This window comes from Drosophila suzukii (assembly GCF_043229965.1).
Source record: "Drosophila suzukii chromosome 2 unlocalized genomic scaffold, CBGP_Dsuzu_IsoJpt1.0 scf_2c, whole genome shotgun sequence".
Lineage (NCBI taxonomy): Eukaryota > Metazoa > Arthropoda > Insecta > Diptera > Drosophilidae > Drosophila > Drosophila suzukii.
In genome coordinates, this window is record NW_027255896.1 from 39952860 (window position 1) to 40024948 (window position 72089).

A 72089-nucleotide genomic window follows, 5' to 3' on the forward strand; every position below is an offset into this window, starting at 1 on the left:
CAATTATTTTAACGATCAAGCCGCACCGCCCCAACATTTTGGTCCTTCGAGCCGGATTTCAAAATCTTTGGACTTTCCTCTCCTGGAGTTTCCTTTGATTTTGTCCCAGCAGGCTTGAAACACTCCAGATAAGTTCCGCTTACTTTAATTGCCGGTCATACAGCCAGTTTTTCGAACCCTATTTCGACTAACTTTCTGTATGATATATTGTCTAAATCCAAAAGTGATTAATCCGACGCAACGGCATTTAATATATGTATTTCTATTCCGTTACTTGTGCCCGACAATATTCCAGTTTCCTTTGCCCACAATTGTACACTTGAAACAATTCCAGAAGATATTTCAGTGCTACTATTCAACAAAAATATTTCTCAAATATATTTTCAATTCCAATTGTGTGTAAAATATAACTCAGCCACAGTAAAAAATTCCCGATCATAAAGATTGTACTTAAGGTTTGCACTCTTTATTTTTTACTGTGTTCCAGCTGCATGTGTATATTTACAATAACAATCTAATACAGTCCACTCGAACTACTTTTTTCTAATGCAGTCCACTCCAACTACTTTTCTCGACCTACAAATACGGCTAAACTATTTCTAAAATTAAAAACAAAGTGACAATATCCACAAACTTACTCCAGCAAATCTTTTGCAATTTAGTTGTGCAGGTGACAAACAAACGCACCGACATACAAACATAAGCGAAGTCTTTCCCATTCCCGCAACGTTATTCTGCTATTCGCACCCCACATATATACATACGTACAGTGTACATACATACGTATACCGTATATCGCCAGTGCACAGTGGGTCAAGAGCTCACAAAAAGTGTTCCTTTCAAACAAACAATATTAAAGTCCGTAATTCCTTACATAAGTACGACCATCCGATATAATAAATATTTATTGCCTATCCGACAGTGTGACCGTATATATTTTACAATCTTAATTGGTTCCTAAATTCCAATTTGATTCCAATCCGTTTCCTTACATCTGAATTAAAAATCTAAATTATTTAACGTCATGGCAACATCAGTAAAATCCGCTTTAACCCGATTTATGGCCACAGCTGACTGTCTGATCCACTTTGAGGCCACTGTGAACGCTCCAGGTGCTCCTACACCAACGTTATCCGCCTATAAAATCCGTCGCGATCACCTCAATTCCTTGTGGCAAACGGTAAAGGCAGCATACGACATATGCTCCGACTGCATTATAGCTGCAGGCGAGAGCGCCGCAGACACAAAATCCATACTAAAGTCCAAGTATTACCAAACGTACTCCACTTACGAAATATTTGCCGCGCAGCTGATGGAACAAATCCAAAAAGGCTCCTCCCAAATACCTCAAGCTCCAGTAACTCCGTCCCAAAATTCCACGTCTTATGGCTGTCGGCTCCCTCCTATCGACACAGAGGTTTTCTCTGGCGACTATCTTCGCTGACCGACTTTCCGGGACCTTTTCACGGCAATATACATAGACAATCCGAGTCTAACGCCCGTTGAAAAATTATTCCATTTAAACTCAAAAAAACAAGTGGCGAAGCTCACTCCATAGTTTCGAGATCCCCACTCACCAATGATGGCTTTCGCTCAGCCTGGAATAACCTAACTGAGCGTTTCGAAAATAAGCGATTGCAGGTGAACAGTCACCTGAAAACACTTTTCAATGTGCAATCCATAGCACAGGAGTCGGGAGCAGCCTTAAAGGAACTTCAACGCACTTTTCAAGGTTGCTTAACTTCCTTAAAATTTTCCGGTGTTAATATTGAGAATTGGGACCCTATCCTGGTTTATATCTGCTCGACAAAACTACCAAAGCTCACTCTCTCATTATGGGAGCAATCCATCCAAAATAAAGCCGAAATTCCTACGTGGCTTGAGCTTGATTCATATTTGACGGAGCGCCATCTAACTCTTGAGGCCGTCGATAGCTTCCGATCTGCCAATTTCCACCACGTCCAGTCCAAAGACACAAATCGAGAGGCAGAATTTCCAAAAATAAATTCCTTCAACACAAGGTTAGTTCCGATAACCAAAGGCTGCGAACTGTGTTCGAAGAAGAGCCACCCCGTGCGTATATGTCCACGCTTCCTACAGATGACGACAGAAGATCGCTTAGCCTATATCCAAAGGAAGCAGTTGTGCTCCAATTGCTTTGCAAGTAGCCATCAATTCCGAGATTGCACAAGCGCTCACAACTGTCTCACTTGCCAAGATCGGCATCACACATTGCTGCATCGAAACAGCGGTCCTACTACTCCGACGATTCCATCCGACCCTCCAAGGCCAGTACCCGCCTCAGTTCCACACATCATTTCGTCCTATTCAACGCAAGTTTCCGTACAAAAAGTTCCTCCTAAGAATACTCCATCCGAATATTGGGTTCCATACCCCGCCTTGGATGGCAGACGTACTCGAGGTATTAAATCCTACCAATGCCGAGTCTGCCAAAAGATCCATCCTCTACGGAAGTGCCACCACTTTCTACGGCTAAGCCCCCAGAATCGGCTTCAGGAAGTACATATCCGAAGTACTGCTCCAATTGCTTGGCTCACAATCATTCCAAGGACTCCTGCCGCAGTGGTCATCACTGCCACAAGTGTGGAAAGGCCCACCACACTCTCCTACATACGGACGACCGATCTATACTTCCAAAATATTCCTGAGCCTACTATCCTGAGGTTCTTGCTACGGGTGTCCTCGCAAGGGGGGGGGAGAATGTTCACGCCAAAAGGGCGTTTAATTTCAGGAGGCAGTGTCGAGCGGCAGTTTTATCCAGATGTCTACATCTCGCGCGCTCGCACTGCCGTCCGCTCTCCCTCTCCATGTCTCCCTTAAGTCTCCGCTCTGCTCTGGAGCGCTTAAGTTAAGTTAGGCTTAAGCAGTTCATGTTTCAAAGTGTACTAATAAACACCTACGCCCGTCGCGTAAAAACCCAAAAGTACCCGCGTATTTTTCTGCGTACCACTCGATCTTGGGGCTTCAATTATTTTAACGATCAAGCCGCACCGCCCCAACAATATGAAAAACAAAGATTAACATCATCAGCATACATTAGTACACGAGAGTGACTTACGATAGAAGGAAGATCATTTATAAACAGAGTAAACAGCAAAGGGCCTAAATGACTGCCCTGGGGCACTCCATATGTCACGTTGATCATCTTGGAAACAGCGTTTTTGAATAAAACCCTCTGAGACCTACCATTCAAATAACTTGAAATCCAAGTTAACAGATTATTCGGAAACCCGAGCTGATCTAATTTGAGTAAAAGAAGAGAGTGGTTTACAGAGTCAAAGGCTTTACTAAAATCTGTATATATAACGACCGTCTGCAATTTTTTGTTAAATCCATCTAGTACAAAAGATGTCAATTCGAGCAGGTTAGTGGTGGTCGATCTACGCTTAACAAAACCATGTTCACACGGCGATATTAAAGAGGAGCACAAACGTTGCAACTGAGAGGTAATAATGCGTTCAAATGTTTTAGGAATTGCAGACAATTTGAAGATTCCTCTATAGTTCTGAACATTAACTTTCGCACCCTTTTTGTGGAGTGGAATAATAAAAGAATCTTTCCAGATAGTAGGAAAAACAGATGATGAGATAGACAAATGAAAAAGTTTAAGAATGGGTTTACAAATAGTTCAGGCACAAAACTTAAGAACACACCCAGGGAGTCCACCTGACCCCGGAGAATAGGTTGGCGTTATAGTTTCTAAATCACTTAAGAGAGAACTTTCGGTGATTACAGGAGAAACAAGGAAGAACGCTATAGTCGAGTACCTCGACTATCAGATACCCGTTACTCAGCTAAATAGAGATATGCAAGCAGCAAAGCGAGATTAAAATGCGCCACCTACCGGCGGTATACAGATTTAAGCGTTATGGGCGTTAGAGTGGGCGTGGCAAATTTTTTTTTGGATCAATCGATAGGTATTGACGAGACCAATACATTTCAGTTGAAATTTTTTATCTAGCATGAAAATTGTGGGCGTCACAGGTTTTCGCGGTTTGTGGGCGTTAAAGTGGGCGAGGCAAACTTTTTTTTGGGTCAATCGATAGGTATTGATGAGAACAATACATTTCAGTTAAAATTTTCTATCTAGCATCAAAACTGTAGGAGCCACAGTTTTGGGCGGTTTGTGGGCGTTAGAGTGGGCGTGGCACTCTGCTGAAACAAACTTGCGCTGCGTAAGAAGCTCAGGAATCTGCACGCCAAATCTCAATAGCCTAGCTCCCATAGTTTCCGAGATCTCAGCGTTCATCCGGACGGACAGACAGACGGACAGACGGACAGACGGACATGGCTAGATCGACTCGGCTAGTGATCCTGATCAAGAATATATATACTTTATGGGGTCGGAAACGCTTCCTTCTGCCTGTTACATACTTTCCGACGAATCTAGTATACCCTTTTACTCTACGAGTAACGGGTATAAAAATACAATTTGCCCTGTTTAAGTGATTAGGGTAGCTAGAATTAGACCAAGAAACAGAACTATAAGTAGATTGGAAGAATTCAGCAAATAAATCTGCAATTTCGGGATCCGTAGATGCCTCAATAGAGTTTAATCGTACGGATGATGGCAATGCTGAAGACTTTCGCTTAGCATTGACAAAATTATAAAACTGCCTGGGATCCTTTGAAAATTCAAATTTACATCGGTTCAAATACATGGAATAGCAATGACTGTTAAGTGCATTAAAATTAGTACGAGCTACCACATATCCTGAAAAATCGGATGGCCCACCCGACTTTTTGTACTTTTTATAGAAGTTTGTTTTTAGGTTTCTAAGTCTTTGCAACTGATTGGTAAACCAAGGTGGCCTGTCTAACTTAGGAGGAAAACTATCAGGAACACATTCACAGAAAAAAGAGTTTAGGACACTATAAAATAGTTCCGTAGCAGTTTCAATATCCAAGCAATTATATAAATTTGTCCAGTTATATTGTGAAATCAAGTTGTTGAGTTTACTAAAATCACATTTACGAAAGCATCTACTTTTAGTGGGAGAAAGTGAAGGAGAGAGGGTATCAACGCAGGGAAGACAAATTGTAAGTTCTAATGTGGGATGATACTGGTCTTCAGGCACAACTAGTGGGTCAATTCTAGATACAGTGACTACAGACGGATCTAAAGCAAATACAAGATCTAATTGTCTGTTTAGTGAATTACGTATAAAGCTAACTTGCTGTAATGATAATTCTAACAGACCGTCAACGAAGTCATGGTCAGATAAAGGGGTAGAGACAAGTGAGTCAGTGGAAAGGGACCAAGAAATGTCAGGGAGATTGAAATCGCCCAAAACAATTAAAAGAGCTGTGGACATTATTTGGCTTGTAACTGCGGAGAAACATTCGCATTCGGAACGCGGAAGTGACTCCCGTCGGTAAGAAATGTACCACTTCGGCGGCACTTCTATGAGTGACTTCGGCGACACTGCCATATGTTACTTTGGCGATATTGCATTCGGATCGCGGAAGTGAGTGCCATTGGGAAGAAATGTGCCACTTCGGCGGCACTTCTCGGAGTCACGGGCCCATTTTTATTTCGGGCAAATACGGTTCGCGAGGAAGGTACATAGAACAAATAAAATAAAGAAAGACAGGACAAAAGATAGATGAACAAGACTAAAGCAAATGAGCTTAAATTTTAATTTTTAATACAGGGATTGAAGTTGGGGAACAAATTAAATGATAAAGGTTGTTATAATTATTAGAAAGAACGCGAAAGAGCTCGTGCTGACTAAAATTAGATGAACATCGTGGCAAGTTGGTAGAATTGTAGTTTCGCATTAGTCTAACAGGAACATTGACGCCTTACCAAATCTACAGAATCAATATCGCCTCTAATAAGATTATCATAAAAAAAGTACCAAGCATAGTTCTACGGTTTACTAATCTAGGCAAATGAACTAATAGCAATCTACTTGAGTAAGAAGGCAACCTGACGATTTGATCCCAGTTCAAACCACGTAAGGCAAAAAGAAGAAATTGTTTCTGTACGGACTATATACGGTCAATGTGCACTTGATACTGAAGACTCCAAACGAAAGAACAGTATTCCAAATTTAATTTAAAGGGCAGATTGGTCGATTCTAAATCAAGAATGAGATAGAAAAGGGAGGGTTAGTTTACCTCAAGGTAGAAAAACTCGATCAAAAGTTATTCCAACTCACATTTAAAAACCACCTGCAAACAGTCTCAACCTAAAAGTTTCAAGCTAAAACGTTCCTCAACAGCTACAACTGCTAAAAACAGCTGAAAACAACAACAAAACAGCTACATCTGCTAAAAAACAACTAAAATTAACAACAAAAACAGCTACAACTGCTAAAAATATAATAGATTTCGAGTTATGAAAAATAGTTATTTCTTAAAACCACTATTTGACTATTTTCTTAAAATTTAACGAACGATATCTTTTTAAATTTCAAATCATATAGCCCTTGAGATTCCTAAACTTTTGATATTTAACAATTTTTGCCGTAAAAATTACAGTTTGGAAGATATTAAGCGATAAAAGGTGCAACTCGTTTCAGCTCCGTATACGAAATATTTTATACTTATTGGAATTAACAAGAAAAAAACCAATTTGATGAAAAATATTCTTATTAGATTTTTCCAAACGGAAAATCTGTTATAGTTTTAGGGTCCTTTACTTGCATGAAGCTAATCGAAATAAGAAACTTGATCTATTTGTTCTACCACTTTGGAATAACCCGCTAGTTCGGCGGGAAATATAAGAAACGACAGGTTTCTCTTGGAATCTGAAACGATACAGCCCTTGAGATTCCAAACTTGTGCTATTAAAATAGGTAATTGAAGCGATAAAACTTGTTATTAAAAAGTTTCATATTTGGGGTACTTAAACTCTTGTGCAAAAAAAAACTTCTGATATCAAACAAAAACACCTCTTAACGAGGTAAAAAGTAGTGGCGAACGCGCCTTTAACAAAAATTTCTGATATCAACAATTGTGACGAAAAATGATATTACGTTCGATAAAATAAACAAGGAAGAACGCTATAGTCGAGTACCTCGACTATCAGATACCCGTTACTCAAAGGGAAATGGAGATATGCAAGCAGCAAAGCGAAATTAAAATGCGCCACCTACCGGCGGTAGACAGATTTAAGCGTTATGGGCGTTAGAGTGGGCGTGGCAAATTTATTTTTGGATCAATCGATAGGTATTGACGACACCAATACATTTCAGTTCAAATTTTTCATCTAGCATCCAAATTGTGGGCGTCACAGGTTTTCGCGGTTTGTGGGCGTTTAAGTGGGCGTGGCAAACTTTTTTTTAGGTCAATCGATAGGTAATGATGAGAACAATACATTTCAGTTAAAATTTTCTATCTAGCATCAAAACTGTAGGAGTTTCAGTCTTGGGCGGTTTGTGGGCGTTAGAGTGGGCGTGGCACTCTACTGAAACAAACTTGCGCTGCGTAAGAAGCTCAGGAATCTGTACGCCAAATCTCAATAGCCTAACTCTCATAGTTTCCGAGATCTCAGCGTTCATCCGGACAGACAGACGGACAGACGGACAGACGGACAGACGGTCAGACGGACAGACGGACAGACGGACAGACGGACAGACGGACAGACGGACATGGCTAGATCGACTCGGCTAGTGATCCTGATCAAGAATATATATACTTTATGGGGTCGGAAACGCTTCCTTCTGCCTGTTACATACTTTCCGACAAATCTAGTATACCCTTTTACTCTACGAGTAACGGGTATAATAAACTACATTGTTGTTGAACGTTGATGCACTAAGAGCAGTACAAACAAGTGGCCCAAACGACACCAAGCACGTGCTTGTTACGCGCGGGCCAATTTATATTTCGGGCATATACGGTTCGCGAGGAAGGTACATAGAACAAATAAAGACAGGACAAAGCATAGATCAACAAGATTAAAGCAAATGAGCTAAGATTTTAGTTTTTAGTACAGGGATAGAAGTTGAGGAACAAATTAAATGATACAGGTTGTTATAATTATTAGAAAGAACGCGAAAGGGCTCATGCTGACTAAAATTAGATGAACATCGTGGCAAGTTAATAGGATGGTAGTTTCGCATTAGTCTAACAGGAACATTGAAACTTAGGCGGCTTACCAAATCTACAGAATCAATATCGCCTCTGATAAGATTATTCATAAAAATAGTACCAAGCATAATTCTACGGCTTACTAGAGTAGGCAAATTAATTAATAGCAATCTACTCGAGTAAGAAGGCAACCTGACGTTTTGATCCCAGTTCAAACCACGTAAGGCAAAAAGAAGAAATTGTTTCTGTACGGACTCTATACGGTCGATGTGCACTTGATACTGAGGACTCCAAACGGAAGAACAGTATTCTAAGTTAGGACGGACAAGGAAGGTAAATAGTTATTTTTCTTAAAATGAGTGCAGCTTTTCTCAACATGAGTTTTTTCCACAAATGTTGTACTTAAATTGAGTACATCCTCAAAATGAGAGTACAAATACTCAATTTGAGAACGTCATAATTTTCTCTGTGTAAGGGTAATGGTAAGAGAGCGGCAGGCTTTACTCTGTTGCTTTAGTCCTTAATATGTCAAACGAATCTTCTCTGCTAAGTTGTACGCTGCGATTGTCCAGCATGTCCAAAGTTCGCAATAGCATGTAAGTGCTCCCTTTAGTGAACATTTGTTGGCCAAATGCAAGACTATAGTGGCGTGTATTATTGACTAGATGGAAGCTTGAACGGAGTGCGCAGCTAATTCTACTTCATTTTTCGTCCCAATTACGCTGCTTAGGATCTACAAATGGGCATTTCCAGAGTTCGCGAACGTACGTTCGTACGCACATTGTTCAAATAAAAAAAAGAAGTTAAACGTTTTCTGAATTTTTTTTTTGCTATTCGGTAGCATTTTGTTTGCTCTTTGCTCAGTGTAAACGATGGGGTTTATTGAGCTATCATTTGCATAATATTGGCAAAAAACATGCGGTCGCGAACGTACACAAAATGGAAGTCGACTTTGGCTTAATCTAGTAAAATGCAAAGATCTGCGAATTGGGACGGAATATTCTAAAACAATAACTTTACTTTTAAAATGGATTCATGTAGCTTTCTATCAAGTGTCTTCCCAAGGAAATATGACCATTTGTTTTTTTTTATTGAATTAAGTACCGGTCGCGAACGTACGAGTCGCGACCGTACGATTTTTCTATGTTGTTTTATTAATAGTTTATTGAAAATTGTTTCGCCCTCTTTGGGTTTTTATCTTCTTTGAGATTTGATAGAAAAGGATCAAACAAATCTTGTGTTTTCCTTGCGAAATAATTAAACATAACAAGGAAGAACGCTATAGTCGAGTACCTCGACTATCAGATACCCGTTACTCGTAAAGGGACCAACGGGAAATGGAGATATGCAAGCAGCAAAGCGAGATTAAAATTAGCCACCTACCGGCGGCAGACAGATTTAAGCGTTATGAGCGTTAGAGTGGTCGTGGCAAATTTTTGGATCAATCGATAGGTATTGACGAGAACAATACTTTCCAGCTAAAATTGTTTATCTAGCATGAAAATTGTGGGCGTCGCAGGCTTGGGCGGTTTGTGGGCGTTAGAGTGGGCGTGAAAAAACTTTTTTTTTGGGTCAATCGATAGGTATTGACGAGAACCATACATTCCAGCTAAAATTTTTTATCTAGCATGAAAATTGTGGGCGTCACAGGCTTGGGCGGTTTGTGGGCGTTTGAGTGGGCGTGGCAAACTTTTTTTGTGTCAATCGGTAGGTATTGATGAGAACAATACAATTCAGTTAAAATTTTTATTCTAGCATCAAACCTGTAGGAGCCACAGTCTTGGGCGGCTTGTGGGCGTTAGAGTGGGCGTGGCACTCTGCTGAAACAAACTTGCGCTGCGTAAGAAGCTCAGGAATCTGCACGCCAAATCTCAATAGCCTAGCTTTCCGAAATCTCAGCGTTCATCCGGACGGACAGACAGGCGGACAGACGGTCATGGCTAGATCGACTCGGCTAGTGATCCTGATCAAGAATATATATACTTTATGGGGTTGGAAACGCTTCCTTCTGCCTGTTACATACTTTCCAACGAATCTAGTATACCCTTTTACTCTACGAGTAACGGGTATAAAAATGCCCTTTAATATAGCTAAAAGTGATAAAAAGTAAATTTTTTTAGTTTTCAGGGAAACAAAACAAATTAAATATGTTATGTTTCCACTGTATTGTGAAAATATGGCCATTTATTTATGTAAATACGCAAAAAATACGATTATTATGAAGATTTTTCTGTTTCGGTCTTGGTTGACCATTTGGCGGATTTGCCCATATGCTTTGATGGCTGCAAGCAGTGATCTACTAACCTTCTGCGACGCATTTACTTGGGGAGAGTAAAACGCTGAATAGCTATGAAAAATGATTTATTTATCTAGCAAGGAATTAAATGTTTGGGATCTAAACTGGACCCGTTGTCGGATACTGTGGTTTCCGCGTTTTCAAAGCAATGAAATAATTCCTCTTCTAAATAGCTTCTAATAGACTCAGCAGTGAATTTGCGCACCGGTTTCAAAAAGGAAAATTTGTAAAGCTGATCTTATACCACGAATATGCCAGCTTCCAGCAGGCTTTTTTGTTACCACACCCAAAAAAAAATCGTCATCAATATGCCATTATTTAGGTGTCAATGTGATACTATTGAGTGTCAAAAAATCTCTGATACGAAGAACGTCTAATTGACACTATTTTGGTGTCATTTTGATAATTTCGAAAATATCAATTTGACACTTTTTGGTGTCAAAAGGACACTTTAATAAGAACATGTGGTCACATTGACACTATTTCGCAGTAATTTGATACTCATTCGGGGTATAAAAAGGCCATTTTAGGGTCAACTTGATACGATTTTAGTATGAATATGACACGAATAAATTGTTGATTTCACACCCAAAAAAAGACCAATAAGTTTTTTTGTATTTTTTTAACTAAAAAGGTGCATATGTAAATATCGATCAAATTATTTTTCCTTTTGCGCACTTTGCCTACACTTTTTTTTTAATTGCACACTCACACTCACATTCAAAATATGTATTTAGAATATATATTATATTATTAGGAATGTACTTACCTGATTCAATGAACACTAGCACCTTGCACTGAAATATTTGTCGTCTTTTACAAAATGTCGAGGTAAAAATGATTTATCGATAACTACGCTTGCTTGCACGATAGGCGCAGTTCGAATTTCGAAAATAGAAATACAATTATTGGTATCGACGAGAACCTAGTTTTGGTCAAAATGACACTAATTAGGATCAAAAAAGATTTTTCATACAATGTAGTATACTTTTGACACTCATTTAGGATCAAATTGATCCCAAAAATTTGATCCTAGGTGTAGTGTCATTTTCACCCACACTTATCAAATTGACACTCGAAGATTTTTTTTTGGGTACAGTGGCGTGCTCAGCTCTTCGAAAGATATATTTGTCTTTGATCTTTGGGTCTGGCAAAGCAGCATTGTTTTGACGTATTTTGATCTTTAGCTTCTTGTACTCTGCAGACTTCAATTTTTATCGTAGGACATTCTGGCATAGGTGCGGTTTATCTGACACATTCAAGACCACACAGAGAAAAAAACGGAACAACACCCAATTGATATTTTCTCCTTAAATTTAACATATCACTTTATTCATGTCAAATTGATACGAATTCATATCAATACAATTCGGATTTATATCAGCATTTCATATTGACATGTGTTGTGACGATTCGCACTCGATCATCAAAGTTGAGCAGAAGTCTAGTCTGGGGGTCTTTCACACACTTTGTAATAAAAACTCAGAAATATGTTGAACTTCACCAGTTGTATTCATTTGTATACTTTCAATCTTTGACTTAATGCTAACTTTGATTTACAAATTAGGAAATATAAAAGCTCGGTTATAAACGCGACCAGCTTCTCCTTATGTCTTCTTCGTAGTGTAGTTCTGCTAACATAAGCAGCAGAAATCTAACATTCGCTGTTAAAACTTCTGTTGTCCACTGCTTCTCAGAGTAGCCGGAAAACAGCTGTCTGGCTTCTCCTAATCGACAGAAACACCCGTTCATGCCGCCCCCAATACTGGACCCAGTACTCAAAGCCTTAGACCATGCTTAACTCTGAAAAGATTGAAGTGTGTTATGGAGTGAATGCGGGTATATTCAAAGGTGCATGGGTTGTGTACTTGGGCTAGACTCTTCAGTAAATCTTGGCAAGGGCAAACGAAAAATCTTTGACACAGACCTCTTGTAAATACCCGTTGAGGTCTTAATTGTAGCTACTCGAACGAGCCCATCGGCCCCAGGATGTAAGTCGATGATTCGCCCTAATTTCCAGTCAGAAGGACCAGTTCGATCATCCTCGATGATGATCATGTCGTTACGCTGAAGATTGTCAGTTTCGTGGCGCCACTTGGGGCGCGCCTGCAGATGAGATAGCCAATCTGCACTCCATTTTCTCCAAAAGAGGCGAAACATCCTTTGACCATTCAGGAACTCTGTGTTTAATGAAGAATCCTTAAGACTAGGCTCAGGGAGTGACATCATCGAATCCCCGATTAAAAAATGTGCAGGGGTGAGAGCTTGCAAATCATCTAAGTCAGACGTTAAGGGGCATAATGGCCGAGAGTTCAAGCACGCTTCTATCTGGACAAGAATGGTAGACAGCTGCTCGTACGTCATTCGAATCCCATTAAACGATCGATAAAGATGGGTTTTGGATGACTTTATCTCAATCGCACCAGTGTAATCAACTCCAGTTGCTTCGAACGCCCGTTTGGGCGGATTGACACGGTGCGCTGGTAAATCTCCCATCAGTTGGCTTGATGGTGACGGCCGGTGTTTGAAACAGGTTACGCACTGTCGCAGAATCCTTTTTACTGCCTGTTTACCGTTGACGATCCAGAAAACTTGATGAATTGTAGATAAAGTTAGTTGCACACCGCCATGTAAGGTGTTGTGATGAGCGTTCCTTATAACCAAAATCGTCAGGTGGTGGGCCTTTGGAAGGATTATTGGTGTGCGTTGAGACATGGAGAGCTGCAAAGCATTCTTAAGTCTGCCTTTAACTCTCATGAGCCCCTCATCGTCGAGAAACGGTGATAGCTGGCTGAGTTTGTTGTGTTTGGATAGAAATTTGTTGGATCGTAGTCTTGATAATTCTTCCGAATAGACTTCTTACTGAACCATCCGCACCAGTGCGAACAAAGCCTGTTGAATAGGGCCGGTGAGTCTATCCGCTTTTTTGTGACGAGTATTATAAATGAATCGTTTGACGTAGGCTGTAACGAATAAGAGTTTATTATAGGAGGAATATGATTCGATAAATGGTTGCACTTCTATACAAATGTGGGCTCCGATGTGCTTTAAGGATTGCTCTCCTAAAACAAGTTCTGATTTTGGGGACTGAACTGGATTGACTGGCCAATGCTCCTCTGAAAGATGCAGCCAATGTGGTCCGTTCCACCAAAGCGTGTGGTGTTTCAGCTGAGAAGGGGTGAGTCCGCGTGTAGCACAATCTGCTGGGTTTTCTTGCGTAAGAACATGTCTCCACTGCGATGGCGAGCTTGGCTCCAGGATTGCTCCAATTCTATTCGACATAAATGTCTTCCAACGCCTAGGGCCACCGCTGATCCAATACAGCACTATCATTGCATCCTACCAGTAGTGTACGGATATGGTGTGATGTGATGCTTGAAGTTGATTGACAATCCAATCGGCTAATTGTGTACACAGCAGGGCTCCGGATAACTCAACTCTCGGAATTGTTAGCGGCTTAACAGGTGTGACTCGACTGCGGGCGGCTAATAAGTTAATCTGCACGGAACCATCGGTACAACTAGCTCGAAGATAAGCTCATGCTGCATACGCCATGGATGATCCATCACAAAACATGTGTAGTTGCAACGTCGAGACATGCCTTAAATCGAAGCCTAACCACCGAGGGATGTGTATCTCTTCAATGTCGGGGAGCTCTTGAATGAGCTGTCGCCACCGCTCGGCGAGTTGATCTGGCAATGGATCGTCCCAATCTAATGATGCGGGGGGCTCATCCTTGCGCTCGATACGAAAACTCCAAACTTCCTTCAACAGGATTTTCGCAGCGATGATAACTGGTGCCAGGTATCCCAACGGATCGAATAAGCGTGCTACTGTGGATAGTATAGAACGTTTGGTGAATATAGGATTGAGAGAAAACTTAAGATTAAAACCAAAACCATCTTTGTTTGGATGCCAATACAACCCTAAAGTTTTAATGGAGTCCTTATTGTCTATCTCAAAAATGCTACTGTTAGAGAGATCTGTAGTTGGGATGCTTTCTAAGATATCTGGATGCCCACTTCTTGAGCTCCATGCCTGCTGATTGCAGAGCTGCGATGACATCATTGCGAATTTTTAGAGCTCCGTCGATGGTCTCGTGTCCTGTTTGAACATCGTCCACATAGATTTCCTTTTTAAGGACATGCTCGGCCAGAGGATAGCGTTCGCGCTCGTCGGACGCAATCTGATGTATAACTCGAATCGCTGTGAAGGGTGCCGAGGCAGTGCCAAACGTTACTGTAGTCAAAAAATATTCCTTGATGAGTCCCTTTTCATCGCGCCAGATAATTCGCTGATACTGGGCATCTTCTTCATGCATATCTATGCAGCGATACATTTTCGTTATATCGGCCACGAAGACATACCGATGGAGACGCCAGTTGAGTGTAACTCCTCCAAGATCGTTTTGTAGGGCGGGACCCGTGCATAAAATATCATTCAAAGACCTCCCGTTAGACGTCTTGCACGAAGCGTCGTATACGACGCGCATCTTTGTAGTTAAACTGTCGTCTTTGATCACCGCATGATGTGGAACGGTGCACGCAGAGATTGAGAGTTGCCTTTGAGCGTTGATCCTAGTGTGTTCTTCCTCACTACCTTTTACCTCTTTTATCTGCTTTAGATCAAAGTACTCTTGAATAGTGCTGGCATACTGTTGACTGAAATCTGGCCGATGATTAAGTTTCCTTTCCAGGGCGTGGAAACGGTTTAATGCGAATTGTCTTGACCGGCCGATCACCTGTGTGGGGTCAAACAACGTTTTTAAAGGCAAACGAACTAGATATTTCCCATTCGGCTGACGTACATGAGTTTGTTGAAAATGGTCTTCACACCATTTTTCCTCTGCGTTGAGTTGTCGTGTTGTGGAGACCTGATCCAATTCGAAAAACCTCTGTACCATGTTGTTTAGGTTTGCCAAATTACAACGAATGGAGATTGATGTCGTCTGGGCTGCTTCAGCTGGTCCAAAAACTATCCAGCTCAGTTGTGTGTTTTGTTCAATTGGTTCTGCAACCGTCCCTTTGCGTATGTCCGGAAGCATTAATTGCGGGATAATGTCGACACCGATAAGTAGGTCAATGCGACCCGACTTGATGAAATTAGGATCTGCAAAGGATAACCCTTGGAGATGTTTACAGGATGTAATGTTTACATTTTGTTTTGGTAAATGACCTGTTAGTGACCGAAGGATGAAGGCTGAGGATACGTGGGCATTAAAATCCGATCCTGAACATGAGATTATGGTCGGTGCTGTGCCTGCACTGATTATGCGACGTATTACCAATTCCCGTGATCTCAGCTCGAACAGGATGTCGTTTGAGTCTAAGCGCTTGAACGATGTTTTCCGTGATGAGGGTGCCTTCCAAACCATGGTCGATGAGAGCTCGAACTAAAGCTGACTGCCCAGTGGAGTTATTTACGATCCGAACCAGTGCAGTAGCAAGAAGGGTCGTTGAGTTCAGATGGGAGGCAACTGCGCTGAAGAGTTGCGTTGATGGTGCATTTTGTACAGCGGCTGCGCTCCGACCAGAGTCTGAAGCATGCTGTCGGGATACTTCAGGAGTCAATGAAGAACTTTGTTGAGCATTCGGGAAATGTAACAAAGTGTGGTGCCGTTGACCACATTGCGAGCAGTTTCGGTTGCTGCTGCATTGACTGAGAGAATGGGAAGCACTAAGGCAGTTGATGCATGCCTTCGAGCGGTCGACTATAACCTTTCGCGCGAAACAATCCTTGGCAAGGAAGTCCGGGCACCGTCTTAGAACGTGATTCTGTTGGCAGAGCGAGCACCTGATGGATCCAGACTCAAGAGTACTGTGGAAGCTGTGTCCCCTAACAGTGGAGTTTCCCGATGGTCTGGTTGTCTGGCGATGGTTGGTCGATTGTATAGATGATCTAACTGGAACGGCTGGTTTCCTACTCTCGATTAGGTCGATGCTGACCAATCGATTGTGAAGAAACACCTCCAGCTTTGTGAAGGTGGGGATTTCCACGTTGTTGCCCAGAGAATGTTCCCAGGCCTGTGTTGTGCTGATAGGCAGCTTTGTGAGTAAGTGATGTACAGTGGTGCTCATAGACTTTAGCCACTGACACTACCATAAACTGTTTTCTTAATAACTTTTTTGAACATATTTATTTCGGCCTGAAATTTTTGCATTTTGCAACACTGTTATTTAAGCATCTGATCACAGTAAAAAATGACAAGTAGGTATTCGTATTTTCCAAAAAATTGACTAAATGTCAAAAAGGAGTATTGTGCTCTGCTCATATACTTAAGCCACCTTGAGCTAAAATCGTCAAACTTGTGTTTTTTCCGGAAAAGTTGTGCTAGTTATTTTCTAAACTAAAGTATTGAATACTAAATACGTTTCCGAAAACAATTTGACCGCTATGGCTAAAAATAAGAATTCAAATTCGGCCGAAAGAAAAACACAAATATTCTAAAAATTTGTAAGACTTTACATTTTTTGCGTGGCCAAGTCAGAAATGCGATTGCATTTTATAAGAAACATGGAACCTGGGAAAGTGTTCCACGTGAAAAGCCCAGAAAAACCACTTTAAACGACGATAGACGGATTTCCAAAATCAGTAAAGCCGACCTGTTCTAGACTTGGACGCAAATCAGGAGTCAAATGGTGGCAGATTATGGCGTGAATGTGTCAACTCAGACCATAAGAAGACGGCTAAATGAATTTGGGTTATATGGACGCATTGCCTAAAAAAACCATTGCTGTCAATTAAAAATGTTAAAAAGCGCCTTCAATTCGCCAGAGAGCATATTCAAAAAGGTCCCAATTTTTGGAACATGATTGTTTGGAGCGACGAATGCAAGTTTAATGTCTTTTGGAGTGATGGTAAACCATATGTGCGACGTTCTCCCAACAAACAATTGGACCCCAAATATACGAAGAAGACTATTAAACATGGTGGGGCTTCGATTATGGTCTGGGGCTGTTTCACCGCATCGGGCGTAGGTCCCCTAGGGAAGACAGAAGGCATTATGAACGGCGAAATGGACAGGGACATCCTTGTTAACAATTTATCTGGAGAATATGTCGATAATTTGCCACTTGCCTGGATATTTCAACAGGAGAACGACCCGAAACACACCAGCAAAATAGTCAAGTCGTGGCTAAATCTATGTTTTGCAATGGCCACCGCAGAGCCCCGACTTTAACCCTATAGAGAACTTGTGGGGAATTGTTAAACAAGTCGTTGGCCAAAAAAAACCAGCAAATAAAAACGATTTGTGGCGAGTTTTGCAAGAAGAGTGGAAGAAAATCACCCATCAACAGTGCGCACGTCTTGTGGACTCAGTGCCAAAGCGTTGCTCCGCTCTTCTTAAGCAGAAAGGTCATCCCACTCAATATTGAAGTAAATTTATTAAAAGTATAAGGAATTTTGGGAAAATTTTAACTTTTTCAACCAATATGTTCCAGGTGGCTTAAGTATGTGAGCAGGACATTTTGGAGATGGTCTCAGATTTTTTAAGTTTTTCGTTGAATGTATATTTTTATAACTTGGTTATTCTTCTTTTAGAACACTGATATATAGAACTAATGTGACACAAAAAATTGGAGCTGTGAAATAAAAACTTTTCTTAATTTTCGTTTAAATTTTTGGTTGAAGTCTTGTGGCTTAAGTATATGAGCACCACTGTACCAACCAATGATCACAGGAGTCAATGGCAATGTGTAGTCGTCGGAATTCACTAATACATACATTTGCCAAGTTTAACAAATTCCTCAGGTCCACCGCGATCTCCTTGGACAGTGGCTCGATTCCGTACAGTGCATTCATATTGTACATGAACTGCAGTCGAGGGTTGTTGTATCGTTTTACCACAAGGTTCCATGCCACTGAATAGTTGGTTTCTGTTAATGCCGTATGGTTTATATCCTGGTCTCGTCCGTGCGGTAGTGCTTGCTTCAAGAAATGAAATTTTTGAATGTTTAAAAGAGATTGATTTTCATGTATTAGCTGCGTAAAGCTGTCATAAAAAGATGGCCAATCTGCAAAATTTCCTGAAAAGTGGGGTACGGGCAATTTGGGCAGCTGAATTGTGGAAACCGGAATGGGCACAAGGGTGTTGTTTATGGGTTGATCACCTGATACCTGTATTGGGACTGGAAACTTGGTTTCGTATTCATCGGCGAAAGAACAATAAATGTGGCTGTATGCTTGCTCAAAATTGTCTTCAACAGCATCCGCAAAATATGGATACGATGCTTGATGATTTGTGTAAAATTGTTTTGAAAGCTCGTTGAGCTTGTTGAGGCGAAACTCATAGTAGGATTTAGTTTTCTTTATTTGACCGTCCTTTTTAGCATTTTTAATTAGTTGGGTCAACCTGGAAGATAAGTCCATCTGCATTGCGTACATGTCTGCAAAAGGCTCGACCACAGCCAAAGGTGCCGAGCTCTGTTGTGCCAAATCACTACCATTACTTTCATTTTTACCCATTTTAATGTTTTCCTATTGCACTCTGCTTTGAAAAACCACGCACAAATACTCTCACAAACACACTCACCTCCCTTCAGTTCCAAAAAAAAAGTTTCACTTGTGAATCACCTGGGACATGTCCTCGTGCACAAGTGAAGAACAACCCTTCAGTTCTGCAGTAGGGACGCGGTGACATGGCTCAAGGCAAAAAGCTTTTTTTGTTTTTTTTTTGTGCCTAAAACGCTGTGCCGCTGTTGACGTCAGCAGAGCAGTCGGCGCAGCGTAGAAGACTGCCCACGAAAACGATCGTGCAACAAAGAGAGGCAGATATTCGGATATTTCCCTCTCTTGTCTTATAATCTGCCTGCACTCCGCGCTCGCAGAGACAAATTTCGGCTGGTCCGTTATTTTTTTTTTGCGTTTCTCCGTTATGTTCGGCTAGCGACTAATATTTCGGCTGAAAAATTTTCGTGGAGCAGCGACCTGTGAATGCCCTAATATTTTAGGAGCACTATTGTGTATCGAAAAAAACAACTAATATTGTTTTATAAAAGTAAACTATTTGATTATAGTAAAATTAAGTATATTGAATTTACTTATAATGTTATATTTACTTATTATACATTTTTATTACAATATAATTTTTTAGTTAAGTTATAGAAATTTAGTCCGTTAAAATTGATTTAAGTATTTAAAACATTTAAGTATTAACATTTAAAAAAAAAATCGTATTGTATTTTTACTCAAGAAGTAAAAACTATATAGTCGGATATATAATTCACTTTAGAAAGGGTATAGGTGCAGTGGCACGCGCCAACAGCGAAGAGAAAACAAAAGAAATCTAGTAAAGGGGTAAGAAGACTTGGTGCATTCTGTTTGAGTGATTGAAAGGGAAGCATCCATTTTAATGGTGCGCAGCAGAGTTACTTTAATCGTTTAGATAATATAATAAAGTCAGGTAAGTGCTACATTAAGTTTAAGATGTTGTGCATTGATCTTAGTTTAAGGTACGTAAATTTTGAAGGTATTCAATGGGTTCCGTTAGCCGAAAGTAGATGACGAAATGTTTTGTGCCAATAAAAATCCTGCAAAGGGTTAAACACAGCTATAAAAGGTAAATATACAATTAAACAAATAAAACGCATTTTTGAAACATATGTTTTTTCAGGAGCGTTGGCCAAGGATTGAGAGGACCCGGACAAAGGTTAAAGAACGGCGATGACTAACGTTAAAAATAAGCTTACGAAGCATAAAAACAGAAACAATAATTGTACAATTTTTGAAAATCTAAATAATACCATATAATTAAAATGAATTAAAATGAAATTAAATATGTATGTATTTTAAATTTTATATTTTTATAATTGAAAACTCAAGGAAAAATTCTGATTTTCACAAGTGATTCACTTGGGACGTGTCCCTTGCAGGTGATTTCACAAGTGAAAACTCAAGGAAAAATTCTGATTTTCCCAAGTGATTCACTTGGGACGAGTCACCGGCAAGTGACAGGCCATACGAAAAATGAGTATAAGGAACAAGTGAAATCCCGTAGGACTTCGAAAAATTTTCATTTGAATTTTCACTTGTGAAAATGCGGACATCCCATACAATTTTCTATATGGAGCGTCACTTGTTCTTCACTTGTACACGAGGACATGTCCCAGGTGATTCCCAAGGTGATTCACAAGTGAAACTTTTTTTTTGGAACTGAAGGGAAAAAACAAAAAAGCTTTTTGCCTTGAGCCATGTCACCGCGTCCCTACTGCAGAACTGAAGGGCTGTTTCAGTCGATCCGCTCGTGTTGCGATCAAGCTTTGAAGGAAGGGGACGGCAAACTTCACGAGGGCAGGGGTTGAATCCGCTATTCTCCTCGACTTCTTGATTCCTCCGTTATTCGAGGCTCCGTTATGGCGATGTACGTGGCAAAGGTTGCGTAACTTTGCTGGTTTAAATTAATAATAGATTTGCAAACAAGTAAGCACAAAGATTGAAGTATGTTTACAAATATTGGAAGCTGATGATGTTATGAGTGTATGTTCCCCTCATGGGCCACCAAAATGTTGTGACGATTCGCACTCGATCGTCAAAGTTGAGCAGAAGTCTACTCTGGGGGTCTTTCACACACTTTGTAATAAAAACTCAGAAATATGTTGAACTTCACCAGTTGTATTCATTTGTATACTTTCAATCTTTGACTTAATGCTAACTTTGATTTACAAATTAGGAAATATAAAAGCTCGGTTATAAACGCGACCAGCTTCTCCTTATGTCTTCTTCGTAGTGTAGTGCTGCTAACATTAGCAGCAGAAATCTAACATTCGCTGTTAAAACTTCTGTTGTCCACTGCTTCTCAGAGTCGCCAGAAAACAGCTGTCTGGCTTCTCCTAATCGACAGAAACACCCGTTCATGATTTTGTATCAATATGATATTAATTCGTATAAATTTGGTATGTTTTTCATATCAAACGTGACATCGAAGTCTTCAAAAAAAAAGTATGACTTTGCTTTTGGTTGTTTTGTATATATATGGTCATATATATGGTGTATATATGGTCAGTCACCGACTACCAGTCATCGAGTGCGGACGTCTTTTTTCTTTCTCATCGTTGATCTTCGGAACCTGTGCTCAGTATACCTCCCCACCCCTCCGAGTGCACCTACGTCTGCCAAAACAGACGAAAAACACTCGCGATCATGGGCCCCGAGCCCCCCAATCTGCAGGGTAATCGCTTTGCTGTGCTAGGCGAGAGCTCCAAATCAAAAAAGAAAAGACCTTACCAAAAACTTACGGAAGAGTTCCCTGAACTTCCAACTCCAGTTCAAAAAAATCCAAAGTTTATAATAGTAAAAACAAAAGACTCCCAAAAACCAATCTCACACTACTCTTGCTTCGCTGTACACAAGGCACTACAAACCATCAGCAAGGAAATAATTTCCATTTCTACGCTAAGAGATGGAAATCTATTGATGCTAGTTACCACCAAACCAGTGGCCGACAAATTCCTCCGTACCACCCACCTACCTGGCTTATGCGACGTCGAATTCAATTACCACGAATCTCTTAACTTTGTGAAGGGAACAATATACGCACCATGCCTAAACAACATCCCAGAAGAAGAAATTGTGAAAGAGCTACGAGCCCAAAACGTGCATTCGGTATTCAAGTTTACCAAAACCATCGACAACGCCACCAAACCCTCGGGAGTGATTCTGGTCACTTTCGATCTCTACAATCTTCCTAGTAAGCTGGACATCTCTTGGTACAGTGTCAAATAATAAGGGAATACATACCAAACCCAATGCGGTGCAAAAACGGCCAGAGGATCGGACATACAGCTAGACACTGTGGTGATCCAACCATGTGCTCCACCTGCAATCTTGCCCCTCACCCACCCGCGCCCTGCTCACGCGCCGAGTGCGCGAACTGCTCAGGCCAACACCCCGCCTCCTCACCTGCTTGCCCAGCGTATCAACAGCAAAGAGACCTACTAAAAATTAAAACAACAAAAAAATGCAGCATGCGTGAAGCTAGAATTATTCAATAACTACAACTACAACAATCATCATCGACAATCAATCACTCGGCTTCCTTCGCGAAGGTTGCTTCCTCTCAACCGACTTCGGTAACGGCTTCGAAACCGAAGCAAGACTCTCTGCAAGCAGAAGACAACAAGAAACCATCAACCAGCAAGCAAAGCACAACCAATGTAACACAAAAAGCAAATGTAACTCCCTCCCCCACCTCTCCTCCAACGCCCTTGCCGGGCTCCCCCCATTTCCCCCTTTCCCCCCACTACACCAAATCACCACCGTCACCACGAATGCAAGATAAAAACCCCATGATCAAAGACCGACTAAAAAAATCTCGCGCTATCATTAACGAAGCGCAACGGTTTCTAAAAACTTTAGATTCGGACCACAGTAATTCTACAAATGAAAATATGTCCACAGACTCCGAGTTTAGCCAAGCAAAAAACCTTTCTGACTCTGAATCTGAAATGGAACAAGATCTCTAAAAGCGCCCCCAGTACCCTCCTTTTTTTTTTCTTATTTAAATAAATGCCTTTAAAAATCACCCAATGGAATATAAATGGATTTATAAACAATTACAACCAACTGTCTCTACTCATTAATGACAATTCGCCCGACATTATATGCCTACAGGAAACCCTTCTGCCTAACGATTCAAAAAGCTTTGTTTGCCCTAAGGCCTATTTAGCTTATTTCTGCAACCTTCCCCATAACACGTCAGCCAAACAAGGTATTGGAGTGCTCATTAAAAGACACATCCCCCATACCCACAAACAGATTACATCAAACATATTATGCTCAGCACTCCAGCTTGATCTGGACCGGCCCATTACCATAATAAATATGTACATCCCTCCTTGCCAGAGTTTCAGGAGTACCGACATTGTTGACTGTTTAAACCATATATCCGGACCCTTCATAGTGTTGGGCGACTTCAACTCTTGGAGCCCGCTATGGGGATCGCCAAAATCCAACTCCCGGGGGAAAGCCCTGGAGCGTACAATTGCTGACCTAAATTTAATCACACTTAATGACGGCTCCGCCACTCACCTCTCGACCCACAATACTCTTACTCACGTAGATATCTCCCTGATATCCCCACAACTTGCGCACATATGCGACTGGTCTATCGCTTCTAATTTGTATGGCAGCGATCACTTCCCAATCACTACGTTCGTATCAATCCGTTTCAGTGCTGATAAATCCCCACCGTTACCAAAGTACAAAACCGACTTGGCCAATTGGGAGAGTTTTAAAACAAAATGCACGAGTATCTCATTGACATGGAAAACTGGTAGCCTTAATAGCCAAATTGCCCAAATTACTAAATGTATAAGGGCGGCGGCAAACTGCAGCATCCCACAAACTAAAAGCATTCCACACAAGGCCAAAGTCCCCTGGTGGAACCACTCTCTCCAGGAGCTTAGGGACGAAAAACAAGATCTTTTTCACAAGTACAAATCGGACCTTACAATTCCGAATCTTTTACTCTACAAAAGAGCCAACGCTTGCTTTAGAAAAGCTGTACTAGCTGCCAAACGCACCTGCTTTCAAAATTTCACTTCCCGAATCTCACCTTTCACTACCCCCAAAAAGATATTTAAAAACGGAAACTGGTCTTCTTACCTGTCCGAAGAAAATTGCAGAGCAATTTGGATATTGTTGGTCAGAGTACTCGGCCAACCACAACTTCTCTCAGCAGTACTGTCAATCTAAGCAAACCTATTTAAACCACACCTACCAACCCATTTCTACATCTCTTTCCGCGAGGCAACTTGACTTAAATTTTACAAAACTGGAATTAGAAATCGCAATTCAAACGGCAAAGGGAAAAAGTCCCGGCTTTGACAGAATTTCGTATCCCATGCTTAAAAACCTACCACCAGCTGTTAAAGATAAACTTTTAGAGGTCTTTAACGCAATGCTCCAAACAGGATCCTATTCACATACCTGGAAGTCAGCCACGATAATCCCTATACCCAAACCAAACAAAACTAACCCAGAAATCAATAGCTTCCGTCCCATTTCACTTCTATCTTGCCTAGGAAAAACAGTCGAGAAAATGATTGCACGCAGGCTCATGTGGTTTACCACCCAAAAAAGCCGTATCTCTCACTACCAGGTTGCATTCAAAAAGAGTCACAGTACTATGGATGCTCTCTTGAGATTCCAACACTTCGCGTCGAAGGCCCTTTCTACAAAAAATCACGTATCCATTCTGGCTACGGATTTTGAAAAGGCTTTCGATCGCGTGGGGTTACACTCAGTGTTATACCAACTCGTACTCTGGGGCGTTGGTCCAAGACTTTATAACCTTATAAAAGCCTTTATGACCAACAGAACTTTCAGGGTCCGAGTCAATAACTCAACATCAAATCTACATAAGCTCCACAATGGCATTCCTCAGGGTTCCCCTCTTTCGGTGGTACTCTTTATGATTGCTTTTGAGCAAATATCTTCAATTTTTAACAGACACAAAGACATTTCCATTTCATCGTATGCTGATGACGCATTTATTTACACCAACAAGAAAGATCTCAATTCCGTTAAAGATACCTTCTCAAACGTTCTGGACGAACTGGAACAGTGGGGCGCTTCATCTGGGGCATCTCTTTCCATTGGAAAATGTCAGGTCCTACATATTTGCCGAAAACAAAATTGCAACTTTCCCGAAATTGTATTTAAAAACAAAGTCATTCAACAAACTAATCATTTAAAAATCTTAGGAATTACCTTCGACTCTAGGCTTACATTTAAAGAACACTGCCTAAGACTTAGAAAGCAGTTAGAATCTCGTCTCAATATAATTAAATTTTTAAGCTCAAAATACTCTCATGTACATATAAATACTTTAATTAACATAACAAGGGCATTAATACTCTCAAAGATAGATTACGGGCTCCCGATATTCGGCTGGATTGCAGCCTCCAATATCAAGAGTATTCAACCACCATACCACGCAGCTGTACGCAGATCTATCTACGCCTTTCCGACCTCTCCGACCAAGTGCACTCTAGCGGAGTCCGGACTACCGAGCATCACCAACAGGATAAAAGAAACTACAACCCGACTCATACCTAAATTATATACCACTCCAAATCGGTTATTAGCTGACGACTTCAAAAACATATTTAAAGAAAGAAGGAGATACAAATATCCTTCTACTCTCCGGATTTGCGCCAACTTTAGCAAGAAATTAGACCTACCCCCACCAAACAGATTTAGATCGTCCGGGCCATCTCCACCCTGGTCTCGGAACCAACCTAACATCAACACCAAACTGCGTATCTCCACAAAAAGTGATACTCCCAGCTCAGTTCATCGCACCCGCTTTCAAAACGAAAAAGAACTCCTCGGTGAAAAACATTGGCTGTTTACCGACGGATCCAAAACTTTGGAATCAACCACTTTCGCAGTCATCGACGCTAACAACACCATCATAGCGGGAGGGGCGCTCCCCCTCTACAATTCAATATTCGTGGCAGAAGCTACGGCTATATTACTAGCCTGCCGCTTTGCCACCAGTAAAAACGGAGAGTTTGTTGTCTGCACTGACAGTCTGTCGTCACTCTTGGCAATAAATAACCCCGAGTATCGCGATCCCACCATAAGAGAGATACAAAGATTAACAAAAGAACATCCGAAAAAAATAACACTCTTTTGGGTCCCAAGCCATCAAGGCATAAAGGGTAACGAAGACGCGGACCAGGCAGCCCACAACATTGGCCTCTCACCAACATTCATTTTCACTCCAATAAACAGCAAGGACATACACAAGCTAATATATCGCAACTTGGAAAACCAAAAGATGGAGGAATGGTCCACTTTCACCCATAAATACTGCAAATTTAATCCCACTTGTACAAAAATACCTCTCCCAGCGGCAATCGGGAGACGACAATGCAGTACCTTTATCCGGCTTCGTATAGGACACACCAAACACACACACGAACACCTATTAAAAGGCATCAACAATCCGATCTGCAGTCTCTGCGGAGGAATCCCAAACACCGACCACCTTTTAGACAATTGCCCTGGACTGGCCAATATTAGAGCCCACCTGTTCGGCACACAGCCCCCTTCCCAAATCCTTGATTGCCCATCCGTAGAAAATATTAAAAAAATTTACGAGTTTATAAGTAAATCAAAGCTAGCAATATAATAACAAACTAAGCCCATAAATAAACCGCAAGTATAGATTTAAACACAGCAGATTAGTTACAGTCAGAGTCGAAGGCCTCCGCAGCCAGTGCTCGGAAATTTAGTATTAAGTTTAACATTGTATGATAAGCTTAATTTGTTAAATAAATAAATAAATATATGGTATGGTAATAAAGATATTTTTTCACTGAGTTGCTAACATTCGACGAACAATTTTTCTACAAAAGTAAAACATTAATGTTGTTTTTCTGTTTTGGAAATGGTAAGTATCTCATATTCAATGGTATTTAGTTGATTTTTGTCAAATTTTATTGTATTTACTTCATGGACACTGTAACGTGCCTTTCGGTGGCTGGACTATAAACACTGCACTACACAAAGTCAAATGGCTGGGCAGGATGCCGAGCTGGGCAAGTAAGCCACTATGCTGGGGAACTTTTATCGAGGGCAGAAAACTGCTACAGGAGGCATCCGAGTACAGCATGATCGGTCATTTATTGCTAAGTTTTCGAATGGTTTTTATAATTGATCCGAAATATAAAAAAAATAAATATTTAAAGCGAAACTAAGGGTTTTGAATATTTATTTGTATACAAGATGGAAAAAAGTAAAAACAAAACTGAAAAATATCGATATTACAAACATATCAATCTGATATGAAAGAATACCAGTATGATATGAAAGAATACCAGCACATCAGCTTGATAATGAATACCATATTCGAATTAAAAATACCATAGTTTGGTCACAAATTTGAGATGTGCGCATATCAATCGGATATGAAAAATGCCATATTGATATGTAAATATCATGTTAATTTCATTTTGATATGTTCAAAAATATCAATATGATATGGCAACATAAGGGACCAAAATGGATACGCAAAAAAAACACGATTGATAACCAGTTTTGGTACTTTATTTTATCTGTGCAGTTGTAGAAAATTTCGTACAAACTCTTTAAAAAACTAAGAAGGTCGTACACCGTAGCAAAGTGCACACAAACATATGGTCTCCAAAGCGGTCAATACCGACGTGTAGAATCATTAGAGCACCCAAATCAACACAGAAAAAAAAGACCAAAGCTGGTCATCAATCGGGAATTTTTGAGTATCACTTTTGATCCTTTATTTTGCCATACCATATTGATATTTTCGAACATATCAAATTGACATATTCGAACATTTCAATAAGGTACTTTTCATATCAGATTGATATGTGCACATATTAAATTTGTGACAAAACTATGGTATTTTGAATACCAGTATGGTATTTTTCAATTTCAAACTGATATGCTTTCATATCAAACTGATATGCTTTCATATCAAACTGATATGATTTCATAGCTTTGCAACAGCGCCAGGAAGTCCTTCTCCTGTCCTCGATAGAAGTTTCCCAGCGAAGTCGTGGACGCCAACTTGCCCAGTTCGGCATCTTGGCCAGCCATTTGACTTTGTGTTGTGCAGTGTGTCTAGTCAGCCACCGAGAAGCGCGTTACAGTGTCAAAGAAATAAATATATTTGAATTGGACAAACATCAAGTAAGTACAATTGAAAATGAGATACTTACCATTTGCAAATAAAAGCAGGGAAGAACGCTATAGTCGAGTACCTCGACTAACAGATACCCGTTACTCAGCTAAAGGGACTAAAGAGAAATGGAGATATGCAAGCAGCAAAGCGAGATTGTAATGCGCCACCTACCTGCCATCCCAATATATGGTTATGTGGACGGCAGACAGATTTCAGCGTTATGGGAGTTAGAGTGGGCGTGGCAATCTTTTTTTGGAACACTCGATAGGTATTGACGAGGCTAATACACTACAGTAAAAATTTTTTTCTAGCATAAAAATTGTGAACGCCACAGGCTTGGGCGGTTTGTGGACGTTAGAGTGGGCTTGGCGCTGCGTACAAGGCTACGGAATCTAAATCTGAAATCGCTTTCTCTATATTCGATAGTTTCCGAGATATCCGCGTTCATACTTACGATTTTTTGAAGTTTGTGCGCGTTAAAGTGGTAGGAGCCTTAAAACACAGCCACAGTTTTGGGCAGTGTGTGGGCGTAAGAGTGGGAGTGGCTCACTGCCGAAACAAACTTGCGCGGCGCAGGAATCTGTAGAATCTGCATGGCTTATCCCAATATTGCAGTTTTAATAGTTTCCAAGATCTCGGCTAGTGATCCTGCAATCGCGTAGTTCTAGTTTTTTTCGTCGCATCGGGTCATGATATACCTTTTTAGAAAGCTCTTTTCACGCGCTAACACGTGTTTGATTGATTGTTGTTTCTTTTTAACCGTTCGTTAGTTATAGCGTCGCAAACATGGAACAAATTAAAAAGAAAATACGGCATATTTTACAGTACTACTACGATTCAGGCACAAATGCATTTCAATCCGCCAATAAAATTTGTGCAGTGTATGGACCCGATACAGTTTCCATTCCCACCGCACAACGATGGTTTCAACGTTTTCGTTCTGGTGTAGAGGTGGTCCAAGATACGCCACGCTTCGGAGGGCCTTTTGTCGAAAATGGCGATAAAATCGCTGAATTGGTCGAAAAAGACCTGCATAGTAGCAGCCGTTGCATCGGTCAAGAGCTGGTCATGAGTCATCAAACCGTAATAAGCCATTTGAAGAAGCTTGGAGTCACTAAGAAGCTTGATGTATCAGTGCCGCACGAATTGACGCAAGAAAACATCTTTGACCCTATCGACGCATGCGAATCGCTTCTGAATCGCAACAAAATCGACTCTTTTTTGAAGCGTATGGTGACTGGCGATGAAAGGTGGGTCACTTACGACATCGTATGGCGCAAACGGTCGTGGTCGAAAAGCGGTGAAGCGGCCCAGACGGCCAAGCCTGGGGATTGACGGCCAGGAAAGTTCTTCTGTGTGTTTGGTGGGATTGACAGGGAATCATCCACTATGAGCTTCTTCCCTATGGCCAAACTCTCAATTCGAACCTGTACTGCCAACAACTGGACCGATTGGAGGCAGCACTCATGCAGAAGTGGCCATCTTTGATCAACAGAGGCCGAATTGTCTTCCATCAGGACAACGCCAGGCCACACACGTCCTTGGTGACGCGCCAGAAGCTCCGGGAGCTCGGATCGGAGGTTTTTTGGCATCCACCGTATAGTCCGGATCTCGCACCAAGTGATTACCACCTGTTTCTGTCCATGGCGAACGCACTTGGTAGTCTGAAGTTGACCTCAAGAGAGTCTTGTAAAAATTGGCTCTCCGAGTTTTTTGCCATTAGGAAAGCGAGCTTCTATAAGAGGGGCATTATAAAGTTCGCATTATAAAGGTGGCATCTTGGGAACGCGTCATCGAACAAAACGGCGCATGTTTGACTTCAATCGCATTATTGTAACCTATTTTATGAACAATTGAAAATTGAATAATAATACCGCAGACCTTTTTTGATAACTTAATATGTATATATGTTATGTTCTTGATCAGCACACTATCCGAGTCGATCTAGCCATGTCCGTCTGTCCGTCTGCCTGTCCGTCATTATGAAAGCTGAGATCTCGGAAACTATAAAAGCTAGAAATTTTGGATTGACATTTAGCTTCTTGTGCAGCGCAAGTTTGTTTCAGCAGGGTGCCACGCACACTTTAACGCCCACAAACCGCCCAAAACCGCGGCGCTCACAGTTTTCCTAGCAGAAATAAAATTTTAACTGATATGTAATGCTCCACTCAAAAAAAAATCGTCAATAATATGCCATTATTTAGGTGTCAATGTGATACTATTGACTGTCAAAAAATCTCTGATACGAAGAACATCTAATTGACACTATTTTGGCGTCATTTTGATATTTTCGAAAATATCAATTTAACACTTTTTGGTGTCAAAAGGACACTACGCTTTGTCATTTTTTAGTAAGAATATGTGGTCAAATTGATACTATTTTACAGTAATTTGATACTCATTCGAGGTGTAAAAAGGCCATTTTTAGGGTAAACTTGATACGATTTGAGTATCAATATGACACGAATTAATTGTTAATTTCACACCCAAAAAAAGGCCAATAATTTCTTTTTAATTTTTTTAATACAAATTTGGTTTTTTAATTAAAGTTATATGTGTATTTTTAATCCTATAAATTTGCTGCTGTCGACCAGGTGTACATACGTGGATAGGCATAGAATCGTTGTCCTCCATAGTGAACTTAAATGACAAAAAAATATTGCATTCAAAAATTGCAAGCGATGTCACCGTCAGTGCTTACATGCTTACATACATATATATGTGCAGTGTGTATCTATGAATTCGAAGATATATATTGGGAATGTACTTACCTGATTCAATAAACACTAGCACCTTGCCCTGAAATATTTGACGTCTTTTTCGCAATGTCGAGCTCACAATGATTTATCGATAACTACGCTTGCTATAGATGACGATTTCTTTTTGGGTGCACGATAGGCGCAGTTCGAATTTCGAAAATAGAAATACAATTATTGGTATCGACGAGACCCCGGATTTGGTCAAAATGACACTAATTAGGATCAAAAAACATTCTTCATACAATGTAGTATACTTTTGACACTCGCTTAGGATCAAATTGATCCCAAAAATTTGATCCTAGGTGTAGTGTCATTTTCACCCACACTTATCAAATTGACACTCAAAGATTTTTTTTTGGGTGTCATCAATACCTATCGATTGTTTCAAAAAAAAAGTTTGACACGCCCGCTTTAACGCCAAAGCTTCAAAAAAACGTACACTCAAAAAAAAATTATCATAGAAACTAAACTATTCGTAGATTAAAACTAAACTATTGAGTGTCAAAAATATCTTGATAAGATGTGTATTAACCTTATGACACCGAAAGTATTAAACTGAAACCTTCGAAGTTATCAAAGTTAAGCTAACGAGTATACAATCTATACTCAATACTGAAATTTTTGCTGATAGTTTACTTTTTATACTATTTAGTATAAAAGCTATGCTATGTAGTCTCCGTTTTGTACTATTTCGTATAGATATTAAACTAATCTAGAGAAATCGTTAGTATACATTTTATACTATTGTATTTCGTAAAAGACTTATACGATTTCCCCGTTGCCTGTAGTATAAAATGTATATTATTTTGTTTTTCGTGGTATCCCAATAATCCCAAACCCAATATAATCACGTTGTATGTTGTTTTTCTTTTATTACTATTTCAGATATTATTTTGTTATTATTTCATATATATTTATACAGTTTTATTTAAAATGATTTTAATCTTACATAGCTACTAGCATTTTTTTAATGATATTTTACAGGGGGGCCTTGGAAACTACTTATGTTATTAATTTTTAAAGAATTTTCTTTTCCACCAACTGTTTAGGCTTGATAGTGCTCACTAAACTCCAAAAGATCATACTGATCACTTAAAATAAATATTTCTTCGTCATTATTAATTAAAATGTATCTTATTTTATGAAACTTTATACCCTTCCCATTTTGTCTTGTTGTTAAACAAAAATCATTTTTATATGTTACCCCTTTGTATTGTAAACTATTTATTATAACGTTTTTAAAACTATTTTTTAAACTACCTAGCATATCGGAAAACTCTGCTGTTTCTAAATTATAGAAAATGTTTTGGGGAATCCTTCTATATTATTTTCTAAAAACGAGGAAAACTTTAAGCTTGACTTAATACTCAGCGAGTACGGAATGTTTTTCCTGCACATTACATTTCTGGAATAAATCTTAGCTTCTCTATGTTTCGCCTCGAATCTAAAATTCCAAAAGTGTTTGGGGGACCAGTTCTTCGAACAATTTCGGGGTAGTGAGTTAAAAAATGGTACTTGGGTTTAAGTGGTTTTTTAAATAATTGAACATAACCTTCGTTGTGCTCTTTTATTAAAATGCTTGAATCAAAATCACTTTCAAGGAGAATATCAATAATTTTTATTAAAGTGGTCATATATTGCCAAACCATATTTCCCACCGGCACCAAATCACCAACAATTAAGGTAAAGTAATGTATTAGAGTTTTCATTTCCGATGCGGACGTTTTAATCGAAATATTTTTAAGGTGTGTAACGAACTTATTTTGTGTGCGGCTAGCTCAGAAGATTGTGCGTTCGTCCCACCAAATTTATATGAGGGATTTATTCTCGTGGTATTGGTACAGCGGGTGCGTGGCTATGCTGGCTTCTGTATCTCCTTGTTCTGGTTCCGCCGGCTGCTGGTGCTCCTCCTTCTGGCTTGTCGACGCGTTGACTCGGCTTCCGCTTGGCTCCTGGGTCTCGGGACGCTCGTAGTGGACGCCTCTGTTCACTCGCCGACGCGCTGCCTCGGGGTCGCTTATTGCGCCTTAGACTCGCAGAGAGTTCGGCCTTGTGGGCTTAGGGAAGCGTCACCGTTCTCAGACTAGGGTGAACAAGCCTTGCTCTCCAGGCTGACGCCTTTCGAGGCAATACCTGTCCCTTGCTCTGTCCCGGACGGTCCCGCTAGGTTCTTGCTCAGTTCGCGCTGACAGTCAAGGCTGCCGCCAGAAAGCTGTCTAGCGGTTCACTTCGCTTTACGCCTAGCGCAGACGAACGTTCCACCCGGCTTCACCCTAATGCGTGACGTCCGCGTCGCTCCTGCGCTCCCCAATGAGCTCCGCGCGGCGATGGTAACGTGGCTGCCGGAAATGTCTGCTGGTGTCGCTGTCGATGTCCTCTGCGCTGTCTTCTGACCAGTATCTCGTTGTTCTGGCGCTCGGAGAGCTGGGCGGTCGCTGCTCGGGAACTTCGCCGGTAATCGCAGGGCTCTCCAGGCTGCCGCCTCTTGAAACCGCAAATCGATCTACCGCTCGTCCGTCACGCCAGGTCCTGCTTGGTCGGGCAAGGTACGCTGGGTCGCAGACAACTTTCCTCCCCAAGCTGACGGCTCTTCGTCGTAGGACTCTTTTGCTTGTCTCTGACAGACCCGCCGGGCGACTCGCCAGGGTGTGGTCGTGACAAAGTTAGAAAACAAACGCCTTGACTTAGCCGCGTGATGCCTTTCGGAACTCAGCCACCTGTGTCTCAATTCGGAGATTCCTGATGTCCTAATCCCGAACGTCTCGACGTGGCGATCTTGCTCCTTGTATGCTTCCCACGGCGCTGCTTCCGACGACTCGCTTGGTTGTAGCTCCCTCGTAGATTATTTGCTTGACTGACTGTTTATTTGGTACTTTAATTGATCTTGAAGGTTTGACTCCTCGTGATCGACTGATCCAGCTGCCAGCGCTCTGCGGCCTTATATAGGGCCTCCAAGCACCGTTATTTCCCTTTTGCGCACGGCCCGCTGGATCTCTCCACTCTGGGTCCAAAGTCCGTGCCTCCTGGATGACCCACTTGTCCTTTATGTACCGCTTCCAATAGATGTTCCGCCCACTGCTGCCGTTCCGCTGATTCCCGTGCCGCTTGTGGCACGCCCGTGTGCCGCCCCACTGCCGAGATGTGGCACTTCCTCTCCCGGTCCAAAGTTCACGGTAGAGTCCGAAGTCCGGTGGAGTTCCGTTATCCCCTTTTGCATATGGCACTCTTGCTCTGCCCGCGAAGTCTCCATTCTCTCTCGATCTCCATCCTTGGTCTCCAATCTCTCTCGCTCTCCTTAATTGGTCCTTAAACTCTCTCGCTCTCCTTCGTTGGTCTCCAAACTCTCTCGATCTCCACCCTTGGTCTCCAAACTCTCTCGTTCTCCCCGCCGCGCCGTTACTACGCGAATTCGCCGCGTATCTGGTAAGCGGCCGGCCATCTGCTGCTGCTTCTATTTGTGGGGAGTTATTCAACTCCTCACAGGTGATGAAGCTCGAAATCTATAGATTTATTTCCTAAATCTAACTCTACATAATCGAACAGATTTTTTCTAAAATTAAAGGTATTTAAACTAAATAGTTTTTCCTTTAAAATTAAGTGCAAAAGAACATCGCAGATACTGTATCGGCAGACACCTTCATACAAATCATGCATGATGTCTGCAATAAAGTTGTCCGTAACATGAAAATATTTAAGAAAATTAAAAATACAGCTGGATTTAATCCATGTTGCTTTCAAATAATTTAAGGCCAAAGCGTCATCATAATTTTCTTTAGTTCTTAAATGCTGTGGTAAGGCAACGCCTTCCTTGGCAGTATTTTCCTTAGATAGTGTCCAAAATCGACAATAAAATGTGGATTTAAAAGAAGTCGTGAATCCTAGTACTTCGTTTTGGCCCAAATTGTCCCCAAGAATATTGGAGAGTATGAAGTATACTTTTATCGGACCTTCGTTTGTACTTATTCCTATTCCAGTTTCTTCTAGACTTTTGAAAACGTCAACTAGAGGCTTTAGGAACGGGTCATTTCCATATTTTTTGGCGTACTTGCTTTTAAAATATGCAGCAACAAAAATATTATCCAGTTTTGAAAGTGTGTGCTGAGGAATAACTGGCATAGTGTAATACACCCCACATATGTTATCGACGCCTGCATGGCTTCCTAACGGATTATTCACTTCAAACCCGTCCAAATATAAAAATATTGGTATAACAATTTTGCTTTTGAGGTGAGTAACTTTTTCTCTGAAAGAAGTGCCATTTACATAATGGGTTATGCGATTGTCGCTGTCATATTTTTGCATAAGGTCTAAAGTTTTTCTCAAAACACCAGGAAGCTCGAAAAATTTTTTAATTGGAATTGAATTGGCATAATACAGCCCTTTATATTCGATGGAGAAAGAGTTGGCTTGTAATTCGTATGAGTTTCTTCTAATTCATTATTCACATTGAATACACTAGGCATTTCAAAACTTTTGTCACTATGTAGTTTCTTTAAAAACTTGTATTCCGTACCAAAGCTTTTAAATGGGTTGGAGCAAAAGTAGCTATTAAAAGCGGTTGCGGAGGTTTTTTAGGCGGTTTTAAATGTATTTTGTATGAGTTGTTTTTAATTGCAAGCGTATACTCATCCCATAATCAGTGTGTTTGGTATTCCACGGAACCCTCCCGTTTTATTGCATTTCAAATATTGTGACCCCTCGTTATCTTCTGAGAATGAGCAGGAGAAAGTGAACGTGCGTACCCACGAACCCGAATCTCACCCCCTACCCTCGAGTCCTTGCTCATGACTGCTTCCCACTACTCGACTGAAAAAGGCAAAAAGCGACGATGACCTCCGATACCCTAAATAGTATACCCCCTCACTAAAAAAAAAAAAAAAAAAATTTGGTATCATTGGAAAGCATTTTTCAAGCCCTTTCCAATGGTATAATTTTCTCTGTTCTAAAATAAAAACTCCACATTTTGAAAAAAAATCACAAAATTAAAATTTCACACCTTCGCGCACAAGCAGTCATGAGCAAGGACTCGAGGGTAGGGGGTGAGATTCGGGTTCGTGGGTACGCACGTTCACTTTCTCCTGCTCATTCTCAGAAGATAACGAGGGGTCACAATATTTGAAATGCAATAAAACGGGAGGGTTCCGTGGAATACCAAACACACTGATTATGGGATGAGTATACGCTTGCAATTAAAAACAACTCATACAAAATACATTTAAAACCGCCTAAAAAACCTCCGCAACCGCTTTTAATAGCTACTCTTAGCTTAAGGCTTAGGAAATTCGAATGGTTGCATCGCGACATCTTATGCCAATGCTGGCCCGACCTTAACTGACCATTTATTCATATCTTGCTTACACAGAGATTGCCTTTCCTTAACCTATGTCGAAGTTGCACACCTTCGATATTTACCTACATCCAGACCCCTCCTACACCACGTTCACCCCCGGTAACTTGTTATCAATCCTTGTGTTCGTTTTCCTTCTAATAACCATTCTACTGGGGTATTGGGCTGCTCCTTATGTTCGAGAACCAATCGGATTGGTTCTAGGAGTACAACATGCCTGTATGCACTCCCTGTAGATGTCAACCTGTTAAGTGAACATTCTGGACTATAAAAATGACACCACTCAAATTGCTCAGGATCAGTTCTTCAAATGCCTCAGTACTGTATTCTAATAAAATAATTAGATCCACATCGGTCCTTGCAATCGCGCCTAACAATTCTAATCGTGCTTTTTACCTTTTAAACGAGTGGGTGAAAATTGTTTACAACATTATCGTGCTTTTTACCTTTATAACGAGTGGGTGAAAATTGTTAACAACATTACAACATATAACAATATATTTTTTGAATAAAAATATTAAAACCAAAACCCTAAAAATGGAGTCATTCGTTGCTTGTGATTTGTGCACCAAAAATGTGGAGATGAGTGAGTTTGAAGCTCATTATGCTCAGTGCTCAAAGCCTCGGAATGCCTTCGAGGTTTTAATGTGTAAATCAAAAACAAGGTGTGACTTATGCTCTACCTTAGTTCATAATTATGAATTTGACGAGCACTATCAAAATTGTAATGGACCTATAAATGCATTCAATGTTTTAATGAATGTTGAAAAACGGCAACCACAAAACAGAAGGTAAAATCATTTTGACGATCATCCCACAACATCATCAAATGCTCTCAAACGGATGAGAATGGATGAGGGTAAGGAAGTACTCAAACAAGGAAAAAAAGCAAAGATTAGCGAAAATAAAAATGATTTAAAATTAGAACTTTTATGTCCTACTTGTGGTGATAAATATCTTGCATCAAGGGAACGTCAACACATATTGACCGATAAGCATAAAAATGCATCAGCCAGAGAAGTAAAAAATAATGAAAACATAATTCTTCTTAACTCTCAAACTGTTTTTCCTGTTAAATCATATCGAATCAATAGTACAGTCCAAAACACTATTGATTTAAAAGATTTTTATCAGCATTGCCAAAAAAATATAATTGAAATTATAAAGCATTGCATGATAGAATATAGAGCCATTAAATTCAACCTAAGAGTTTATGGTACCTATATTAAACAAACAGACGAAGGAGTTACTGTTGAAACAACAAAACATTTTGGGACATCATATAAATCTGTATACCAAAGTGAAAGCATTATCGATGAACTTAATATGGCAGTAGATAGCTTACTAGCATCGAGCAGTGAGTTTCAAGAAAAAGACTCTGGTTGGGCAATAAAAAATTTCAATTATTTTGAAATTACTATAATAAAGCTAGAAAACATTCCTGATAGCGGATACATTCAGGCCCCGAAGAATATAAGAGCCCGAAATGCACTTATTAACGTACAGAATACTGACGTATTTTGTTTCAAATGGTGCATACTGGCATACATAGCTAACAAAACTCATGAGAGTGCTACCTTTACAACAGCAAAGCAAAAAAAGTATTCACGAGAGAAAATGACAAAGCCCACAACTTACCACATTAATATTAATAATGAAATAATTGTATATGACGGAATAAGATTGGATTTTTCAGGAATCGAGTTTCCAATAACGAATAAAGGGATTATCCATTTCGAGAAAAATAATAAAGACTTTAGTATAAATGTTTATGAGATCGATGCTGATGGTGATAAAATTATCGGTCCAACGTTTAGAACCAAATGTATTCAACCTAACCACATCAATATATTAGGAATAAACAACGTAAACCAAGACAGTATGCATTACGCTTACATTACAAGTGTAAAAAGATTATGCTACTCACAGCATTCCAAGGCCAAATCAGGAGGATATTTTTGTGATAACTGTCTACAGTTTTTCACAGTTAATAATACTACCCACAACAAACTTGAATGCGGGAAAGTGGCCTCGTTTTACCCTGAACCAAACACTACAACTTCATTCAAGGGCTTTCATAAAAAATTATCTCCTCCGGTGGTGATATATGCCGATATTGAGGCTGTTCTTGAAAACTATAGAACATGCCTAAATTCGTCTTCAACGTCGTCAACAACAAAAGTGCAGAAGCATACTGCATGTGCCGTATCATTTTATATAGCACATAAATATAATCCGGATCTTAACGAATTGTGGACATATGAAGGTATGTAAAAAACAATAAATAATTAATTTCTTAGTATTTTAAAAACTAATTCAAATTTTGTATAATTTTATAGGCGCTGACTGCATACAAAAATTCTGCAAATCACTAAAGGAAAAAACTACGAGCTTGTTTTACATGTACTGGTCGACCCACAAAAACCCAATAGCTAGCACAATCCATGAACAGGAAGGAAATTGCTGTGCCTGTGAAAAGGAAATAAACGCTGACGACCTGGACAAATATTTTGATCAATTTTCTGGAAAATACATGGGTCCCATTCATAAAAATTGTAAGCCAAAGTACAAATTAAGTGATCCCTTCTTTCCTGTAGTATTTCATAACTTATCTAAATATGACATACATTTATTTATTACTGAATTAGAAGGAGACTTAAGCCCCATACCCTGTAATAAAGAGCTTTATATAGCGCTAACGCAGACAATTAAAATAAATGCATCAAATAGATATAAAATAAGATATATCGATTCGATTAGATTTTTAAATTCTAGTTTAGAAAAACTATCGAGCTACATGGAGGACAAAGATTTTAAAATTCTAAGTACTAAATTTCAGGGAGAAAAATTTAAGCAAATGCGTAGGAAGGGTGTTTTCCCTTACGACTATTTAGATAGTTTTGAAAAATTTGAGGATACCCAGCTTCCTGACATTGATAGTTTTTACAATTCTCTCAGCGAAGAAAATTGTAGTATAGATGATTACAATTTTGCACAAAAGGTTTGGAAAACTTTCAACTGTAATACTATAAAAGATTATATAAAACTTTATTTAGAAAGTGATGTTTTAATTTTGACCGATGTTTTCGAAAATTTTAGAAAAATTTGTCAGAAAATTTATAAGCTTGACCCTATTAACTATGTTACAGCACCGTCAATATCTTGGGATGCTATGCTCAAGTATACTAATGTAAATTTATAACTTATTAGTGACGGAGACATGTACAACTTTTTAAAAAGAGCGATAAGGGGTGGGTTAACTCAATGTACCCAAAGAATTTCTATAGCTAATAATAAATATATAACTAACTTCGATTCAAGTAAACCAAATAACTACCTCAGCTATATTGATGCAAATAATTTATATGGTTGGGCAATGAGTCAACCCTTACCGCTTTCAGGATTTAAATTTTTAAGTAATGATCAATTAGAATCTTTCGATTACAAAAATATTTCTGCTGAGGGAAATGTAGGATATATATTAGAAGTGGATTTAGAATATCCTACTGATCGGCATGACTCACATAACTACTTGCCTTTCTGTCCAGAAAAAAAAGTTCCTCCAGGAGGTAAGCAGAAAAAACTTACAGCTGATTTATCGAATAAAAGCGAATACATTATCCACTTAAAACAGCTTTAACTTTGTATACAGCATGGTTTAATTGTAAAAAAAATACACAGGGTTTTGTCTTTTACACAATCATGCTGGTTAAAGCCCTATATTGATTTAAACACTGATCAAAGAAAACTAGCCGAAAATGATTTTGAAAAAAATTTTTTTAAGTTAATGAATAATGCAGTATACGGCAAAACAATGGAAAATGTCGCCAAGCGTAGAAATATAGTATTATTAAAACATTATAAATCAAGACAAAATTCGCCAGGCTTCAGGCAACGCATAGCTAGACATGACTTCCATAGCGTTGAGATATTTGGGACAGATCTTGCAGCGATTGAATCAACACCATCAAAAATTATGTATGATAAGCCAATATACATAGGAGTTGCTGTTTTAGAATTATCTAAATGGTTAATGTATGAATTTTATTATAATTTTCTATTACTTAAAAGTCCTTCTTCGAAAATAATTTATATGGATACAGATTCATTTATTTTATCTTCAGAGGAAGACTTTTACGAAACTATAAAAGAAAATCCTGAACGATTCGATACCTCAAATTATAAACTAGAAAACCAATTTAATATAGTTCAAGCTAATAATAGGGAACCTGGAAAAATGAAGGATGAACATGCAGGTAGGGTTATGACTTCTTTTGCTGGACTTAAGGCTAAGGCATACTCTTGTTTAGTTGATAAGGAAGGAAACGAAAACGAATGTATAAAAAAAATTAAAGGAGTTAAGAAATCAGTTATTAAAAAACTGAATCATGAAGATTATATAGAATGTATAAAATATAAAAAAACATTTTATGGATCCCAACGAGTTATTCGAAGTAGGTCGCACATCCTCTATACTGAAATTATGAATAAAATAAGTCTTAATTATAAGGATGATAAGAGATATATTTTACCAGATAATTGTAATACATTGGCTCATGGTCATTATAATATTGAACATATATTAAGTAGTAACCAAAATTAAACCCATTATTAAATAAATGTTTATATGTTTATATTATAAGAATAAAAATTTGTAAATAAATAGATAAAAAATTAAACTTGTTATTGTTGCGTTTTATTACTTTAGCAGGTCATTTACAGATATCCATGAGTTGTGGCTGGAATCGAAACCGCTCCATTTTACAAGCACTTGATTATTTTTCCTTTTTAGTATTTTCTCTACTAGGAAAGCATTTTTGTCTTTCACTTTTTGAAGTTCCTCTTCATAAAATGACCCATTAATAGGGGTACCCATATAATCTTGTATTTCATATGTTACGGGGTATGTAGACTTGACTTTTAAAACTTTAAAAACTTCTGTGGTCCAATTAGGTTCGTATCCCTTCATAAATGCTCCCTTGTATTTACTTATTCTAACAAAATCACCTACTAAAAATTTATGTTTTGGAAATATTTTTGGTATATTATATACCGATTTTAAAATAAACTCTTCATTTTTCGTGCAGACATCTATAGGCTTCATTTTAATTGTTCGGTGATATGAATTATTGCATTGATTTACGAGATCATTGATGTTATGAATCCACTTATATTTACCCTGCATACTAAACATTTTCCACATACGATTTTTTAATGTTCTATTAAAGCGTTCACATATAGAAGCCTTGAGATGCGTATAAGTGTGATAATGATTTATATCAAATTTATCCATTAATTTCCTAAAAGTGGAATTAAAAAATTCTTTCCCTTGATCTGACTGAATATTCTTGGGTGTACTTTTACTCTTTTTAAAAACAGATTTCATTGCCTCTGCTACATCCAGGGCAGACTTTGACTTAACTGCCTCGGCGTATGCATACTTTGAGAACGTGTCAATAACGGTCAGTAAATATCTAAAACCCTTATTTTCTTTCCAAAACGGTATCATTTCAACTAAATCAATTTGCCATGTGTCATTTATCCCTTTTTGAACGAATTTTCGCCGTATAAAGTTTTTTGCGCTGCCTTATGAATTTCATCGACAACTTGTTGTTTGCTCATCTTAAGGTGTTGATTTATTAGTGTTATTTTTTATTTGATGACGATGGTTGCTTAGTCAATAATGCTTGCTTATAAACAAGAACATCCCTTTTTATTTCTGTACGCATCTTTTTTGAAATTTAAAAACATAATCGTGTTAAATTTATTTGCACATCCTTATCATAGGTACCTTCTAAATCAGATAGTTGAATATCAAATTTTTGTAAGGATACACACTTAGGAATAATATGATTATTGTATAGATATATTACTTGCTGTCTTAATATGGAGTTCCAACATAAAAATGTAGTAAAAAATATGCCTAATCTGAGTAATGATCTCCAGGACTCAGAATCAAACTCAATTTTGTTACCATACTGATTAATCACAAAAACGTACTGATTATCTGATTTCCTAAATCCAAAGTTACATTTTATGGAATGCAAGCACGGATGATCAATAATTGTATCAGGCATCAAGAAGTCATACTGGTCTAGTTTCAACTGTATAAATTCCTTATACGTAAGCAGTTGCATCCATTCGTCTTTGTCAAATCCAATGAAATTGTTTTTACTTTGCTGCATCCAAACCATCGGCAAAAATTTTCGAGTAGTTGACAGACCACATTTCAATTTTAAGTTATGAACAACATAATACTCGAATCCAAAAATGACTTCGTGGTCCTGTTTCTTTCGAGAAGTTTTATTTCTTTTAGTTACACACATGTCCATCAGGTAAGACTACTTTAAATAAACTGTAAATATGTTCTAGTCTTACCGGTATATAAAGGAGAAAGCCCTAGCAAGCACACCCTCAGTTGATTAAAAAATCTCAACCAATGATGAACACAGTCGATCGTAATTCAAGCATTATAGTAGATTTTCAATATGTACTTGGTAACAACAAACAAGTTTTCGTTAAGGAGCTGGCGTTTATGCCTGCTGGAACTGTTATACCTAATTTTTTCCATTTCAAACCGCCATATAACATAAAAGAATTGGATAATGGAGCTCTTAAGCAGCAGCACCTTAACCAGCAGAACGTAAACGGATTGGATTGGTCAGCTGGAGATATTCCATACACAAGTCTTGAAGAAATACTCACACCACTCAATAAGTATCACACAGTTATTGTTCGTGGTGAAATTAAAAAGAATTTTTTAATCAAGTATTTATCAACAAACATAATCGATATAGATATTGGAAGAAGTTTAACTCAACTACCCAATTTTTTTACGAATTGTAGAATACACAAGAAAAAACTTCCACTTCGATGTTCATTAAATAATTTATTTAAGCTGTTTGTATTCTTAGAAAACACCAATTATGAAATATATAGTAATGGTGACACATGTGTTTAAAATTTAGTAAAAAGAAATTCATGGTCCTATCAGGTTGTCTCTTATTATGGATTCTTTTAAGAGATTTTTTGGAAATGATCCCCGTAAAAATGGATGCACGCAACTTATTTATTGTAATTATTGCGGATCTGATACTCATTTCGAGAAGAACTGCACCAAGAAACGCGATCAAGAGAATATTAATAAAACCTAGTATAACTTAAAAACATTATATAAGCAATTAGTAATAATATAATATATTAAAATTCATTCCGAATAAAATAAATTTTTTTAATAAAAAAATGTTTACACAATTTATACATCCTTTTACAATGCTTATTTGTGGACCCTCAGGATCGGGAAAAAGAAAATCTAATCACCAAAAAGAATGATCTTTTTAATATTCCAATAGATCGAATTATTTGGTGTTATGCAGAGGAGAGTGCCAAGCCCAATTTCGAAAAGATAGAATATTTTAAAGGAGTCCCTGAAACAGTTGAAAATGAAACGAATGAACCAATTCTTTTAATATTGGATGACTTGATGATGGGAGCCTTTAATAAAAATGTGTGTGAGCTGTTTACACACCATAGGAATTTATCAGTAATAGTGGTAACTCAGAACATATTTCATAAATCTTCGCACACCAGAGATATTTCACTAAATACCAAATACATTGTTGCTTTCAAAAATCCTCGTGATAAGCTTCAATTTCAATGTTTAGCAAGACAAATTTACCCAGAAAACCCCACGGAGCTATTTAGAATATATAAAGAAGTAACGGAGCAACCTCACGGATATTTACTTATTGATCTCACTCAGGGCATTAACGATCTCTTAAGATTTAGATCTGACATTTTTAATTCAGAATATTCTGTGTGCTATTCAAATGAAAATGGTTTACAAAAAGAGCCTAAATCGCTTGAAAGCGAACAAACATTTATTGTATGTGCTCAAAAAGGCCGACAATAGACTACGTAAAGCAATTATAAGCAATAGTAATAGTGACCTGGTAAAAACAATAGTAGAGATTGTATTGAACACATTACAGGGAAACCATAAAGTTACTAAATCCCATCTTAATGCTCTAAAAAAGTATAAAAATGCATTGCGCTACCTTTCGTGCCCAAAGCGTACCTTAAACTCTAAGAGAAAAGTCCTTATTCAAAAAGGGGGATTTGTACCGATTCTAATAACTTCATTGCTTTCTGGAATTTTTGGAAAACTATTAAAAAATGATTAAGAATAAACATAATTTAAGCAAAGTAATTTTAATGCATCCTAACAGCTATCAGAAATTGATAAACAATGATAGAGGAAATGAATTAATAAATATAAAATTTTTACCAATATTAAATAATAACAAAATAAGTGATTTCGATAAATGGATCAAAATTCGTCAAGAATTAAGTTACTATCAAAATAAAAAATGTAATAAATCATGGAATTTTCAAAATGAACAAAAAGCGAATCCTATTACAACCAAAACAATTGAATCCCAAACCACTGATTGGATTGATATAAAACCCAGCACATCAAAATCAACATCAAAGTACGATCACTCACGTCCGGAAAAATTTGAGTTTCCCGATTTACCACCTGAAAGTGATAATGAGGATTTTAGTTCCAATAAAAAAGAAAATGTTGTATCAGATAAACGAAAGTGAGTGATACCTCTTTTTTAGATAGTGAAACAGATAAAAAGAAAATAGGATTAGAGAAACCAGTGCTCAAAGTGAAGCTTAATGAACGACAACGCAAATTCAAAGCAAAACTACAAAAATTGAAAACGGAAACTTTACCTTATAGCGATCGGTTAGAACAAAAAATCCAGTACAAACTGGTAAAAATAAATTAAATTGGATTTCGTATCATTAACTTCCATAAAAATCAAATATGGGTTATTTAAATGAGATTTTTATCACATTGTTAAGTAATGACTCAATGAATGTATTTCCTGACAACGTAAAGTGTGCATTTACAAACATTGTTAACATTCCAGAAGACATGAACGATGATTGGGAAGTCGGTATTTCAGACATATATTTGAATAATTACATTAAATATACACCTAACCAAGATAAAAATGTCGTTGAAGAAACCGAGTTTGTTAGTCTTGTAAATGCTGAAACATTTAGGTATAAAAATGTATCCGTTCAAACGAATATTCCTGAAAATGGATTGATTTTTATTTACACTGACATAATAAAACCAAGGTCAGTAGGAAGTAAAAGACCGCGATGTCTTCGTGTAATGCATTATAATGGAAAGGAAAAAAATATTCAATTTAAAAATATTGAATATTACCCTTTGGACATATGGTCACCAAATGAAATCTCAATACTTATTACTGATTCCAATGGATATAAGGTACCATTTGAAACTTCAGCTGTTCCGATTTTCGTTACTCTTCACTTTAGAAGAAGAAGAAGGTCAGGACTATAAATAATGCATACCCTAATATTATTTATTTAGAACCAAAATAGTCATCATGGTGAAATCTTATCAGGATTATTATGTAAATCAGTGTGGTGGGGGCTTAAGCAACATCGGAAGTCTTTACATATCTCCGCATATAGTGCAACAAGGACGAGGAATCGGAAATTTTTTTAGCGGTCTTTTTAATTACATAAAACCACTTTTTCTTTCGGGCATAACTGCTATAAAAAATCAGGCTGCTGAGACTGGTAAGGCTGTAATCAATGAATTTGGGAGAAAGCCTTTAAGAAATATAATTCAAGAACAAAGTAAAATTGCTTTACAAAATCTTTCAAATAAAGCAATTGATAAAATTACCCGTTTTCAAAGTGGAAGTGGAAAAAGAAATAAAAGGCTAGATAATAGGAAAAAACGACTTCATTATACATCTAAACGACAACGTAAACATACCCAAACGCAACGTAAAAAAAAAAAAATCAACAAGAAAATTAAATATTAAAGATATTTTTTCTAAAGCAAAATGAGTACGCATATCGAATGTATGAAAAGTGAATTAGATTTGTTTGCGGCACACCCCACGCAAAGTTCTATTCTAAGAACTGAAGAAGTCTCATACAACCCAATTGCTTCTTTGGACGGTGCCTCTTCAATCGAATTTGTTTGCTTGGGAAATGGTGAAACGTATCGAGATTTATCAAGTGTTTATTTACGACTTGTTGTGCAACTTAAAAAAAATGATAACAACAGCATTGAAGGAAATGCTGTTGGTGTTGTAAACAATATTCTACATTCAATATTTAGAAGTTCGTCAGTTTATTTAAATAATATACTGGTATCGCAAAGTGATAATAATTATCACTATAGAGCGTATTTGCAAACAATTTTAAACTATGGGAGTGACGCCTCTGAAAGTCACTTGGCCTCCCAAGGTTATTTTCCCAATTTTGGAAGAATAACAGCAGGGAAATATGTTTATCCGGACTCGAATGAAACCCTTAAAAATATGTTTCAAAATAGTAACAAGGTTGAGTTATTCGGAAAAGTTCATGGAGATATTTTCAATCAAACCAAACTGCTTGTTAACAATGTTGATTTAAGAATTAATTTCAATATTGAAAAAACAGCGTTTTATTTAATGGAAACTGGTACTGAATCAAATTTAAAGATACTTGAAGCACAACTTTTCATGAACCACATAACAGTTAACCCAAGCATTTTATTGGCTCACCATCATGTTTTACAAACAAAAAATGCTCTGTACCCATTCAGCAAGGTTGAAGTCAAATCATTTACAATATATCCGGGCAACAATACACTGTCGATAGACAACGCAGTTATTGGTCAAATACCAAATTTTCTGGCCTTTTGTATGGTTAAAAACCGCTCATACTCAGGAAACCGAGCCTTAGACCCATTTCAATTTGATTCAATTTGGTTAATTGAGTTCAAGTTCCTTCCCAGGCTCTGGAGTTCGATTACTCGAACGCTGAAAAGGTTCAAAGCTCAAGAGGTTATAATATGCTTTTTAGATCATGTGGAATTAAACATTACGATCGTGGACTACAAATTACCAAGGAAATGTTTGATTCAAACAGTTTTATATTAGCCTTTGACTTAACTGCTGATCAATCAAATTCAACTATATGTTCAAATTTAATCAGTCAAGGTACTATAAGAATCGAAGGAAGATTTTCGGAACCACTTGCTGAAGCAGTTACTTGCTTGGTATACTGTGAATACGATTCAATGATTGATATTGATAAGCATAGAAATATTCGTACGCTCTTTTAAAATGAATACTTTACAAATTGAACATTTTCTTTCTAAGCATTCAAAGACAAAATCTATTTTTAAAGGAGTTTTTCCTTCGGATAGGTTACCAAAAACTATTTTAAAGTATCCCGCACTAATAATTGCGAATACCGACACTTCAGATCAACCTGGAACTCATTGGATTGCATTTTATTTTGATAGTCGTAGGTCGGCAGAATTTTTCGATTCATATGGTCAATATCACCAGAAAAAAAATTTTTAAAATTTTTAAAAACCAACGCTTATAAATTTTTTTTTAATAAGCAACAACTACAGGGATACTTTTCTAACACTTGCGGACATTATTGTATGCTGTACGGTCTTTTTAAAAGTAAAAAGGAAACCCTAAATTGTTTTTTAAGAAAATTCAAGAAAAACGACTATTCATTTAATGATAAATTAATAATAAAAATGTTTAAAAACCATTTTAAAAAATAAAAAACATATATATTTAAGTAAAATTAATTCGTTTTATTTATGGTTTTGGAGCAATACGTTTGTTTAACTTATAATATTTAATCATTAGACTAAGGGCTTCCTCTTTCAGTGCAGGCAGCATATGACACTGACATGTGTCTGGTCCAGATGAGGCATCATCGTCGCTCCAGGGACAAAGTTTATAATGGAATCCAAACTTCGAATGGATCAACTCTTTTTCCTCTAAATCCTCCAAAGTACCTTTTAGGAACTCCATCCTTTGTAGGTGTTGCTCGAAAAGCATGCCTTCAAATTGCATCAAGAATAGTTCTATCTGTTGAGCGTACATTTTTAAGGAAAACTATTTCTTTTTGAGACTGATTTAAGACTGTTGTTGGATTTAAAAACTCAGCTCTTTATATTGAAGAATCTTATTTACTTTACTTATTTACTGATACAAATTCAATTTGAGCACAACTATATCTGTTCAGATCTTTTCCTTTATATACCATATGAGTTATTCCATTCTCATTTAATTTCCTAAATGGTGTCTTTGTAGAAAATTTGTTCACATAACTTTTAGGTAGAAATATCCAAACATCTTTATCGTCCTTATCAGTTAAATACAGAGCTATTTTAGTTCCATATGGTGTCTTTTTCAGCTTACATCCAGTGATCTTATACTCAAATCCAATACATAGATTTTCAATTTTTGTGTAGCCTTCATCGGTACGTTTTAACTCAATGGAGGCATCGACGGATTCTGAAATTGCTGATTTATTTGCCGAGTTTTTCCAAACTACTTATAGTTCGGCTGCTTGGTCAAATTCTAACTACCCTAATCCCTTAAATAAGGCAAATTGTATCTTTACCCCTGAAATTACGGAAATTTCTCTCGTAAGAGACTTAGAAAAAACAACGCCAACTTATTCTCCCGGTCCTGATGGACTACCCGGGTGTGTGCTTAAGTTTTGTGCGTCAACCATATGTAAACCGATTCTTAAACTTTTTAATTTGTCTATTTCATCGTCAGTTTTTCCTACTATCTGGAAGGACTCTTTTATCATTCCACTTCACAAAAAGGGTGCGAAGGCGGATGCCCAGAATTACAGAGGTATTTCTAAATTGTCGGCAATTCCTAAAGCATTTGAACGTATTATTACTTCTCATTTGCAACATTTATGTTCCTCGCTAATATCACCGTGTCAGCATGGTTTTGTTAAGCGAAGATCGACCACCACCAACCTTCTGGAATTGTCATCTTTTGTAATAAATGGATTTAAGAATAAAATGCAGACTGACGTTATATACACAGATTTTAGTAAGGCCTTTGACTCTGTCAACCACTCTCTTCTCTTATTCAAATTAAATCAGCTTGGGTTTCCATGTAATCTATTAACTTGGATTTCAAGTTATTTGAATGGTAGGACTCAGAGGGTTATATTCAAGAACGCTGCCTCAAAACTGATCTATGTGACATCTGGAGTGCCTCAGGGTAGTCATTTGGGCCCTTTGCTGTTTACTTTGTTTATTAACGATCTTCCCTCTATCATAACACACTCTCGTGTACTAATGTATGCTGATGATGTTAAGCTTTGTTTATCACATAATGATATAGCGTCGGGTTTCAACTTACAGTCAGATATTGATTGTTTTCAGGGATGGTGTGAGTATAACCTTTTAAATTTGAACTGCCTTAAATGCAACGTTATGACTTTTCATAGGGGTACTCCTACTTTTGTTAGTTACTCTCTTCAAAATACGCCACTCGATCGTATATATTCAGTTAATGACTTAGGCGTTCTTCTGGACCCAAAACTTAAATTTGACTGCCACATAATGTCCACTGTCAGCAAGGCCATGAGTGTTCTTGGGTTTATAAAGCGTTGGTCAAAAGAATTTGATGACCCTTATACAACCAAATTATTATTTACCTCCCTTGTCCGTCCTATTTTGGAATATTGTTCTTCGGTTTGGAGTCCACAATATCAAGTGCATATTGACCGTATTGAGTCGGTACAAAAAAAATTTCTTCTTTTTGCCCTTCGTAGTTTGAACTGGGATCAAAACATAAGGCTACCTTCCTATCAGAGTAGATTACTATTGCTTAATTTACCTACCCTTGCAAATCGTAGAACAATGCTTGGTACTATTTTTATGCAAAATCTTATAAGAGGTGATATTGATTCTGTAGAACTTGTAAACCGCCTAACTTTCAATGTTCCTGTTAGACTAACACGAAATTATTATCCCCTAAATTTGCCACGATGTACATCTAATTTTTGTCTGCACGAGCCCTTTCGCGTTCTATGTAATAATTATAACAACCTTTATCATTTAATTTGCACTTCAACTTCTATCCCGGTACTAAAAACTAATATTTTAACTCATTTGCTTCATTCTTAGATGCTTCTTTTATTTTCATTTGTGTCCCGTCTCTATTTGTTTTTTGTATCTTCCTCGCGAACTCGTATTTTTGCCCAAATTGATAAAAGGGCCCCGCGCGTAACAAGCACGTGCTTGGTGTCGTTGGGCCACTTGTTTGTACTGCTCGTAGTGCATCAACGTCCATCATTATTATTTTATTTCAATCACAGGCTTCACGTCATTTAAGGTCTCTAAGAAGTCCTATCAAATTCAACAAAATTAGGTGATAATGTATTTACTTTTAATTTACATGCATACCATTTTTGATCAGCGTAAGATTGGATTCGTCGTGCACTAGTACCTAACTGTTGTATACTAATTCTTTAACCAGAAATTACATGGTCTTTTATACTTGTCAAAAACTATACATTTCTATCAATTCATGTGGAGTAAATGAGATAACAATATGTCTTCATTATATGTACCAAAATACTTATTCAAACTATGTAATACTTGAGAATAAAGTCAGAAATACATATCAGTATGTCTATCTCTTTTTATATTTATATAAATCTTTCAATAGCGTTAAAATAAAGTTAGTATATATAACGTAAGAATTGTCCCTCAAATGCTATATAAGATATATTTTTTATTGAAAAGTCAGTTTATTTTTAAAAACATCGAAATGGTGAGGTACCATTGCGAGTTGTGTTCAGAAACAAAATCCTTTACTACTCGCAGCGGCCTAAAAGCGCATACCTTAAAAATACACAACTTCGCCTATCAGAAATCGAAATCCTCCTTTTATTATTGTTATTTCTGTCCTAAAGTACGGAAAATTTGGTTGCGATACAACTTTAATATGCATCGTCTATTGGTTCACAACGCAGAGCTAAAAAGTATTTGTAAGGCAAAGAAAAATTGTTCAATAAATAAAAAACAATTATAAGCCCTCAATTTTAAAATAGTTTTTACTTTATTTTTCTTTATGCATCGTGTATTTATAATTAAAAAGTTAAGAATCTAGGTCAAATAAAACATCTAGTAATGCGTCGTCATCTCCATCATCCAGCAAAGTTAAATAATGGTTAGTCGGTGGCGGTTGAGGTCCCATAAGTTCTTTAAAGATGTGGTCGTCGTTAGGAAAAACCTCATCTTCTGGCTTGGATAGGTCGTCGTCCAATTGAAATTCCTGTGCACACTGAAATACATCTTCATTTTCTTCGTGTGTGATAAGGGATTCCAAGAAAGCCTGCGTAGTAGTCCCCAATGGAAACTGGCTCCACTCAAGAGACTCCAATCCTGGGTCCCTATTTTGGGTCGACGATGCAGCCGGTTGAAATACGCTTTGTAGAAGGCGATCAACCGAATCTTCTGCTTCGGAAACCTGCACAAGATCCAGATCCGAGTTTTCGATTATTTCAAGATCAGAATCTTGCGTGGGTGGTAATTCCAGGTTGTCAATCTCAACCTCGTTTTCCGAATCGATAAATTCTACGGTTAGATCCATAGGTATGCAGTACTGAGGCATTTGAAGAACTGATCCTGAGCAATTTGAGTGGTGTCATTTTTATAGTCCAGAATGTTCACTTAACAGGTTGACATCTACAGGGAGTGCATACAGGCATGTTGTACTCCTAGAACCAATCCGATTGGTTCTCGAACATAAGGAGCAGCCCAATACCCCAGTAGAATGGTTATTAGAAGGAAAACGAACACAAGGATTGATAACAAGTTACCGGGGGTGAACGTGGTGTAGGAGGGGTCTGGATGTAGGTAAATATCGAAGGTGTGCAACTTCGACATAGGTTAAGGAAAGGCAATCTCTGTGTAAGCAAGATATGAATAAATGGTCAGTTAAGGTCGGGCCAGCATTGGCATAAGATGTCGCGATGCAACCATTCGAATTTCCTAAGCCTTAAGCTAAGAGTAGCTATTAAAAGCGGTTGCGGAGGTTTTTTAGGCGGGTTTAAATGTATTTTGTATGAGTTGTTTTTAATTGCAAGCGTATACTCATCCCATAATCAGTGTGTTTGGTATTCCACGGAACCCTCCCGTTTTATTGCATTTCAAATATTGTGACCCCTCGTTATCTTCTGAGAATGAGCAGGAGAAAGTGAACGTGCGTACCCACGAACCCGAATCTCACCCCCTACCCTCGAGTCCTTGCTCATGACTGCTTGTGCGCGAAGGTGTGAAATTTTAATTTTGTGAGTTTTTTTCAAAATGTGCAGTTTTTATTTTAGAACAGAGAAAATTATACCATTGGAAAGGGCTTGAAAAATGCTTTCCAATGATACCAAATTTTTTTTTTTTTTTTTTAGTGAGGGGGTATACTATTTAGGGTATCGGAGGTCATCGTCGTTTTTTGCCTTTTTCAGTCGAGTAGTGGGAATATACGAGAGAGGCAGAATTTGAAATTCGGTGCAATTTTCCGCTTCAGTGCACCGTTTTAAGAAATCCTTAAAACTAAACTTCTTATCCTACACATAAATATTATTGGGTGGCCTTTAGATATAAACCCTGAAAAGTGTTCCCAATAAGAAATTTAAAACATAAACCTTAAAATGATCCCACTAGCTAATTTTTCTATACACACCCGTCTAACTTTATCGTACACACAAACAATTTCTATATCCTCAGCTAATTTTTCTATCCACTAACTTCTAACTTTATCGTAGACACAAACAATTTCGATATCCTCAGCCCTGAAAAGTGATCCTATAAGTCTTATACAACTTGAACATTGAAGTGATTCTTCAGCTCATTTTTCCTAGACACACTCCTCAAAAGGAATCGTATAACATATAAGAAAAACTAGAGTATAAGACCGCAGCGACTGTCATCGCAGCGGCAGTCTCGGCAGCGTCCAAACCTCCGCTGCGAAAAACGCCGCTCCCGTATATTCCCACTACTCGACTGAAAAAGGCAAAAAACGACAATGACCTCCGATACCCTAAATAGTATACCCCCTCACTAAAAAAAAAAAAAAAAAAAATTTGATATCATTGGAAAGCATTTTTCAAGCCCTTTCCAATGGTATAATTTTCTCTGTTCTAAAATAAAAACTGCACATTTTGAAAAAAACTCACAAAATTAAAATTTCACACCTTCGCGCACAAGCAGTCATGAGCAAGGACTCGAGGGTAGGGGGTGAGATTCGGGTTCGTGGGTACGCACGTTCACTTTCTCCTGCTCATTCTCAGAAGATAACGAGGGGTCACAATATTTGAAATGCAATAAAACGGGAGGGTTCCGTGGAATACCAAACACACTGATTATGGGATGAGTATACGCTTGCAATTAAAAACAACTCATACAAAATACATTTAAAACCGCCTAAAAGACCTCCGCAACCGCTTTTAATAGCTACTAGCAAAAGTCCAAAAACAATTTTGCAAGTAAGTCTTTTTTGTAAGTCTTTAATAGAATTCACTATGGACGCATTTACTTTTTCAATGACGTTCTGAACAATTAAAACATCTTTTCTACAAAAATTATCTTTAGAATGCAATTCGGTTAGTGCTCGCTGGCATACTCCTAATATTTTTTCTTCGAAGCTAGCTATCATTTCTTCAAATGATAATTTTAAACTAGTTTCAGAACTTTGAGGGATTCCATTTTGAGAGCCACTCGGAATATCGTCCAAATCTTCATTACTGTCAAAATATTCAATGTTGTGGTCCCCTGAATTACCCTGAGATCTGTACTCCTCGGTCCCTGTGTTGGTCAAGTTGTGGACAGATTTTATATTTAAATGCCTTCTGAGATGGGCTTTAAATCTTTGAAAACAAGAATACTTTTGGTTGCAATTGCCTTCGACACATATGTATAAATCAATTTGGTGATGCTTAAAATGTAAGCATAAATTATTGAGGTCAGAAAATTCTTTAAAACACTTAAAGCAACGCATATTGTTAATGGCTAGGTATTAATATTATAAAAGAACTAAATATATAAATTAAAAATATAAGACTTAACTAATAACAGAATATTTCAAGATCTTAAAATTAAAAAGGATATGAATAAATTTTGAAATTAAAAATATTTTACAAAGTATTTACATTTTGTTTAAATCTTCAATGACATTGGATACGCACGGATATATAATATCAAATTCAGTTTTCATATTATAGAAAAAGTATTGTAAAAAAGACCAAACTTTATGGGATTCATTTGGGTACTTTATACCAAATACTTGATAAATTTTAAAACATATATCTAGTGCAATAATGAAAGAGTTAAACTTATAAAAGAACTTTCCAAAGCTAACATAGAATTCAACCAAATTGAAAATGTCTACGCCCACAACAATTATAAATGGTTGAAATGGGGAGTTTGACTCGACACTTTTTTTGTTCAATGTTTCATTTAGGTTTTGAATGTTATTGATTTCGGTGACGTGCAATACCGCGCTGCTAACGCTGTCTTCGATGGTCGCCTTTCGACAGAACTTCTGGTCCGCTTGAGTAACAGTGTACCGGTACGTTGGTTTTTTAACAGCGTGCAAAGCCATAAACAATATACAGTCCCTTGGGCCTAAGATGTAAAAGAACTTAGTTCTTAAATTAAAATATCAATACTTAAATAAATGTACTTACCATCGCCAACAACATTGTTTAGGGACGTTAAAAGTTGCTTGTAAAATCTGTCTTTTACGTTTAAGGAATAATAGGACATCAACTTTGGTACCGTTCTCTCCCACTTCGTTGTCAAACAGTATTTTAGATCGGGGTGCAGGTTATTAAAATCGTGCTCCAACTAAAAGTTATTAAAAAATGATAGTTAACAAAGATTTGCAAAAGTAGTTTCAAACATATATATAATAGCAATACGAGACATCTATATACCGAAACTGGGCATAATCTTGCTTACAAATTTAAATCCAGTCGCCTGCTTAAACAAAGGAAACTCCTGCATAACAGCGTCCAAACCGTTTTCTGGGATACTAATGAAGTTCTTTCTGAAATCATACGTAGCGGCCCATAACTCCATGGAGTCCTCCTCGCTCCCAACGTAAAATTTAAGTTTTTGAACCATGTCGACCATTTCGGAGCTGACAACATAAGTATTTTTTTCTGGTTCTGGCTTAATAACTTTTTTGGACGTCCTTTTTTTAAAATGGTTGTGGAGCTTATTAAATAGAATCCCACCAGGACTATTTCTCTTGGCTTCCTTGCGCCCGATATAGTAAACATCTTTTTTTTCGGACGGAAATATGCTCCCTTGTTCGTTGGCGAGCCTTTCAATTTCTGCCAATTTAACTGATGCATATGTATCATTTTGAGGGTTATAAAAGTTTTCGGAAATAAAAATCCATTGTTTTACGCCTGTTTTCCGTTGTCAAAACCTTAACCGAATCATACAGTTGTATAATTTTTTTACCAGAGCTCGAGGACTGTAGTATGTCACTTGCACTCTTATTTTATAATATTGTAAATAAATAAAATAAAAATAATTTAAAATCATTTAAACCGATTTGTGTAATTTTTAAGCAGCCTTTGTTAATAGTTACCTTACAAACCCGGGAACCACTTTGCATATCGATGTCTTCTTGTATATTTTGGATTGGCAGTGATACCGGTTGAACAATAGTCGGCTTGACTATTTTCTGCTTACGTATACATATATTACAACAGTTTTTTTTAAAAATATTTAACAGGTGCTTACATTTCTAACTTTCCACTCCATTAACTTTGCCCTAAACTCGGAACGCAATGCAGTGTCTTCACGATTAGTAAAAATAAAATTTAAATCATCGCTTTCAATAAATTGTAGTTTTTTGAAGGTATAGCCACACTCTATAAATTATTTTATAATGTTTTTAAAAAATTGTACGATTTATATTACGAATAACTTACCTATAAAGTTTATCAGGCAACATGGGTCTAAGTTATTTTCTTCGACGAACTGGATCAACTGGTCCATTTTCTGAATAGCTGAAATACATTTGTAACTAAAGGTATAGAAAAAAGAACGGCGCACTTTTCCGATTTCATTCCATGTTTCCATGGAAACAAGTATTTTGCGCAACACACATATGTACATATATGTTTGTAGCTCGATCGAGCAGTTCCACAATTGAGTTAAGCGCCCAATCATCACGAAGCCGACTGCGACGTCGGCAGAGAAGCCAGCGACGCCGGCAGCTCTCCCTCTCTCGCCATGTCTCAGACGGAAAAGTGCGTGTGATGGGAAGGAGGCCCAGCAACTAAAATATATAGACTTTTGTGCACCCTTGCCTTTTGAATAATGCGACATTTGTTCGTAAATGATAAAACAACCATTTAAAATAATAGGTTTCTGTTTTAAAATATTTGTATTTCTTAAAAAAAATGTATAGGTTTATTAATATTATTTAATAATATGTGAAGTTTTAAGAATATATTTTTATAAACCGATTTGCATAGTCGGATATGTCTATAAATACCCTGCTTTTATGTGCAAGATGCATAGACCAAACGGGACATGCCAAAAAAACAGAACAACAACGGATTAGCGGAACCGTTGTTGTTGTTGCTTGTTGTTTTTCTGGAAGGCACGCGACTTTTTTCGTCTTTTTCACTTGGGTTTACTTATGTGAAGGAGTTAGAATTGCACGCAATTAAGGTAGTTACATAAATAAAATAAACCAGTGGTTTAAAAGTGATACCTATACGATTCCCAGGTAAGTCTGTCGCAGACCAATATTAATTTAATCAGTTAGAGTAAAAACAAGTTAATGTATATTAAAAAAATGGAAAATACAAGATTCCCCAAAAAACACGTGGCGGAAAAAAAATAGCTGTGAAAAATATTAATTTTTGACGTGAAAAACAACAAATGATGCATATAAATAAACAAATGAATGAATGTGAAAAAATTTGAAAATCTTATTGAGTGCTAAGTTCCTAGGGAACTTTAATAACATTAAAGCACAATTTTTATTTTTGTGTAAGTAAACAAACATGGCTATTTAAATAAAAATCTCAAACATCTCTAATTTTCCGTCCCTGGAAAAGTGGTATTTTTTCCGCATCTTCAAAATAAATAAATGATTTAATAAATAATAAAAAAAATACATAAATAATTTTTTACAACAAAATAAAATAAATCAAGTGAACGAAAACAAAAGTTTGCAAATTTCTTCTCGATATTTTTTTAATTTTCTTATATTTTTAGACAAGGCTGATGGTAAATCTATAAAAAAATGGAAGGCTAAGTCGTTCCATCTTAAGCATATTATCCGAGGAACTTGTTCTGTTCGACAACTTGGAGGGGGGGCAAAACAAGAAGAGGCTCAGACTACCCAAATTTCGCCCGTGCCTTATTAAGTAAGTTTTTGTTGAGGCTGAAAACTATTGTTTGTAAGTTTAATTTTTAAAAGACTTCTGGGATTTTTACATTGAATGCCAAAGATAACATTTCTTTTATTATAAATAAATCTTACAAATAACGATTACTTTCGGTCACTCGTTTTTATTCTCGTCTTGTTTTATTTTTAAAACTAATTTTTTTCTAATACTAGATGCAATCGCCCTGGTGGATCCCTCGGAGCCTCCCAAAAGGCGCTGCAGAAGGCAATGCGGTGCGTTAAAAACTTGAGTTGTACCAAAAAAAAAAGGCAACGCCGGCACCAGATGCTGAGAAGGAGGTGCCAGCGACCCCGATAACACCGGAAACCCCCGAGCTCAAATTTTAAAATAAACAAATAAAAATAAAAATTACAACTGAAATTTTATTTGCTGCTAAGCGCTCAACGTGTGCTGAATGTGCGCTTTTTCGCTGCTTGAATGAGCGCTCAACGTGTGCTGAATGTGTGCTTTTTCCGCTGCTTAATCGAGCGCTCAACATGTGCTGAACATGTGCTTTTTCTGCTGCTCAAAAAAGAGCTCAAAAGGGTGCTCAAAAAAGCGCTCAATGCGTGCTATTTTATGAGCACTGATGAACCCTAGGACATGCCTATGTTAATTTAAGCACTTAGTTCCATACAAATTGTGCGCTCATTGAGCGCTCAGTGATGAGCTTTTTGCAGTGATTGAGTGCTCAATAAGCACTGAATGGTGCTGCAGGGTACTTATGTAGATACACTGGCAAAGCACATGTTTAGGATTGCATTAATAATTGCGATCCAGTAATAAAGTTTTGCGGGTTTTTATTTAACAAGTTATACTATATACTTTTTATCGCAATGGCTTATGCAAGCCTGACCATTTGCTTTACCAGTGTATCTATATATGTACATATATACAGTGTATAACATTAATATTCGGTTTTGTTTTCAACTTCAAACGTGAACAAATGTTTTGAAACAAATAAAAACAAAAAATGTAAGGATGCAGAATTAAAGCTTATTTTATTACCTTTTCATAGATTTATATACATTAATACTTTTCTTTAAATTTAAAGAACAAACATGGATAAAAAAACCGAATAATAATTTTATACACTGTAAGCATGTACATATTTAAGACTGAAATATAATAAATTAAACATTCTTAGGTGCACAAATTCAATGTGATTAAAAAAAGATTTTAACTAAGGAAGATTTTAAAGAAGCCGTTCCACCTTTGGGTCCTAGGTTAAGATTTCGAGAGAAGCTGCTGCCTTGGAGAAAATCAATAGTAAGTAATTTCTGAAGTTTTAACAAGTATTAAATATTTTTGAATGCAGCTTGGACCAGATGGTGAATCGCAGTTGCTTCCCACAAACATAACCAAATCGCCGGTGACGCCACCAAAATTTTATTATAAGGTGCTAGGCAAAACCTTGGAGACCAATAGAGGGAAAGCTATTTTGGATCAAGGAAAAAAACAGATGTCTTTAAGCCTGGATATGAAGAACGATCTTTTAAGCATTATCCTTGAGGAGATCTTCTCAACAGGGATAACTATCAAATATTCTGATTTTAGTCTGCTGCTGGACGAAATTTGCTGTCACTTACCTGGCGAAGAAAAATGCAAGGTAAAATTTAGTTGAAGAGCTTTTAATATTGATTTTTACTGATATTTTAATCAATTTTATAGGATTACTACTTCATTTCCCGAGACGGTAAAAAAAATCCATCGGGCAAACTGTACTCCAAATACAAAAATCGAAGGTCAAGAATCAAGCTAAAGCTAGCACAAAATGAGTTGTTTGAAAAGTATGAAGATTTGGAAAACCAAACCCCCAAGGTCTCAGAATCGGATCGTGTCTCTTAACAGAGACGATGACAATTGGGACTTGGTGTGCGAGAAATGGAAGAAGACCTTCCATCTTTGCCAACAAGAGATCAAACAACTTGACAGCCAAGACTTTTTCGCAGCCTGGTAAAAATTCGCCCACGCACAGGCAACTGACTTGGTAAGTTGCTGAAAAACGGGATAAAATATATTATATGAATATATAACCATTTCATTTTTTACCTATAGATTGAAATTGATTTTGAAATGATGTAAAATTTTCAATTTCTATGACTGCAACATTTCAAACGAAGCTCGTAAAAGGTTGCTTAAACAAGCAAAATTATTTAAAAAAAATTGGTAAGTATTTTAATTTTTATAATTTGTCTTTACTAAATTAGCTATTAACTATTTTGTTTTGTTTTTATTTTTATGATTTTTCACAGATTTCCAGGATTACTTGATCAGCATTCATCTATGCGCGGTTTTACCATCAACTGCGCGCCTGTACATATATGAAAAAAACATTCAAGAATTCATAATTAAATAATTCTAGGTCTTATATAAGGCTTAGAGTGGGCGTGGCAAACTGTTTTTTGAATCAATCGATAGGTATTGACGAGACCAATACATTTCAGATAAAGTTTTTTATCTAGCATGAAATTTGTGGGCGCCACAGGTTTGGTCGGTTTGTGGGCGTGGCAATCTTTTTTTTGGATCAATCGATAGGTATTGACGAGATCAATACATTTCAGTTAACATGTGGGCTGTTTGTGTGCAAATTTGCGCTGCGTACAAGGCTACGGAATTTAAATCTGAGATCCCATTTCTCTATCTTTGATAGTTTCCGAGATATTTGCGTTCATATTTACGATTTTTTGAAGTTTGTGGGCGGTTTGTGGGCGTTGAAGTGGGCGTGGCAAACCTTTTTTGGGTCAGTCGATAGGTATTGATAAGAACAATACATTACAGTTATAATTTTTATTCTAGCATCAAAACTGTAGGACCCACAGTTTTGGGCGGCTTGAGGGCGTTAGAGTGGGCGTGGCAGTTTTGATGCTAGAATAAACATTCTAACTGAAATGTCCTCATCATTGTCCTCATCAATACCTATCGACTAAGTCTATTTGCCACGCCCGCTTTAATGCCCACAAACCGCCACAAACTTAAAAAAATCGTAAATATGAACGCAAATATCTCAGATGCTTTAGGAGATAAAGAATTGGGGTTTCCGATTTAGATTCCGTAGCCTTGTACGCAGTGCAAGTTTGTCACGTGAAGATGCCACGCCTACTCTAACGCCCATAACGCCTAAGTCTGTGGCGCCCACAATTTTTATGCTAGAAAAAAATGTTAACTGAAATGTATTAATCTCGTCAATACCTATCGATTGATCCAAAAAAAAGTTTGCCACGCGCCCATAATGCCTAAATCTGTCTATGTCTGTTATGTGGGTATAACCATATATTGAGATCGCGAGTAGGCGGCGCATTTCAATCTCGCTTTACTGCTTGCATATCTCTATTTTCCTTTGGTCCCTTTAGCTGAGTAACGGGTACCTGATAGTCGAAGTACTCGACTAATAAAATTGTTATTTTAAAAATTTTGCGAGTTTTTACTTTTTTCTGTCTAGACGCAGCAGGTATGGTTATGGTAACCTACATGGGTGCTTTCATCAACGTTATTCTCCGGTACTTGGGTAAGAATTTGGAAAGCGCTGTCTTTTTCTTCTTTGTCATCCTCATCGGGGGTTTCATAACAGTGGCTGTTGCTGCAATTGCATATACAATCAATGCAACGAACTACTGCGCCTTTCGGCGGAGGCTGAGTGTTGTTCCATCTCTTGCAACATCCTTCTTCTTGCTGTTGCTGGAGTTGTTGTTGTTGTTGTTGCTGATCCATTTTGTCCTCGTTCTCGTTCTCGTATTAGGGGATTGAATCGAATGAAATTCAACTTTAAACTGATTTCAAATTTGAATGCCTAGCGCTATTTATTTGCAATTGCTATCTAGGATTTTTCTGACTCGATGGTGTTTTTATTTTATTTTCCCACACTTTCAACAAAGTTTTGGGTGGTGTTGGTTTCATCATAATTTACTGTGTTTATGCTATGCCTATTTCATGAAATCAATTCATGAAATTCATTCATGAAATGGGCAGATTCGTGTGTGCATGAACACCTTTTCATGAATTCAGTGCCAATGCACGAAATGTTGAGGCACAGGCTACTTCACAGCCTACTACTCTAAAGAGCTCTATATCAAATTCAAAAAATTTGTCAGCTTTACTAGTATAATTTCATGAATTTGTCTGTGTTGTATCGGAGAATGCATGAAATTCATAGCATAAACATAGTAATTGTTTAAGTCCCATTCAAACAAAATAACTTTTCTCTAACAGGTCTCGATGACATTGCTTGTAGCATTAAAGTGATGAAAATAAATTCGCAATGTATTAATTTTGAAATCGCTATGACAACTGCATCGAGTATTGACAGCACGTCTCGAGTATTGTAATTGGAGATATCTACAAACCACAGTGGGCGCATCAATTAGTCCACCAATATCATGTTCTTTTTTAATTAAATCTCGTCGAAAATTTTCAACTGGATCTTTGACCGTGGGGAAATAATGTGGCATTCGCTCGTATACCACATCTCGTTTAAATCTATTGCCATGTTGATTTACGGTATTTAGATCAAGAATTAAATTTACTTTGATAGTCAATGTTTCGTTTACAACGAGATCAAATCTAGAGTATTTAATTTCCGTTTAATAGGGAATTTTGATATCTTATTCACTTCTTACTTGCGATATTCCAAACCCATGTACAAATAATAATAAAACCACAATTATTTGCATTTTTTTACTTTATTAATTTGTTGTGGGATTACATGTTAACACTGTTAAGGAGTAATTATAAGTCGATACAGATCTTGGGTGATTTTTGGATCACCCTAGTGTTTAGTTGCAAAATCAGCATAAACACCTTTAGGGGCCGTGCCTGGTTCTTATTGGTGCACTGTATGGTGAGTTCTGTTGATTTTGCTAGTGTCAGCACTTTGCTGCACGAGCGGTCGGCTTGCCGGCCGCGCATAGCTTACGTAAAGTCAAATATGTTTTTTGTTTTTACTTGGACATTCATTAAAGAGCATTGGCTTGAATATAAAACTCCGGCATTGGCCGTCAACATTTACTTTATTAATTGAAATTGGTTATCGAGCCTTAAGGGCCGTTAGCAACGGAGTTAGTTACTCCCGACGTAATCTTCATAAGAAGAGAGCCAGTGGCAACCGCCCAGCTCATCCATAATAGCAGCCAGCCACGGCGGCAACTGTATCATCACCCCTTCCCCCGGACCAGCCACGGTGGCAATTGGATCGCAACCCCTCATCCTCACGGACAGCGGCGAGGGATAGATCGTGGCTTCAGAATTAAAACATAATTTACATACTTTCCCCTTTGGGCGATTGCCTAACAACTAGTTTTACAAAATTGTTTCTAGGTATATGCATGAATAAAGTATATATATATACAGTTGCGGTCAAAATAATAGTAGTGTCGTTCGCACAGAGAGTTTTTTATCATTATTTTCTCTATTTCTTCGCCAATCTAATTCATTTTTTCTCTTAAGTAAGTGTAATTATCTGCTCTCTAAGAATGTGCAGTTCATTTTGGTTCTCATACCTCTTTGTATTTATTTTCGCCTTTATTTGCAATGACCCGCGTGCTTGACTCAGTCAAAATAATAGTAGTGCCAGAGAAATTATCAAGAATAATTTAATTTACTCAATTTTTAACAAGGTTTGTGTTGTTTAACAATACATTTAGATGTTATTTAATAGTCCCTAGCATTTTTGAATTTATTCTCTAAAATTTGTTCTAGCTACATGGGGCGTGGGAAACACTGTACTGCCGAGAGGCGAGATCTGATTAAAAAAATTGATTTCTGCTGGAAAGACTTATGTTGAAGTGCAAAATATTATTGGCTGCTCTTCTACAATGATTACAAATGCTGTTAAATATGAGCCAACAAATGAAACGCGTGGTCGACCCAAATTATTGGACAAAAGATCAGTGGATCGCTTAACAAGACAGGCAAGAATAGAGCCTTTCGCGTCTGCTGCATCTCTGAAAAAAACATGTGACTTAAATGTAAGTTTGGAAACGGTAAGAAGACGGCTTAGAGATAATAACCTCATTTCAAGAAGTCCAAGAAAAGTGCCCTTACTCACAAAAAAACATGCCGCCAAACGTTTAAGGTTCGCAAGGCAGCACTTGAATTGGCCTTTGGAAAAGTGGAGGAATATTTTGTGGTCGGATGAGTCAAAAATAGTTTTGTTTGGAGGCCGAGGCTCTCGGCAGTTTGTTAGACGACCACCCTTAAGTGCTTTTTCTCCAAAGTATACGCTAAAAACGGTAAAGCATGGTGGTTCATCAATTATGATTTGGGCAAGTTTTTCACACTATGGAGTTGGGCCAATATATTGGGTCAAAACCATCATGGACCGTTACGTATACGTCAATATTTTTAACGACGTGATGCTCCCATATGCCTCCGAGGACATGCCTCTTATTTGGACGTTCCAGCAGGATAACGATCCAAAACATTCAAGTAAACATGCTAGGGAGTGGTTCGCAGCCAACCAAGTAAATGTCATGGAGTGGACCGCACTGCCACCCGATCTCAATTCTATTGAGAATTTATAGTGCGACGTTAAAAGAGCAATCTTAGAAATAAAACCAAGCAATAACTTCCAACTTTGGAAAGCTGTACAAAGGACTTGGGGCTCTATTCCTGTAAAGAGGTGCCAAGACTTGGTTGATTCCATGCATAAGCGCTGTGCAGCTGTTATAGCAAACAAAGGATATGCAACAAAATACTAAAATATAATATAAATATAGATGAATTATATACAGTGCATAATTCAACCTTTAAACGTTTTTTTTGGGCTGTGAAAATTTTGAAACTTTTCACTACTATTATTTTGACCGAACAATTTTTTGTAAAAATTCACATTATTATTTTTTTTGGAAAAATCCTTTGAATTATCCCTAGTCTTTTGCACTCTATCTGGTTCCGGCTCTCTAATGATTATCAGGGTCTGTTGTTGTCATCGACCTCTCTCTCAAGTGATTGTCATCTTATCAGTTTGTAAACAGTTGTTGATGTCTTCCTTCAGGATAACTTGTTGCAGGGTGTCGGGGCTTTTTTGCACAACTGTTTGCTCAATCTCACCGCTTGCCAATACACGTTCAATTATTGTTGTCTCAAAATATTGGGTTCATTTTGTATTTAAAGTTTTCTTCTCATAATTGCTTTTATACAAACAACAAACTGATAAAGCCGTCGATTTATAGAATGGTGCTGTTGCATTCAGTATTCCTCCAATATTTTTCTCTTTTTCTATCAGGTTTGTTTGAAACAATTGCCTCATCTGGCGTAAATTTAATATCATCGTCATCGTCCTCATCGTTAGCTGTTTTTGTTCTTGATGTTGATGCTGATGGTGTTGTATTTGTTGTCGTTGCTGCTGCTGTTGTTGGTGATATAGTTGTCAATTCAATTAACTCATCGGTTGTTGGTGTTGTTCTCGTTGATGGTTGACTCATAAACTCGAATGAGAGGTTTACTTTTAACACCTCATTGTTCGATAATGTTAAATTAAATTCTATACTTTTTGTATTTGTTTTGATATTATTGGTGATATTCAAAGAAATGGCAAAATCAGGACCAGAAATAGGATTACAGTTTCCTGAATAAAAACCGAATAGCAAAATAATTGTAACGATTATTATTATAAGCAACATTTTTATTTTTTTATTCCGTTGATTGTAGTTTCTAGCTTGCAGTTTGACTTGCTACTATTGCTTACACTCACAAAGAAAGAAATAGAAAAATATTTGTATATATATATATTTATTATATTTTTCTAACCTCGTTTGATAGCGGTGTATTTTCGAATAATTTGCCATGAATTATGAGGCAGTATGGAGATGTTTTTGCAGGGATATTATTTAATGTTTTAACATCAATTCGTATATCAATGGGTCCACTTTTTACTGACTCATTTTGATGCGTTAAATCTAAAACATTAATAGGAGCCTTATCTTTGTAATTCTCCAGCGACATTAAAGGTTGTGACTCAACCATAATAACTTTTTTGAAAATTGATATACATATCTTATAATAGTGTGTATCTATGCAAATTAAAATTTTTATTTAATCCGTCATACGGATAAACCTCAGAATTAAGATATACTTTCACATCGGTTAAATCACAATGAACATGCTTCTTGTCTCTTTTAAATGCAATAATAATAAAACGGGGGCTTTCAGTTTCAACACCTAATTTAACATTCCATATTAATGTAGTACTCTGTGAAACTACTTGATTATAATAAAAATCCCAATTCCTGAATGGGACCAATACTGCAGTTTGTTTGCTTACTACATTAATCTTATACAATTTGTACGCATCAGACGTGGTCATTTTCAATTGCGCCATAGTTAAAGTAGCGGCAGTGCGTTTATAAACATCATCGATATATTTTCCTTTTAATAGAATTAGGTCATGTTTCCCATTAAGCAATATTTTGTTGTAGTCTTCGGCAAATCCAAGTAACAGGTTCAACGGCACACAAAAATTAAAGTTTCCTTTTTCAATTTTTAGATCAGCATCATCGATGGACCATCCAGAATTTTCTAGCAAAAGTTGTTGTTCGTAATTCTTCTCATACGATCGCAAATAAGGGGAATAACTATGATAATCTTTCTTTATTATTGAACTATCAATAGTGGGTTTATCGAGCACATTAATTAAATGAGACATTTTTATTTGAAGCCTAAACTCAATAAAATTTTTTTAATGCACTCCGTTAATAGGATTTGTTGATGTCGTCGTCGTTCTCCTCCACGTTGTTGTTGTTGTTGTCGAGTGACCGATCTGGTCAACGTTGGTAAAGCGAGAGAGGATAAATTAAATGATATAAAAAATGATAATCATCTTTTTATACCCGTTACTCGTAGAGTAAAAGGGTATACTAGATTCGTCGGAAAGTATGTAACAGACAGAAGGAAGCGTTTCCGACCCCATAAAGTATATATATTCTTGATCCGGATCACTAGCCGAGTCGATCTAGCCATGTCCGTCTGTCCGTCTGTCTGTCCGTCCGGATGAACGCTGAGATCTCAAAAACTATAAGAGCTAGGCTATTAAGATTTGGCGTGCAGATTCCTGAGCTTCTTACGCAGCGCAAGTTTGTTTCAGCAATGTGCCACGCCCACTCTTACGCCCAAAACTGTGGCTCCTTCTGTTTTGGTGCTAGAATAAAAATTTTAATTAAAGTATATTGTTCTCATCAATACCTATCGATTGACCCAAAAAAGATTGCCACGCCCACTCTAACGCCCACAAACCGCCCAAACCTCTGACGCCCACAGTTTTCATGCTAGATAAAAACTGAAATGTATTGGTCTCGTCAATACCTATCGATTAATCCAAAAAAAATTTGCCACACCCCACTCTAACGCCCATAACGCTTTAATCTGTCTACCGCTGGTAGGTGGCGTATTTTAATCTCGCTTTGCTGCTTGCATATCTCCATTTGCCTTTGGTCCCTTTAGCTGAGTAGCGGGTATCTGATAGTCGAGGTACTAGACGATAGCGTTTTTCCTTGTTTTTTTTTTGCAAATGGTAAGTATTTCATTTTCAATTGTACTTGATGTTTGTCTAATTGTAATATATTTATTTTTTGGACACTGTAACGTGCGCTTCGGTGGCTGACTACACACACTGCACTACACAAAGTCAAATATCCGGCCAAGATGCCGAACTGGGCAAGTTTGCGTCCACCACTTCGCTGGGAAGCTTCTATCGAGGACAGCTTCTATCCTGACGCTGATGCAAAGCTACAGGAGGCATTCGAGTACAGCGTGATCGGTCATTTATTTCTAAGTCCTGATATAATTTTTATAATTGATCCGAAATATATAAAAAATATATATTTACAGCGATCTTATGGGTTTTCAATATTTATTTGTTTATAAGATGCAAAAAACTAAAAACAAAACTGATTAATATTTATATTACAAACATATCAATATGATATGAAAGTATATCAGTTTGATATGAAAGCATATCAGTTGGATAATTAAAAAATACCACAATTTGGTCACAACTTTGATATGTGCCCATATCAATCTGGTATGAAAAATACCAAATTGACATGATCGAAAATATGAATATGATATGGCAACATAAGGGATCAAAATTGATATGCAAAAATACCCGATTGATGACCAGTTTTGGTATATTATTTTCTCTGTGTTGAAATTCTTTCACCACGAAAACTAATCAGATTACCGTCTGGATCAACGATTTTTAAAGTTATCGAATGTATTTCTTTTGTGTTTACTGGTTGATATATAACATTTTGAGGCACCTCAGTTATTTTATATCCAGGTCTAACGACATGTATCTTGTATTAGGTTTTAATATTTTCGAAGTGAATCCCAATAATGATCCGATTGATTGATTCTTATTGAAATGTATTAAGTCAGTTGTAGAAAAAATTTCCGATTTCAAAGTGTTGTAGTTTGGAACTAGATAAAATGTATTACTTCCAACGGGTTCATTCTGCGTTAAATTCGCATATTGTCCCGGCAAAAGTTCACTAATATCACTCATTTCATAATAACCTACGCGGATTTTTATCACATGTTTACCAATATGAAATAGATTACTTTCCACATCAACGTTTGGAATCGAATTGTAAGTGTCCAGAGTTATAAAGCCGCACTGATAGTTGTGATCAAGTTCAATTGGAGAAAAATAATTTGCGACAAGTTAATGTTATCGACATCATAATGCGTATGTTTACAAATCAATCCAGGAATTACGCTGTGATGAGAATCCTAACCATTTAACAAATGATATGATATGTGTCGGGAAATTTAGTTTTCATCAACTCATTTTAGTAAAATCTTCCTTTAATATCATTTCCTTGATAATCTTTTAATATGTACGTAATAGAATTGGTATTTTGTTTGGTTTGTTTTTGAATATCTCAGTTGTCCAGTTTGGAGTTTAGCCTTTTTCAAATACATGTTTATATTTACTTATTCGCACATAATCATCAACTTTGAATTTTGGATTATGAGTGATTTTCAAATGATCGAGAAGGAATGATTCATTTATGAAATTTACGTCGTTTGGTGCCATCCGTTTTATTGTGTTATTATATTTCGCAATCAATGCATTGTAAATATTAATCCATTTGTAGGTACCTTGATAGCTGAACTCTTTCCGCATCATATTTTTGATGGTCCTATTAAATTGTTCAACGACACTATCTTTTAAAATACTATTCGTGGAGTAATGATTAATATGATTTAATTTCATCAGATTTTGAAACGTCTTATTGAAAAATTCTTTGCCATCATCTCTTTGTAAGTTTTTCCGTTTTCTTTGTACGTCATCGAAAATGCTTTTCATACTTTTTGTGACGCTGTCTCCTGTTTTGTTTTTTAATAGCAACAGCCCATGCTTGCTTCGAAAAAGTGTCAATAACAATTAAAAGATAACGATATCCCTTATTATATAATTGATAGTGTATCATTTCCACTAAGGTTAGGTTAGGTTAGGGCGGCTGTCGGACTATAGTCCGACACACTTAGACCTCAATGGGTCCATTGTGATACCGCATGATCTCGTTTTTCCTTCTCTAGGGTCCCGTTTCTAGTAGTTTCAACCTGTGTTAAGCTGATCAGCATGTCTTCCACCCGAAAGATTTAATAAAGGCACTTATGTTTTTGAGATTAATCTCCGATATTTCGGTAAGATCGTCGATGAAGGGTCTTCTTAAGTGTTTCAGTCTAAGTCTGCATAGGGCTCGGCAGAAGCAGAGAAGGTGCTCTACCGTTTCCACTTCTTCCTCATCCCTACAGCTTCTGCAGAAATAATTTTGCGGGGCTTTTAGCCTGCCGGCATGCGCGCCAACAAGCCAGTGGCCTGTAAGAGCTCGGATCAACATGCCACACTCTGTGCGGCAAAGCTTGAGTAACTCCGTGGTTTTCTTGTTGTTTATCACAGGCCATGTCTGGTGAGAGATGCGACACTGTGGTGCGTTTTGCCAATGGGTGTTGGCTAGTGTGTTGAAGTGGTTTTTTATGTTTACCTTGCAAGTAGCCATGGGCATTTTCCTCTCCTGGTAGGAGAGGCTTGGTGGTGCCCTGCCTGGCTAATTCGTCCGCTATGCAGTTGCCTACGATGTCCCGGTGACCCGGAACCCATATTAGGCTGATAGTAAGCTGATTTGCCATCTCGTGGAGAGATCTGCGACAGTCTGCTATTGTACGGGAGTTGGTGTTTGTCGAGTAGATCGACTTAATAGCCGTTTGGCTGTCACTATATATGTTTAGGTGTCCTCTCTGAAGGCTAAGGTTCCTTAAACAGGTTAGTGCTTCTTTAATAGCGTGGACCTCCGCCTGAAAGACGCTACAGTGGTCCGGGAGCCTGAATGACTTCCTGATATCTAATTGTTCGGAGTATACACCTCCGCCAACGTGTCCTTCTAATTTGGAGCCATCTGTATAGAAACAGATTGCGTCCGTCGTGCCCGGTCGGCCCTGTTCCCATTCAGGGCCTCAAAGGGTGTGTGACTATATTCAATGGATTTGCATAGATCCGTGATCTTCGGAATCGATTTATCATGCTGGAGAATTTTAGCATGTCCATAAAATTGGGCTTTCCAATGCCCTGTGTCCCTCAGTCGAATAGCTGCCGATTTGGCCCTCCGTACAGTAGGATTGGCTTGACTACCGCTGTGTATATCCAGTTGACTATTCTAGGGGACATGCCCCATCTTAGCCCAATTGCTTTTTTACAGGAGTAAAGTGCAATGGTTGCTTTCTTGGTTCTCTCTTGGTTGTTTAAGCCCCATATGAGGCGCTTATCTAGTACTAACCCCAAGTACCTGGCGTGATCGCTAAAAGAGAGATTACAATTGTTTAGAATGGGTGGGTTAAGTTGTGGAATTTTGTATCTATTTGTAAATAGAACAAGTTCCGTTTTCAAGGGACTTACCCCGAGTCCGTTCGCTATCGTCCATTTTGATAGTATTTTATGTTTAGCGGTCATGATATCGCAAAGTGTTTGTGGACATTTTCCGTTAAAGACCATGGCGACGTCGTCTGCGTATGCCACAACCTCCTCCTTCCAGAATCCGCAGCAGTTTATTTACTGCAATATTCCACAAGAGGGATCCCTCTGTTCACTAGTCTAGTCTGGGTTGTGGTCCCTAGTATGGCTGTGACCATTCTGCTTATCAGCAATTTATAGATTAGCCTCACCATTGGCGACTCAACCCCTAGTTCTGTGAGAGATTCTGTTATAGCAGTGGGGAGCACGTTATTGAAGGCTCCCTTTATATCCAGGAAGGCGATCAGTGTGTATTCCTTGATGCTGAGTGATTTCTCGATGCTGCTTACCACCAAGTGTAGCGCCGATTCGGTTGACTTACCTTTGGTGTAAGCGTGCTGTGCTTCTGACATTTGTGCTGGGTCTACGGTGGCCCTTATGTGTAGGCTTATCATTCTTTCAAAGCTCTTAAGCAGGAATGATGTTAGGCTTATTGGCCTAAAATCATTTGCTGTGGTGTGAGTGGCCTTCCCTGCCTTGGGAATGAAAACCACCTTTGTTTCTTGCAACGCTGTTGGTAGTTCTCCTACCGCCAGGATGGACTGGAAGATTTTTTATCAAGTTTATGGCTATTTGTCCTGCTTGTTGGATGTGAGCCGGTGTTATCCCGACCGGTCCCGGCGATTTGTATGGTTTGAAACTATGAATAGACCATTTCATGTTGTGGTCTGATAGGAGTGGATCTAATTTGATTCGCTCTCCTGCTCCTCTTTCAGGAGGACGACATGCGTGTTGGCTCCCTGGGAAGTGAGCGTCTAGGAGCAGGTCCAAGGACTATTTACTGGAGTCTGACCATGATCCATTTGCTTTTTGAAGATAACCCAAAGGCGCGGCTCATCATTTGTTTTTTCTATGTCAGAGCAGAAGGTCTGCCATGCCATTCGTTTTGCTCTTCTAATGGCCTTTTTGTAAGAGGCTAGTTCATACTTGTAGCCAGATAGTGTCCTCATTTCCCGCCTTTGCTCTGTTAAACAGGCATCTGGTTCTGAGGATTGATAGTTGTTGAGTCCACCAGGGGGGCTTTTTCCTTCCCCTTGGTCGGCAAGGGCGAATCAAGGGACAATACGGAAGAATAGGTTCGAATTTAGAATAAAATCAAAAAGAGACTCACCTCTGTCGTTGTTGTTTGGGCAACCCTACTGGGTGTGATGGCCGCTGGCCATTTAGCTTCCGAATCAATGTGTATTACATTTGGCGTTGCGATGACGGTTCTAGGGATGGTTCTTAAACAGATAAATGAGGTCGATATTTCTGATATCGGTACATCGAGAATTATCGAGTGCTTATACATGACATAAGAAATTAAAAATTAAATTTAAATTATGGCGGCAACATTCCCCCTCCTGTAATTGATCCTAAGGGGTCAGTTACCATCTTCTAAGCCGACATCTAAGACCGCAATCTTGATGGCTGGTCGATCGAGGACCCCATGCTGCGATTTAATAGTGGCTCGACGAACTTGTCCGTCCTTGGCGGGGATGGTGTTGGTCACGCGGCCCTTAAGCCATAAGTTTCTAGGCAAGTTTTCGTCGACGATAATGACTACGCTTCCGACTGATATAGGGGGACATCTTTCGAACCATTTTGTCCGTCTAGTAAGTACCGGTGTAAACTCCTTCACCCAGCGTTGCCAAAAGCGA

General features: G+C 38.0%; 4 protein-coding genes and 1 long non-coding RNA gene across 8 annotated transcripts; 2 read left to right on the top strand and 3 right to left on the bottom strand.

The window, feature by feature from the left end:
• Positions 1 to 12135: 12135 nt before the first annotated feature.
• LOC136117583 (uncharacterized) lies at positions 12136 to 13690 on the bottom strand. The gene is made up of 5 exons (XM_070998695.1): positions 13384 to 13690; positions 13221 to 13320; positions 12781 to 13148; positions 12285 to 12537; positions 12136 to 12160 (listed from the first exon to the last, which is right to left on the bottom strand). Exons 1-5 carry the CDS (start codon positions 13688 to 13690, stop codon positions 12136 to 12138), a joined length of 1053 nt encoding a protein of 350 aa, XP_070854796.1.
• Positions 13691 to 14330: 640 nt separating this feature from the next.
• Positions 14331 to 18160, bottom strand: LOC139354459 (uncharacterized). The gene is made up of 4 exons (XM_070998696.1): positions 18083 to 18160; positions 15642 to 16401; positions 15165 to 15466; positions 14331 to 15098 (listed from the first exon to the last, which is right to left on the bottom strand). The coding sequence occupies exons 1-4, from the start codon at positions 18158 to 18160 to the stop codon at positions 14331 to 14333; spliced, it is 1908 nt and encodes a 635-aa protein (XP_070854797.1).
• A 35669-nt stretch (positions 18161 to 53829) lies between these two features.
• LOC139354234 (uncharacterized) lies at positions 53830 to 56225 on the bottom strand. 4 transcript variants are annotated; one of them, XR_011605384.1, is made up of 6 exons: positions 55968 to 56225; positions 55777 to 55907; positions 55622 to 55717; positions 54982 to 55525; positions 54708 to 54867; positions 53830 to 54661 (listed from the first exon to the last, which is right to left on the bottom strand). XR_011605384.1 is itself a non-coding variant. In XM_070998476.1 (5 exons), exons 1-5 carry the CDS (start codon positions 56152 to 56154, stop codon positions 54167 to 54169), a joined length of 1053 nt encoding a protein of 350 aa, XP_070854577.1. In that variant the 5' UTR covers positions 56155 to 56206; the 3' UTR covers positions 53830 to 54166. The 4 variants fall into 4 exon arrangements, 1 of the variants encoding a protein (XP_070854577.1); XR_011605383.1 differs by having other exon boundaries at positions 53830 to 54645; positions 55968 to 56211; XM_070998476.1 differs by lacking the exon at positions 54982 to 55525 and having other exon boundaries at positions 53830 to 54645; positions 55968 to 56206.
• Positions 56226 to 56433: 208 nt separating this feature from the next.
• Positions 56434 to 57821, top strand: LOC139354235 (uncharacterized). Its single transcript, XR_011605386.1, has 3 exons — positions 56434 to 56773; positions 57268 to 57419; positions 57614 to 57821. It is a non-coding gene; the product is annotated as an uncharacterized lncRNA (long non-coding RNA).
• A 582-nt stretch (positions 57822 to 58403) lies between these two features.
• Positions 58404 to 59602, top strand: LOC139354540 (uncharacterized). Its single transcript, XM_070998793.1, has 4 exons — positions 58404 to 58709; positions 58759 to 59049; positions 59112 to 59430; positions 59499 to 59602. The coding sequence occupies exons 2-3, from the start codon at positions 58903 to 58905 to the stop codon at positions 59286 to 59288; spliced, it is 324 nt and encodes a 107-aa protein (XP_070854894.1). The 5' UTR covers positions 58404 to 58709; positions 58759 to 58902; the 3' UTR covers positions 59289 to 59430; positions 59499 to 59602.
• The last annotated feature ends 12487 nt before the right edge of the window (positions 59603 to 72089 follow it).

Coding starts and splice junctions, on each gene's coding strand:
- LOC136117583 (XM_070998695.1), bottom strand. CDS start 13,690: ATGATAGTGCTGTATTGGATCAGCGGTGGCCCTAGGCGTTGGAAGACA. Junction 13,149..13,220: donor GCACTGGTGCGGATGGTTCA/GTAAGAAGTCTA, acceptor CAACAAACTCAG/CCAGCTATCACCGTTTCTCG. Junction 12,161..12,284: donor TCAACGGGTATTTACAAGAG/GTCTGTGTCAAA, acceptor CAATCTTTTCAG/AGTTAAGCATGGTCTAAGGC.
- LOC139354459 (XM_070998696.1), bottom strand. CDS start 18,160: ATGAATGCACTGTACGGAATCGAGCCACTGTCCAAGGAGATCGCGGTG. Junction 16,402..18,082: donor ATTTGTTAAACTTGGCAAAT/GTATGTATTAGT, acceptor TTACTCACAAAG/CTGCCTATCAGCACAACACA. Junction 15,467..15,641: donor AGCTGAGATCACGGGAATTG/GTAATACGTCGC, acceptor TATCCTTTGCAG/ATCCTAATTTCATCAAGTCG.
- LOC139354234 (XM_070998476.1), bottom strand. CDS start 56,154: ATGTACATATGTGTGTTGCGCAAAATACTTGTTTCCATGGAAACATGG. Junction 55,908..55,967: donor TTGCCTGATAAACTTTATAG/GTAAGTTATTCG, acceptor AATAATTTATAG/AGTGTGGCTATACCTTCAAA. Junction 55,718..55,776: donor TGGAGTGGAAAGTTAGAAAT/GTAAGCACCTGT, acceptor ATACGTAAGCAG/AAAATAGTCAAGCCGACTAT.
- LOC139354540 (XM_070998793.1), top strand. CDS start 58,903: ATGTCTTTAAGCCTGGATATGAAGAACGATCTTTTAAGCATTATCCTT. Junction 59,050..59,111: donor CTGGCGAAGAAAAATGCAAG/GTAAAATTTAGT, acceptor TCAATTTTATAG/GATTACTACTTCATTTCCCG.